The following is a 71618-nucleotide window of genomic DNA, read 5'->3' as shown; positions in this document are numbered from 1 at the left end:
GTATTCACTAATGAGAAAGAATCCACAGAACACTTTTTCCAATCCATTCTTCATCCTCTGTCAGGCTCACCCTCTGTCAGCTCACCACAACTACTGATCTAGCTGTTGAAGGAAAGTAACAGGTCGGGAGGACTGATAAGCCCCCAGGCCCTGCCTCATTTGGCACGACAAGCCAGCTCATCCTTAAGGATTCCATGACTGCACCAGCCATAGGAGTGGAACTGTTTTAAGAACTTTATAGGCCTGTGTCCCTAAGTCTTCATCCCACATCAAATCAAAAAGCTTTAATTTACTCACATCCCACGTTAAATATAATTTCTACGTGGCTATATAAGAGCTAGAAGCAGTTAACTAACTGATATAATGTTTAATAGACATTTAATTAAATGTTCATTAATTTTGATTTTTCCGTTTTCTTTTCATATTTCGAAATCAGTACATTTCTTTTTGGTTTCCAAACATTCCCACTGTTCCCTGTAAAGCTGGTACTCCTAAGGCACTGAACTTATAGTGCTTAATGGACACAACAGTTTTGCACACGGGAACGCGGGAATGGTGTCTCTGGGCCAAATCCTTGCGACATCCAGCTCAAGATGATTTTACATGTTTGAAAAGAGAAGAAACGCAGGGCCCTAATACCCACTGACAGTTGGTTTCATTTATATTATTCACTCAATCTTTACAACAGTCTTTTGAGGTTTTAATTATCATCCTCACATAACAGAGAGGAAAAATAGAGCACAAACCATCTTAGTGACTTGTTCAAGGTCCTACTGCTAGCAAGCGGGCTTTTGAACCCAGGTCTCAGGGTCCCAAAGTCCACAGTTTTCAGCTGAGTCATGACCCCTGCAGGTACTGTGCAAGGTGCTAGAAACACAATGGTGAACCCAATCAGACTTGATCCCTTCCCTTAATGATCTAGAGACCTTACTCATACAAATGGTCTTCAACTTAGCCAATTTGCCTTGGGAAATTTTCCTTCAGGGTTGTTTCATGCATATATCTTGTATAGACCCAGCTTGCAACCTAGATTTTTGAGTAAAGGCTTCTCTGTACTGTCTCACTCCCAAGCAAAATAGCACGTGGCATATAATAAGCATATGTCAAAATAATTCATGCCTCCACTCTTGGGCGTAAGGCAAAGAAACACAAGGGAAAAGTTCCCAAACTATGAAGGATCTGCAACGCAATGATCAATTAAAAAAATGTAAAATGCACGAGCATGCCTTGATACAGATCTGAGTTACAGATACAAAAGATTTAGTTCAAGACTCCTAGAGGAACCCAAGGTAAAGCAATATCCTTTGGAAATGCTGCCATTTGAAAAAATTGTGGTACTCTAAGCAACCAGAGGCTGCGACAGATGTGGGCTTCCAGTTTGAGTGGTGAGAGATGAAGTGTGTCTCGGATATTAATGAAAATCAGATGCCACCCTGTGGCAAGAAATAGAAATTCAGCAAAAAAAAAAAAAAAAGAATTTGATTGCTCTGAGAATCAAATACTACTATAGAATTGTGTCCATAAGTAACACAGTCCATCCAAGTGGAGACAGTGTATTCACACATTAATCCCCAAAACACTTTTTTTTCTCTAATCTATGACATCCTTGCAGACATAATTCTTAACACACACACACACACACACACACACACACACACACACACACAGGACATTTACAAGCCTCCTGAACGCCCTCCTCCTCCACTCTGATCTACAGGGCTGGTTGTCACCTCCCTAAATCCAGGGCTGATTAACCCCTAAGGCATTGCAAACTCAGTGGGACTCCAGAAGTTTGCTAAAAACAATTAACAGTGATTGTTGCTTGAGATGGGAATGCAAAAATAGTAGGAATGCAAAATGGGACGGCCACTTTGGAAAACAGTTTGGTGGTTTCTTACAAAACTAAAATAATCTTACCATATAATTCAGTAATCACTTTTCTTTCAACCCAAAGGAGTTGAAAACTATGTCTGCACAAAAACCTGCACATAGATGTTTATAACAGCTTTATTCATAATTGTCAAAACTTGGAAGCAACCAAGATGTCCTTCAGTAAGTGAATGGACCAAAACAAAACAAAACAAAACAAAACGAAAAAACTGTGGTACAACCCGGCAATGGAATATAATTCAGTGCTAAAAAGAAATGAGCGATTGGGGCTTCCCTGGTGGCGCAGTGGTTGAGAATCTGCCTGCCAATGCAGGGGACACGGGTTCGAGCCCTGGTCTGGGAAGATCCCACATGTCACAGAGCGACTGGGCCCGTGAGCCGCAACTACTGAGCCTACGCATCTGGAGCCTGTGCTCCGCAACAAGAGAGGCCGCGACAGTGAGAGGCCCGTGCACCGCGATGAAGAGTGGCCCCCCCTCGCCGCAACTAGAGAAAGCCCTCGCACAGAAACGAAGACCCAACACAACCAAAAATAAATAAATAAACTTAAAAAAAAAAAAAAGGAATGAGCCATCAAGCCACGAAAAGACATAGAGGAAACTTAAAATGCATATTACTATGTGAAAGCCACTCTGAAAAGATGAAATACTGTATGATTCCAAATATATGACATTCTGGAAAAGTCAGAACTATGGAGAGAGCAAATCGATCAATGGTTGCAGGGGTTAGGAGGAAGTAGGGATGAATAGCAGAGCACATAGGATTTTTAGAGCAGTGAAATGACCCCGCATGACACTATAATGGTGGACACATGTCATTGCACGTTTGTTCAAACCCATAAAATGTACAACACCAAGAGTGAACCCCAAGGTAAACTATGATCTTTGAGTGATTATGATGTGTCAATGTAGGTTTATCAATAGTAACAAATGTACCACCCTTGTCAGGGATGTTGATAATGGAGGGGGCTATGCATGTGTAGGGTCAGAAGGTATATGGGAACTCTCTGTACCTCAATTTTACTGTGAACCAAAAACTGTTCTAAAAATTGAAGTATGTATTTTTTAAAAGTTCAGACATACAGACCCTACAATTTTTTTAAATGCCACAGAAAAACCTCATTGTGTCTTCCTATAATTATGTACAATGTGAAAATGAGGGCCTTGCTGCTATCACGTTCCCCAGACTGCAGGCTCTCAATGTGACCTATTTTGTTTCAGGCACTGGACCTGGAGTTCAACACAGACAACAGTCGTCACTCAGAATTCAGAATGACATAGGCAAATTATTTAATTACCATTGCATAGAGATGCAGCAATTAAAAACATCGTAAAGACAAGGATGTGAAATACATTTACATGCATCATTTTCCTATACTGAGTTCCTGGATTTTTATATTTTATTTGTAGAGTAGTTTAGGAAGTGAGAAGTAAATATCAGTAAAGCAAAATGATAATGAATGATTCCTTCTGGCAGGTACGCTAAAAGGCCTGTGAAGAGTCTCCTTCTCATCTCATATAAAAGCATGTAACCATACTTTAATTACAGACTTGGAGACTGGATAGAGCCTGTATTAAACAAACATAGACTATTGCAGTTGGAGTAACTATTACAGGTCATCTGACCCAACCCTTTCATTTTCCAGACGAGGAAACTAGACCAGAGAGAGTAAATGATATGTCCAAGATCACTCAAGTTTACCCCACTAGTTAGTGACCACCAGGACTAGTGTCCAAGCCTTTGGACTGCACCCATCTGATATGGTTTAATGGTTAAAATTAACCAGAGCAAATAAATTACTTCATTATATCAACAATAAAAAAATTATTCTCATATTAGTATTCACTATAAGGTAATTATACACTTTTCAAATTTGGCTTTTAGAAACTTGCTGATCTTAGAAACAAAAGAATTATAGAGGCCAAGGTTGAAATACAAGATAGCATCAATAAACAAAGATTTTCGACCTAAGTCAAATCAGCAAAAATAATCTCTTCAGAATAGGAAGCGGGATCAAATGAAGCATGACAGTAGGAATCTAAGAACATTTGCAAATGAGTGCTCTTGGCAACCCTAGCTCACTGGAACACCAAGAGGCTTAGAACCCCATGTTCCATGCTGTGTGAAGGGAGTTTTTCTATGATGAATAACAGGATCAGGGTTTGGTCCAGTATTACCATCTAGAACATCCCAGCTGTTCTTCCCAGTACAGTTATCATCTCAGTGTCATTAATCATAATCTTCTTAATGTGTAATTTACCCAGATCTCATTCGTATCATGAGTTTGAGGGGAAACATGAGAGGGAGACATACAACAGGCCCTCAGCCCCGGGCCCCTGCCTAAAGACTGTGAACTGACCATAGAGGTTAATTATTATGGACATAAAGTAATCCATAGATAAGACCACTGGAAGTGCTAGAAAATAAGCAAGAACCAAAGGAAGCTGCTAGCACTTGGGTCTTATCAGCTTCCAGGCTGGTGAAGTTCTTTTAGTCCTGGGCCAAGGCAGTTGAAATTTGGACACTGCTTTGAGTCCCCAGATACTTCTGTTGTCAAGGACTTTCACTACTGAAAGTGGTTTCTACCAAAAGCAATCTACAGATTCAATGCAATCTCTATCAAATTACCAATGGCATTTCTCACAGAATTAGAACAAAAAATTTTACAATTTATATGGAAACACAAAAGACCCCAAACAGCCAAAGCAATCTTGAGAAAGAAACACGGAGCTGGAGGAATCAGGTTCCCTGACTTCAGACTATACTACAAAGCTACAGTAATGAAGACAGTATGGTACTGGCACAAAAACAGATATATAGATCAATGGAACAGGATAGAAAGCCCAGAGATAAACCCACACACCTATGTTCATGTAATACATGACAAAGGGGGCATGAATATACAATGGAGAAGAAACAGTCTCTTCAATAAGTGGTGCTGGGAAAACTGGACAGCTACATGTAAAAGAATGAAGTTAGAACACTACCTAACACCATACACAAAAATAAACTCAAAATGGATTAAAGACCTAAATGTAAGACCAGACACTATAAAACTCTTAGAGGAAAACATAGGCAGAACACTCTTTGACATAAACCGCAGCAAGATCTTTTTTGATCCACCTCCCAGAGTAATGAAAATAAAAACAAAAATAAACAAATGGGATCTAATTAAACTTAAAAGCTTTTGCACAGCAAAGGAAATCATAAACAAAACAAAAAGACAGCCCTCAGAATGGGAGAAAATATTAGCAAACAAAACAACTGACAAGAGCTTAATCTCCAAAATATACAAACAGCTCATGCATCTCAATATCAAAAAAACCAAATAACTCAATCAAAAAATGGGAGGAAGATCTAAATAGACATTTCTCCAAAGAAAACATACAGATAGCCAAGAGGAACATGAAAAGATGCTCAACATTGTTAATTATTAGAGAAATGCAAATCAAAACTACAATGAGGTTATCACCTCACACCAGTCAGAATAGCCATCACCAAAAATGTCTACAAATAATAAATGCTGGAGAGGGTGTGGAGAAAATGTAACCCTCCTACACTGTTGGTGGGAATGTAAACTGGTACAGCCACTATGGAGAACAATATGAAGGTCCCTTAAAAAACTAAAAATAGACCTACCATATGACCCAGCAATCCCACTCCTAGGCATATTTCCAGAGAAAACCATAATTCGAAAGGATGCATGCACCCTGGTGTTCACGCAGTGTTATTTACAATAACCAGGACATGGAAGCAACCTAAATGTCCATCAACAGAGGAATGGATAAAGAAGATGTGGTACATATATACAATGGAATATTACTCAACCATAACAATGAACAAAATAGTGTCATTTTCAGAGACGTGGGTGGACCTAGAGACTGTCATTCAGAGTGAAGTAAGTCAGAAATAGAAAAACAAATATCGTCTAGTATTGCTTATATGTGAAATCTAGAAAAATGGTACAGATGAACTTATTGGCAAAGCAGAAATAAAGTCATAGATGTAGAGAACAAACATATGGTTACCAAGGGGAGAAGGGGGGGTGGGACGAATTGGGAGATTGGGATTGACATATATACACTACTATATATAAAATAGATAACTAATGAGAACTTACTGTTTAGCACAGGGAACTCTACTCAATGATCTGTGGTGACCAAATGGGAAGGAAATCTAAAAAAGAGTGGATATATGTATACGTATAACTGATTCACTTTGCTGTGCAGCAGAAACTAACACATTGTAAAGCAACTATACTCCAATTTATAAAAGTGGTTTCTATAAAGCAACACCCGTTAAAACTTTGTGAAGCCCAGCATTACAGAAAAAAAATGGCATATGGGTGGTATCCATAATTATTTTCATTAAAATTTGTACATTATTTTATTCCAAACTTTACACAGATACAATCAGGCAAAGGGAGAAGATTTGCTGCAGTATTTCACTCACCTGATTGCATGAAGTTCAAAATATGAATGTTGAGATATGTTTGTCACCTGTCAACCCAACTAGAGGCATCCTCTAAAAGTATATTCTCACTACTCAGCAGAAGCCACAATCTATATCTACACACCCACAAACAATAGGAGCAAAGGCTCCCAAGACCACTCTTCATTTATTCTTGTTTTTGTTCCTTCGTTGACTATAGATTTATTGTTTTCCAAGTCCTGGCAAGTTAAATGTCTGAGTTTTAAAATTATGTATTTAAATTTTTATTTTGAACCAAAACAAAATTATGCAGAATAATGTAATAGACATCTATGTATTCACTGTCAAAACTGAACATATGTTAACAGTTTACCTTATTTGTTTCACACTTTTTAAAAAAGATGGAAAAAATCACAAATATTTGGAAAGACTTCCCTCATTCCTTCATTTCCATTTGCTTTTAAAAACTTAATTCTGTCTCTGAGATTATCCATGTTAATCTACATGGCTCAAATGCTTTCATTTAAACTGTTGTATAGTATCCCAGTGTATGAGTAAATCAGTTTATTATTTATTCTCCCAACAAGCTCAATTTTTTGTGTTATTATCGAGGCTGAAGTGAATATACTTGTATGTATCGCCTTATGCCCAAAGTGAGTTTCTTTAGTGTAGAATTCTAGGCGTGATATTGTTGGATTTCCAAGATGAAGATCTATACCTTTTCTGTTTGGTTTATTTCTAAATTTCATGTAGTCTTTGTTGCTAGTGAAAATATCTTTTAAAGACTGTATTTTTAGATTGGTAAAAAGGGAATAATAGGAATGTTGGAATAATAACTGATTTCTGTTTATTAATCTTGTATCTAACAACATTTCTCAACTCATTGTTATTATTTTTTTTGCGGTACGTGGGCCTTTCACTGTTGTGGCCTCTCCCGTTGCGGAGCACAGGCTCCGGACGCGTAGGCTCAACGGCCATGGCTCACAGACCCAGCCGCTCCACGGCATGCGGGATCTTCCCAGACCGGGGCACGAACCCACGTCCCCCGCATCGGCAGGCGGACTCTCAACCACTGCGCCACCAGGGAAGCCCTCAACTCATTATTTTAACAGTTTATCTAATAGTTCTGACTTTTCTATGTGATTTTCATCTGGAAATAATTTTTATTTCTTAGCTCTACGTATACTGTTTTCTTGTACTGGCTGGTGCAAGAAACTCTGGTACAGTGTCTAATCGGAACAGTAGTAGAAGCATTCTTGTTTTGTTCCTGACTTTATGAGAATGTTTCTTACACTTAACCATTTGGTAAGATGTTGGTTATCATTTCTTGGTATATTTCTTATATCGGGTTAAGACAGTCCTATTTTATTTTACCAAAACTTTGTATGATGAATGTTTGTTGAAACTTACCAAAAAGTTGGTAAGATTGGGGATTCTTTTGACCATATGTTACTTTTCTCCTTTAATTTAATGTGCAGGAGATAGTTAACATAGCAGACTTGAAGCTGCTATCTTTAGAAGAACCTGCTTGCAACGATGGGCTCCCGCTAAGGTGTGAGAACTTGACTGCTGAAACATTCTCTAACGGGTATAGATGTTTCACTGTGGCTAGGTTGTTTGTATATTGTGATTTATGGTGAGCACCTGATTTCTTTCTCGGAGGCTAGAATTTTGGTACTTGAGGGCAGAGAATGTCTGTGTGACCAGACCCCCAGTAAAAACCCTAATTTCTGAGTCTCAAATGGGCTTTTCCAAAAGGCTTCATTTTTCTTCCTGGAGAAAGAAGCACACTCAAGTGTGTCTCTTCCTGGGCTGGGAAGGGGAAGCACAGGAAGCCTGTGTATTGATTTCTCCAGACCTCACCTATATCTTTTTCCCTTACTGAACCATCTAGCTGTATATTCTTACTGTGTTGTTTATAATAAATCTTAGTTGTGATTACAACTGCCTCTGAGCCCTGTGATTGCATCATCTCATCTTGGGGGACCCCTGAAACACTCAATAATGCAGTGATAATGTACACTGATAGATATTCTGTGTTAAACTGTTCTTACATTCTTGGAATAAATCCTGTTTCGGCATGATGTATTTTTTTTATATCTATTTATTTATTTAAGTTTTGGCTGCATTGGGTCTTAGTTGCGTCATGCAGGATCTTTCGTTGGGGCACGCGGGCTCTTCATTGTGGTGCGCAGGCTTCTCTCTAGTTGCTGCGCCCGGGCTTAGTTGCCCCGCCGTAAGTGGGATCTTAGTTCCCCCACCAGCAATCAAACCTGCATCCCCTGCATTGAAAAGTGGATTCTTCCCTCCACCAGGGAAGTCCCTGGGCATGATGTATTTTTTAATTGCTTGATTCAGTTTGCTAATTTTCAGCTGAAATTTTGCATCTATATTTATAAGTGAGAACCGTCTGTAATATTCCTTTCTTTCACTTTCCTTCTCTGGTTTTTCTATCATGGTCACATTGATCTCAGCAGCTTTGTAAATTCGGCTTATAAAACCACTTGAGTTTGGACTTCCCTAGTTGCACAGTGGTTAAGAATCTACCTGGCAATGCAGGGGACACGGGTTCGAGCCCTGGTCCGGGAAGATCCCACATGCCGCAGAGCAACTAAGCCTGTGCACCACAACTACTGAGCCTGTGCCCTAGAGCCCGCAAGCCACAACTACTGAGCCTGCACGCCTAGAGCCTGTGCTCTGCAACAAGAGAAGCCACAGCAATGAGAAGCCCGCGCACCACAACCAAGAGTAGCCCCCACTCGCCGCAACTAGAGAAAGCCTGCGCGCAGCATCGAAAACCCAACACAGCCAAAAATAAATAAATAGATTTATTAAAAAAAAAAACAAACACTTGAGTTTGAAGAAAGGAGAAAAAAAGATGAAGAATTACTCTAACCAGTATTAAGTTTCATTATATAGCTATAGTAGTAAATAATCTTTTTCTTTTTTGTGTTTTATTCTTTGATTTGTTTTTATATTATTGTTTTATTTTTAAATAGTTTTTTTTAATTTTCAATATTCCGTTATCTGAATTTCTGGTGGATATATTCCAGTTGTTTGTCATGATTACTGACTTTAGCTTTCATTGGTTTGTAATTGTAGATTGCAAACTCATCTTTGGCAAGGCTTACCTTCCTAAATTGTTTTACCTATTTTACTGCTACTTCATACTTTTAGCTGTTTGCTGTGGGAGGATTTTCAGTTTATCTTAGTCTTCCACATTGCAGAAACCGGAAATCAAACCCAACATTATTTGCTTATCTGCTGTTGATGTTAGAGGTAACTTGGCAAGGCTGCTCACCTGATCTTCTGAGAGAGCACTGCTTGTTCTGCCAGCAGTTTTTGTGGATTCTGATCCATCTGCTTCCACGTTAGGCCAGACTTTCAAGTCATGCATCCCCTGGCAAAACATGCCATATTTTCCAAACCGTGAAACGGTTGGTCCTCCCACAGACACTGCCTTTCCTGGCCCAACACATCCCAAACAGTCAGGGCCACTTGGGCATTCCTGGGCCAGTCAGGGTATTTCACAGGCAGATTTAGCCATTCATTCCAGTTCCATCTCATACTAAATGCCTTGTAAGAGGGTCTCACTGGCAAGGCCAGAGGCTTCCCTTCTGCAAAAACTTGGCAAGTAACATAGAGGTCAGAACATGTTTTTTGGTACAGTCCTGAAAACTTCCACACTGGGTCTTCTAGAACAGCTTTATAACTCTTTTGTCCTCTCTTCCCTTCCAAACTTCCTGTGTTAAACTGCACACTGATGTCCAGGTCACAACGGTAGATGTAGTGAAACTTCCCCGCTTCCCCCATGCCCTGCTCCACCCACCCCGGGCAAGAGCAACACCTAAGGCTGAAAGCAGGATGCTGGGCAGACTCCAGGACTGAACTCCTTCATTTATTCTTTTTAAACCACCTGTTCTCTTAAAGGAAGCCACCAAAAGCCAGGGTGACAATGACAAAGAACCCAGGTGTCCACAATGCCTCTGTCGCTCTGGGTTTCATGTGGGTTCTGCTTTGTAGTAAGTGATTTCAGTAGTAAGTCCTTGATAACAGAAATTCACGAGAACTCTAAGGCAATGCCTGGACTTCAACTGCCTTGGGTCAGAGACCCAAACATCTCCAGTGTGATCTTGATTTTATAGTTTTTCTTTTCACATAGGACTTTCAGATGACAGCAGACACAGGCTGGGCTATCCTTCCTAAGGTGGCACTTGTGTCCTCTCAGCAGTGGTGCTGGTGGCTCTCCCCAGCTGTCCCACCTGCTATAGAAAGTGAAAGATCACGGCTGCCACGTGTAAATAAAAACAAGAGCAAAGGTTTTCTTAAAGAAGCCATGTCAACAGGAAACTAAAGTGGAATTCTAAACCGTGGATATGCCATCGCCTATCCACCCCTTCACAAAAGGGGACTTACGTGTTCCCCAAAGTAAGGTTACTTTTAGGAGGAAAGGCTAGAGAAATGAGTAAGCTTGGAAGTATTCTCGAATTTTATAAAGGTATCGGGGAGTCCACATTTTAAACAATGTATCTGACCCAGGACTCCTGATGAAACTTCCTTGGTTCCCACTAGAACACCAGGGTAGCTCGGATGCTCTATAAATCATTTAACTTCTTGATAGATATCCAGTTTGCTTCCAGATTTGACTTTTGTGACGGGCATTTCTGATTACTTGCCTGATTATTGTCTTAGGTGGCTATTGGAATATTCTGTCAGGTATATTAGGAACGGCGCTTGGAGGGCAAGCAGCTGAACCTGGGGGAGGTGGGGTTTAGCAAGGAATCAGAAGAGGCAAGAGTAAAGGGGAAGGGAGACAAACCAGGGACAAAGAGGGCAAGAGCAAGGAGAGACAATCTGGGAATTTGTAAATGGCTGTCACTGCTTTTACATCACACCTACCCAAGTCGAATGGATGACTCCTCCTCACCTCTTGGCTATCTTCATAGTTTTCTGACCACTCCAGTCTCTCCTGGTCCCCATTTCTCTCCTCACTATTAAATGTAAGCATTGCACATGGTTCTTGTCCTACCCTGTTCATGAGATCAAGACCTCAGGGTCTCATATGTCCATTAGCTGTTCTCTTTCTCTTTACTCCCTGAATCTGGCACTGCCATATGCAGGTTAGCCTATTCTTAAAGTCAATAAGCACTGGGGAGCCCTGGAAGGTTTTGAGCAAGTGAGTAACATGGTGAGTAGCATGGCAAGGGAGTAGCATGGTAAGGGAGTAGCAGGGTAAGGGAGTAGCATGGTGAGGGAGTAGCATGGTAAGGGAGTAGCACGGTAAGGGAGTAGCATGGTAAGGGAGTAGCATGGTAAGGGAGTAGCACGGTAAGGGAGTAGCATGGTAAGGGAGTAGCAGGGTAAGGGAGTAGCATGGTGAGGGAGTAGCAGGGTAAGGGAGTAGCATGGTAAGGGAGTAGCAGGGTAAGGGAGTAGCATGGTAAGGGAGTAGCAGGGTAAGGGAGTAGCATGGTGAGGGAGTAGCAGGGTAAGGGAGTAGCACGGTAAGGGAGTAGCATGGTAAGGAAGTAGCATGGTAAGGGAGTAGCACGGTAAGGGAGTAGCATGGTAAGGGAGTAGCAGGGTAAGGGAGTAGCATGGTGAGGGAGTAGCAGGGTAAGGGAGTAGCATGGTAAGGGAGTAGCACGGTAAGGGAGTAGCATGGTGAGGGAGTAGCAGGGTAAGGGAGTAGCACGGTAAGGGAGTAGCACGGTAAGGAAGTAGCATGGTAAGGGAGTAGCACGGTAAGGGAGTAGCATGGTAAGGGAGTAGCAGGGTAAGGGAGTAGCATGGTGAGGGAGTAGCAGGGTAAGGGAGTAGCATGGTAAGGGAGTAGCAGGGTAAGGGAGTAGCATGGTAAGGGAGTAGCAGGGTAAGGGAGTAGCATGGTGAGGGAGTAGCAGGGTAAGGGAGTAGCAGGGTAAGGGAGTAGCAGAGTAAGGGAGTAGCAGGGTAAGGGAGTAGCACAGTAAGGGAGTAATAACGTAAGGAACATGGTAAGCCTCCGGCAGGAGGGGCCAAAGTCTCTTGGGGTTAGGAGAACAGTAGCTGAGATCTGGGAGATCTCCAGCCAGCACCTGAACACCTAGATCTGGAGCTCCGGAGAGAGGTGGGAGCGCTATCTCCCACATCTGGGAATCATCTTTCCAGGGGGGCCAGGTGAAGCTGTGAGGGCAGATCAGCACCAAGAGGGGTGGAGAGCCAGGAGTTCCAAAGGCAAAACCTTCTCAAGCAGCCATCCTTAGGAGGCCCGGAAAGCAACAAAGAAGGTAGTCAGGGTGTGGCCCGAAGAAGGGCGAGGAACCAACACCAAGCGGGGGGGAGGTGGGAGGTGAAGAGGAAGCTCTGGCCAAGAGCTCAGCTCACGTCGAGCACGCCCAGCCGAGGGGAGCCCAACGGCTCTAGAGACGAGGCACTTCCTCCACCACCTGCTCCTCCTGCCAGCCAGGTTTTCCTGCCGACGCGGGCACTGCCCTCAGCCAGCCCATCCTCACCTTGCCCTGCAGCCGCGCCCCGCCCCAAGCTCCACTGTACACGCTCATCAGCCACGCTCACGCTGTTCCAGTGTCCCCTGCCTTCCCCTCAGTCACCTCTCTTCTGGGCAACTTCACTGTGACACAAATCGACCATCTCCCGGCCTCCTTGGTATCCCACCTCCACTCCATTCTGTTACATCTGCCAGATGACTCTTCCGAAAGCTGAGCTCCAGTCGTGGAGTCCTCCACTCAGAGACCCTTAATTACTCCCCATTACCCACCGATTCAAGGTCAGATGACGGTCAAAGCTCACCTTTGCAGCTCGGCACCGAGGTTTCTCCTACAAGGCCTTTATGGCTCAACCCAGCTGTTCTCCCGAACTCTTAGGCCATGCATGCATTCTGCCTTAGACCAGAGCCAAGCCTTCATTTCTCTGTAAGCAGTACTAGCCCCCCTCCACCCCTCCCAGGGGCCGTGTCTATCTCTTGGACAACCCTGGGCTTCTTAGATGCTTCTCGGAGGTGTCTGTTGCATTTAGGTCACTCGAGCGGGCAGAAGTGGAGTCTCTCCCCGAAGAGGTGAGAACTGGAACAGAATGGAGCGCTTGGCCCGGGAGGAAAGGGAAGCCCTTCCCTTCATGGATTTTCTGGGCTGGAATTTAAAGAGTGTGGATGGGCTGGAAAGGGCTCCTAAGTGATGAAGATGGTCTCTGTCGTAGGACGAACCAGGAGCTCCAGAACTAGAGGGGACCCCGGGTCGAAGACAAAAAGTGTGGCCAGCATCTCCTTCACTCAGTGAAACTTCAGCGAATATCACACACCAAGCCCCATGCTATGTGCCCATAGTAGTGGACAGGTAAGCTGGCTCTTCAAAAAGAAAGAGCCCGAATTTATAGCACTGGCCCATTTCTGTGGTGTAAACATCCCTACCATTGCTGATTTCAAGCTACCAGCGTGACATTACCGAATTCGAAGCTGGGGAAAAATGTGCCCAGTCAGCTCCGGGGAGCTGGTGCAGGACAAGACGGCACACCAACAGTGGGGACAGAGCTGGGGATTGGATGGACTAGCAAGTGTCTCATGGAGCCTGGTCTAAAGGTTATCAAGTTACTGTTTTACATCCACGGCAGCCTCCACTACCATCTTGGTGGGTCTTGATTTGATGTCTTCCCTTATATTCTTCTATTAGACTGTATGGCCTGAAAGGGTGGGAACACCACTGACACTTGGCTTGTGTCCCCAGGGCGCCAGGCACGGTGCTCTGCTCGCGGGAGGCGCTCTGGACTCGCTGGCAGGTGGACTCCGTGGGGCAGGGAGAGAAATCTGCTGAATGGGTACATACGCACTGGATGCCCTCCAGCCCGGAGTGGAGGCAATCAACAAGCCACAAGGCAGCTTTGAGAAGCACAGTGCTGGCCTTTGGTAAAAGTGCAAAGCAGGAAGTTTACCTAAAGCCTTCTCCACTCTCTGATCAGCACCGCTGCCCACCTCCTGGCACCGCTGCCCATGGCTGGTTCTCAAGCCTGACCTCAACCCTGACTCCCCACCCTCACTAAAGTCTTTGGTGGTTATGCTGAAAGCAGGCGCTCTGACCTCCCAGACTGTGATGAGTCAAGAGCTGTCCCTGGCTTTTCAAAGGGGTCCGAGACCCGCCAGCCCCATTCTCAACTCCAGAATAGGTCTAGTTCCTGGTTTAAGCTGTGCTCTTTAGGAAGTATGGGTGGATTCTGGTCCCCCTCGGGGTCTTCCGTGTAGAGGGACCCTGATTAAGCCTCCATAAAGGGATGAGAGAGGGAAAACAGGCATGAGCGTGCCAGGCACCAGGGCTGGGCATCCCAGGTGCTGGCAGCCTCTCACACTCATGATCCCACAAGGACGGAAGAGCTGCCACCCTCCCCAGCAGAGTGAGCAAAGCCATGGAGGCTCCCAGCCCTGCTCCATCATCTCTCGTGACCATCCCTGGCCACCTGCTTCCATTTTGATAAGAGGGCTGAGGGGCACTTCCCATCGAAGCCATAGATCCTGGTCCTTAATGCACCAGACTGCAGGAGGCACAAGCTCCATGAATTAGGTTCCTTTTCTCCATCCACTTCCCTCTTATTTCAACATCCCCACCAAAGAGCCCACAACACTTCAAAGATCAAGGCTTTATTTTCTGTAGCTCCAGTGTCACAACTGTAGCAGCATATCAGAAATATCCCCACACAGAAACACACATTTCTCCCCTTCTTCCAGGAACTGGTGACAATCAAGAGGCAGAAACCATGATATTTACGACAGGAATTTAAGAAAGGACACTGGCCCACCCTAGCAACATACATCGTGCGTCTCGCAGGTGGGAAGCAGCAGTACATTTGTATTGAACAGGCACAATCATCCTTAAATAAAGTTAAATAAAACCTTAATGGCATAACAACGTGTTGCCAGTGCAGCCTTGGGGGGGGGGGACTTTGGAGGACAGCTCTTGGAACAAGACATCAGCATTTAAAAAAAAAGAAAAGAAAAAGAAACCACACAAAAGGATGCAGGCCAGTATCTAGCGAGTTTCGATCCAAAGTTAAGAAAAAAAGTCATGGCTTGAAGATTTATCCCATTTGGAAAAAAATCAATTTTTTAATTCTAAAAAGTAAAACTCAGATGTATGAGGGGTTGGATCACAAATCATGGTCTGGACAGAAGTCACTGTTATTGAGTATTGTACTCAAGTGGCATTGCTGGGCGGCAGATGACGCCCCAATGACACCGAAGACACCAGTGACCAAGTTTGTGCCGTGACTGACTACGTTAGGTTGGTCATCGCCAGGGCTGGGGGATGGGGAGAACATGTTCCTATTTCGTTCTTGGCCAAGTCAAAGTCACAGTCAACTGGGCTGCAGTATGCATGGGGCAGCAAGACAAGCTTTGGAGCTCAGGGTGAGGCGGGGTGCGGTGGTTACCTCCCCCAGAATTCAAGACCACTTCTAGTTGTTTAGCGCTTCACAACTTCCAAAGCTTTTTCAGATACATCGCTCGTTCAGCCTCTGGAAGACCCAGTGGGGAAGGCAGGACAGGTGGCATCACCCCCATTTCCCAGCCGATCCCTACACACTGGGAAAGGAAAGCCAGGACCAGACCTTCCGACTCTGAAATCTGGACTCTATCTCTCCCGACCCAAAGGAGTTCTCCCTGAGAAGTGAGCCATTTCTTTCCTCAATACCATCGAAAAACAAAATCCCATAAGAAATAAGGAATATTTTGCAGCAGTGTGGTGTATCTGAAGTGGACAAAAAGGGGTGGTTGGATAATTATTTTAGAATTCGATCTAGATTTTCTTCCATCTGCAAAATGTAACACTGACGGGGTATATGTTTAGAGATGTCAACACTTCCCCCAGCAGTTTGGTCTCCGTGGGCTTCTGGCATCCCTGAGTGGGGATGCAACTGCAACGGAGCGGGGAAGCTCGCTGCAACTGATTTCCACCGGGGGATGGGGGTGGGCTAACTCCGAGGTGGGACAGGTCAGCAGGCAGGCCCCCCAGCCCCTGCTCATCGGGGCACGTGTGGGAGCTGCCTGACATGGGTTTCTGCTGTCCTGGACCTGCAAACTACTCCCAGAGGCACAGCACACGATGTTCTGAGATGCGAAAGTCCCAGCACCACCTGAGTTCATCCCAGGAGTCACGGCATCCGAAGGAGCCCGGGTCTGAGCCTCGGTGAGAATGCAAGACATGGACCGTGCCTAAGGCGAAGGGCGAAAGGCGAAGGGCAAAGGGTCAAGGTCAGGACCAGGCCGACCAGAAGGAAAACACACACATACTTCCTGCTCATTTTGAAAGACAGCTCTAAAGGAAACTGTGAAGCCACTGGGTCTTCCCTCGGAGGGAGGCCTGGGAAGGCTTGGCTGGAGGAAACAGGCTTGCGTTTGCTCTCGGGGATAATCTGGCTCAGATAGGCCATTTCAGGAAACAAGGCATCGTGTTCCCAGCTGGCGTGGATCAAGCAAGGCTATAAAGATGGTTCGAGAGGCGTCCTGACTGAGCACGAGGGCCCGGGTCCCTTGCGCAGCGGGGCTGGGGAGCCTGGCCTGTCCCTGCGCGGTGAGAGGCTCTTAAGGTGGAAATTTGTGATGGGCAGGTGTACAGACAAATGCCGTAGATATGCTTGCTGTGTTTTGTAAAACCCCTAAAACTGCACAGGGAAACACAGGAGATCAGGAGATTTAGTCAAACACACACACAGACAAGGATACCTGAAGTGCCTGGGTTAAAAGACTGTTGGAGAATTAAGTCCTAGGATCAAGGTAGGATTTATCACACATGCCCGCCCAACAAGTGGCCAAGCATTGGCATTTCAAGGGCTTTTAAGTGCTGGCCCCGCGAGGCATACATTCACGTCACCCACAAGGGAAGGAAATGGTTTCAGTAAGTGTAAGACCAGCCACCCTAATTCCACTGGGGCCACTGTGCTCCAGTGTGAGCCGTGCTGCCGCCCAGTACGTGTGCGTGAGGGCGAGCACACAGCAAGAGGAAAAGCCCCAGGGCCAGATCTTTGGTCCTGGAATTTCTAGGAAAAGACCAAGGGAAAAGGCACATGAAGGTGACTGATTGAGTAAGAAAGAAAAAAAAAAAAAAGTAGCTAAAAGTACTATATCATTATTTTGACTTGTTTTTCAACGTACCATTTTCCCCTATGAAAAGAAAATTCAAAATATAAACCTTATATTTATTATTTTACATTCAAGTGGAACTTCCATCTGGGGGGGGCTCAACACAATTTTAGGCCACGTGGAGCAACGTATTACTTTGGTGCCTTTTGACTTAACCCGATGGAAGAATTCAGCTATTTTTTTTAAACAGCTTTATATTCCCAGCTGTAACACTTGCTTGTACACACACACAGGCACACACGCAAATCCCAAAACTTCTACATAGAAAAATAAAGGATAAACATTATCCATCTATGTGCTACTGTGTACTGGAACTTCTATATACATAATTTCTTTTTCCTCTTTAATGTTTTCAGTCACTCCACATTTTCTTCCCTCCTGGGTGATCTACATACGATTCTAGGGGAGGAGATGCTATACTGAAGCAGAAAGGCTACATCGCTCTCGGGGGCGGGGGGCGGGGGGGGGAGGAAGAGAAAAAGCACTTTCTCGCTCCCCTGTCAGTCTTTCGACACGTTCTACCACCTGGGATGTCCCTGCGGACGGACGGCCGTCGTGTAAGCGGCTGTCCCGTCCTCTCCTCTCTCTAAGGCGTCAAAGAGCAGATCCTGCCAACACCCTGCCCCAGGAATCTTGGTGTGAGGGCAGGGGAAGGGCAGCAGTCAGGGAAAGTCTTTGCACCATCGAAGATTCTGGCATCACTTCCCACAGCCCGTTCCTTTAGTACGGAGTTCGATTCTCTAGCTTGTGCTTGGTGAGGAAGTACTTGAAGAACTCGTAGACGGACCAGGAGATGGCAGTGGACGGCATCTGGTAGATGACGCGGGCCTGCACGCCCTTGAAGTAGCCCGGCAGGCCGTTGAGCTGGTACACCGTCCGGAAGGCGTTGGCCATGCCCGACAGCCGGCCGCTGACGTTGGCCAGGTTGAGGGCCATGTTCTCCTGAGTGTTGAGGAGGGTTTTACAAACGTCCAGAGGGGTGGTAGCGGCTGCAGCCAGGGCCCCGGCCAGCCCGCCTGAGATGATGTGGGACTGCGGGTTGTAGCCCCGGTACGGGTTGATCTGCTCCTGCAGGAACTCATAGGTGATGAAGTGGATGGACTGGAAGGGAACGTTCATGGTCAGCTGCGTGGTGTAACTCCGGTAGAAGGCCCCCAAGCCCTCCGTCCCCCACACGGTCCGGATGCAGCTGAGGGCCGACCGGTGCGGCGAGTCGTACATCTGCAAGCGCTGCTTCACAACTGTGGGCGGGTCCCGGGTGGTTGGGTTTAGCCCCACCCCAGGTCGGAGTGAGATGGGAAGCCAAGCCATAAAGAGAAACAAGCAAGTTTAGACACATGGGTAACAGGGCACAGAGAGCTAGCACACACCCAGCCCCAGCCCGAGAAACCACCGAGGGCCAGCTCCAGGGCATCCCGTTTAAACACTTGCCTCCGGGATCCAGGGCCAGGAGGTGGCTGTCTCCTGACGTTTCTCCTGCCTGACTCCTGGTTGACGTGGCCCCCAAACCAGGCAGCCACTTCAGACGAGACTCCCCGAGCTGAGCCCCCAGGCCCTAGCTGCCTCGGGCTTCACACACGCTGAGAAATCTAAACCCTGCTCCTGGCTCCTCGGCCCTCTTCCGTCCCAGTACGTCTATTGGACACGTGTCCCGTCTTTTATTCTCAGTGGTCTGTACCTCTGACAGTGTTTTTAGCTTCTGGGTCTCAGTGCTCTTGGAAGAGACACTAGAATGATATCAGCCCAAGCTCAATGGCAAACTCCAGTGAGGACCCTGGCTTTATTAATACAAAAGTAACTGGTGGCTCAAAGGACATGGGCCAAATACTTAGAATTTTAATTGTCCCTACGCTTTGCAAGATAAACACGTACAGTGTGCTTTACTTTTAAAGAAATAAAGTCCTTAAAACGATATAATGTCAAGGAGAGGAGGGTGGAGTTGAACCTCATTTTTCTCTCCTTCAAAAAAAGTAGAAATAAAATTCTTGCCTGGTTGACATGGACTAACTTACTGCTCATTGATATAAATTGCCTTAAACACACAGAAAAAGCAGCCCACCTCCCAATCTGACCCATACATCCCTGAAAGTCAGAACAAGTTTCCTATCTGCTAAGGCATGGGAGGCAGCTGACAGCAAATAAATTGTAACCTTAAACCAGACAAACTTATAATGCAAGATTTAAAATGCTGCACTTTTTAACCTCTGATTCTCCCTTCTAGCAAGGGACCATTTTCAGATAGAGGAGGAAAAGGGAGAGAGTCCTACATCTCACACAGAGAATAACCCAGCTGAAGGTATGCCCAGCACTGGGTCCAAAACCTCCTCACCATTCAGACCCAAGTTGGCTGAGGACGCGAGGATACTGAAAAAGCTGACAGAACTCGTCTGAACAGCTAAGAATTGCTTTATAATGCTCCCAAAATTCCAAAGGAAAAAAAAAAAGAAGGTAACGTGGGAGAAGACAGCTACAACAAAATGGCCAAATATTAATTTATGAAGTAGAGCGATACACACATGGGGGTTCACCATACTCTTCTCCCTACATTCGCCTGTTTGGAATTTTCCATAATAATTTCAAATTTCTTTTAAAAAAGCAAATTGAACATAAGTCCATAAGCCCTAATGAATGGCCTCTGACAGGTTCCTTCTAAATTCGTCTATGGTTGATAATGGTTAACGAGGGCCCAGTGGGGTGTGTGTGTGTGCACATGTGTACGCATGTGAGCACACACAGGTTTCAGAGTAGTGCAAACGCACACAAAAGAATTGGCAGGAGAGCCTGTTAAGCAGATATCCTGTCTCTACCCCCAAAGATTCTGGTTTAGTAGGTCTGGGGTGGAACCTGAGAATCACCATGTTTAACATGCTCCCAGGAGACACTGATGCTACTGGTCTGTGTAGCTCTGTTTAAGCGAACAGGAATCCCAGAGCTCAAATGCTCACGTGCCGTCTCGAAGCCTTTGAGAACATGGTACGAATTCTCCTGCTTATTCCGACTGGGGACCAGGAGTTCCCTTGCCCGACCTTCTGTCCCCACCCCCCAACTTTGCTCCGGCCCCTCTGCGCATCCCCTACTGCCACTCCCTGGGACCATGAAACATTACCTTCTGCTGGATTCATTACCGCATCGTGGAGCAGGGTGGCCATACTCCCAGCTATCCCTGCAAAACAAACTCCAGAAAATTACCCTCTGGGACCAGGGGTTCTGAGGAAGTTCCTGGAACTCTGGACCTTGCTTTCTAAGAAGCAAAACTCACTACCAACTCCACCCAGGTGAGCACTGACTCTTAAAACCCTAAAGTGATCATGGAAAATACTGGATAAAAATGAGGAAGGTAACACAGGCACCGTTACTCACATTTCAATACTGCAGAACCTCATTTTCCCTAGGAAAAGGCTAGACCTGCCAACACTGGATGCTACCAGAAAACACACTTAGTGGCTTTTTCCACCACAGAGATTTTAATTCTCTCGCATCTCTGGCCTTTGTCTACAGATTAACCCACTCTGCCCTTACGCTGGGGGCAATGGAAGGGGATGATATCATGTATACAGCAGAGACAGGGGTGGGGGCGGGGAGAGAGAAATCTTTAAGAAAATTCCTTAATAAAATCCAGGCATTTTTTAAAGCAAATGGCCAAGGGCAAAGGGCGTCAGGGAGATCTGCATATGGCAGATTTCCAGGGTGAGTCTGCAAAGTGATGACGTGTCTCAGAAATGGCCGAGCCCATCTGAGGGTCTCCTCTGGCCTGGCTTCAAGAACCAGGAACTTCGAAAGCCAGATTCCAGCCTGGAATTTTGCATTTGGCTCTGGGTTTCCTCCCTCTGTGGGTGACACTGCCCAGTAATTAAGATAACTGCTAAAAGGTGGGAAGAATGAGGGACACAGGCTAAGGCTTCACAAATGCATATCTATCCCCCTCCCTCCCTCCCTCCCACACGCTTAGGATCATCCCCAGAAAGGTCAAAACGCGACCAAAGCACACACCACAGTGAAGCAATAACAGTGCTGGGTAGAACTTGACATAAACTGGGCTCCGTTCAAAACCGCCTTCAAGGGGCTCAGAGACCAAGGAGCTAAAAAGGCAGTTTCAGCAAAAGGAGGGCCCTGAGGCCACGAACTTGAGGACAGCATCAAGAGTGCAGATCTTGGTGACAGTCCGGACAAATGCAACTAGGGGCCGATTTTGAAAAAGCAAAACCAATGTCTGCAAACCAGCCAGGTTGGAGTCATTATTACCAGGGTTTGCTGATGGGAGGGATGCTTTCTGGTTCTGAGTAGCACAAAAAAGAGAAGGGGTAGAAAGTTGTTGCCAGTCACATCTACCTCTCTGTTGCTGAAAAATAAATTTGTTAAAGTAAGTTCTCCTTATGCCACTAGCCAGAGTCTCGCTCCAAACCCAAACAGAAACCAACAAAAGCCAAACCCACAGGAGGCGAAAATAACCACTTGGCAGGACCCAGTAAGACAAGCCTATAAAACAGTTGCCTGCGGCCAGCTCAGGCCACCCCCCACCCTCCTGGTTCCCTCAAAACAACAAAAGAAAACGATTTCAGCCCTTGCTTGCAGAGAGATGCAACAGACGGAAGAGAACGGGGGCGAAATTCCCCAATCCCCAGAAGCTTAGGTGGGAAAGGTCCTCTGCGCAGGAGCAAATCCTTTGTCAGCCATAAAACTTCTTGACCTTTTAAAGCTTAGTTAGATCTTGACGTTGTAGAGACCTGTTGGGCCAGTTTTTAAATAGTCTCAAAGAAGCTGTCCAGATAACCTTTTTTTTTTTTTTTTTTTTTTTGGAATCCAGCATTCAAAAGTTTTGTTTCTATTCAGGGTTGTTTGTTTTTTTGTTTCTTTTTTTCTCCCCTAGATCTGATCATTAATGGCTTTTGAATTTTTTTTTTTTTTTTAAAAAAAAGCAAAAAGGCAAAACCCACTCAACAATGAAACACCTCTGTCACTGATTCTCCCTGGGCTTCAGAGAGCGAAGGAGGGGAATGAAAAAAAGTGCGTGCGCGTGTGTGTGTGCGTGTGTTTGGGTGTGTGTGCACACACATATCTAGAGTCCTCGATTCATGAGCAAGCGCGGCGGAGATGAGGCATCAGGCTGCTGGGTCACAGGGAGGAGAACCCTGGGGAAGGGTCTGTTGAAGGAGAGACCTTTCTAACTCCAGACAAATGCTTGCAAATACCGTTGGCTAGGTGGCTGTTCCCTTGGTGGTGGAAAACGGCATTTAAAGTCCTTTTCATGTTTTCGTAGCAGGCAAAATACAGGGCGTGGGCCGGCCCCGCGCCCATCATCATCACGTTGAGGCCTCGCAAGGGCCTCCAGAAGCCTTCAGTCCGTATGATTTTCTTGAGGGCTCCGTAGACACTTGTGTAATGGGCCTTGGGATCTGGATTCAAACTCTGCATTCGTGTCTGGGGGAGGGCGAGAGAAGAAAAGAGTGGGGTTAATGAGGCTGGTCAGGAGCGAGAGGAAGACCCAGGGAGAGAGTGAGAAAATAACAGGCCATTTTTATAGATTCACAGGATTTCTGGGTGAAGAAAACTTTATTCTTCTCCTTTCTGGAGTAATCCCCCACCCCCACCCCCACCCCCCCCACCCCACCCCCACACACACACACGTTCACATGGATTTCACTATGCCCAGCAAAGGCGGTAAAAATGAGGGGCAGGATTTGGAGTAGGAACACCTGCCCGGCCACTGGGAAGCTGTGTGACTTCTGATGAATCCCTTAACTTCTCTGGGCCTCGGGATTTGGCACCAGAGACCAGCTTCCACGGATCGGGGTGGGGGGGATGGTTTCAGGATGATTCAAGCGCATTACATTTCTTGTGCACTTTATTTCTATTATTATTACATTGTAATATATAATGAAATAATTCTACAACTCACCGTAATGCAGAACCAGTGGGAGCCCTGAGCTTGTTTTCCTGTAACTAGACGGTCCCATCTGGGGGTGATGAGACCGCCTCAGCCCCACCTCAGATCATCAGGCATTAGATTCTCATAAGAAGCGCGCAACCTAGGTCCCTCGCATGTGCAGTTCACACATAGGGGTCGTGCTCCTATGAGAATCTAATGCCGCTGCTTATCTGACAGGAGGCGGAGCTCAGGCAGTGACGCAAGTGATGGGAAGTGGCTGTAAATACAGATGGAGCTTCACTCACTCACCTGCTGCTCACCTCCTGCTGTGTGGCCCAGGGGGTGGGGACCCCTGAAATAGAAGTATCATTATTATCCAGGGGTTCCCACTCCGGTTCTAAAGTCTTCTGTGCCCTCACTTATCTGAGACCTCTGTGTTGTGGAAGCTCCATTCAGCCCCAACCATAAATCTCCCTGGAATCCTCCATCACCCACCCCCTCATCTCCTCTAAATGCATTTTACGTTTCGTCTATACAAGTTAGCACTGAACTAGATGGTCTTGTTCTTAACTTCTTCCTATGTATAGTCTTGCCCCCTGGAGGCAAAGACCAACTTTCCCCATCTCTGTCATCCCCATCACATTCCCCAGGCACTTGAGTAGGTGTGATGGTGAATCTTATATGCCAACAACCCGGCGAGGCCACGGTACCCATGCTGGCTCCAATTATGGCCAAACACTAGTCTACATGTTGCTGTGAATGCATTTTATAGTTGAGATTACCATTTAAAGTCAGTAGACTGTGAGTAAAGCAGATTACCCTCCGTTGTGTGGGTGTACCTCGTCTAATCAGGTGAAGGCCTGAAGAGAAAAGAAACTAATGTCCCCCAAAGAAGAAAGACTTCTGCCTCCAGTCTTTGGTTGTAACATCAACTCTTCCCTGGGTCTCCAGCTGGCCTGGCCTGAAGATTTTGGACTTGCCAGTCTCCACAATCATGTGAACCAATTTCTCTCTCTCTCTCTCTCTCTCACACACACACACTCACACACACACACATATACACATTATTGGCTCTGTTTCTCTGAAGAGCCCTGACCAGTACAGTAGATAAGAAATATTTGTGGGTAACTGTACCACACTGGCTCAGTCCTGCAAAAGCAGCATTCCCTCCTCCACTCCCCTCCACCCAACACACAGAGTCTAGAGCAGAGGGTCTCCAAACTTTTGTAGGAATACCCTTTTACCTCTAAACAAAATCATAAAGAAACTAATATATAAAATAAAAGAGCTTCTCTGACTGGAAATGGGACAAAAAGTTCTGTCCCCTCCTCTCACTCCTCAAGGCAGAAATCCCCCCGACCAGGAACCCCAGGGCTCAGAGGAACAGCATGAAAACCAAATTAGTGGTGGTTTTATTTTTTGGCCCTGCGGCGCGGCACACGGAATCTTAGTTCCTTGACCAGGGATCGAACCCATGCCTCCTGAACTGGAAACGTGGAGCCTTAACCACTGGACCACCAGGGAAGTCCCAGGACACCTTTAATGCTTTAAAAAAAAAAAAAAGTAAAGACTACTTCTGACTACAAAATTGGTCTTTAAGTTCAATTTAGCTTTATTAAATACTACTTTCCCCTCTTTTCTTCTACCACAGACTGGTGAAAATGCCCCCTGACTCAGCCAGAGGAAGCCGCCAGACACCTGGGTCCCACATTCCCAGGGGGGGAATGGACAGGGTCAGTGTCCCTGTACCTTTTTGTTTAAGTGTTTTCTATTCTAACCCGTTTCAAAAGGATTTTAGGCACCTTGATAATAGAGGACACATTATAAGCAAACAAGACCAAAGGAAGAAGTGGGTGAGTGTGCCAACCAGAAGGGTCGCTGACTCATGGCTACAAAACCTGTGCTTTGTTCCTAAGGGCACTGCTGGCCAGAGAAAATAAAGTACACGAAACGCAAAGTGCTCCCTTTGGAAGAGACAAAACTGGTGCTTCAGGGACGGCAGAGGTTCTCTAGCACTACATTCTAATAGATATTTGAAACTGCGCAAGCTTTAGAGCAAATGAAATTTGCTTCCTATTTCGCCTGGCTTTCTCTTGTCACTGCCCCCGATAAAAATCAGGAGCCTGATGCAGGAGATGGTACAACCAGGTGGCCGGGAAGGCAAGTTCTGCTCTCAGACAGAACTGATTCCATCACTTACGGTGTGACCCTGGACAAGGCAGGGGTCCTAAGTTTCAGCTTCCTCTTTTGAGAGAAGGAGTGAGAAAATTAAATGTCTGTTACTATCCTTACGGTTAATAACAATAAAGGATTCGTCAAGAGGCTAAGTAATATGGTTCTAGTACCTGGCCTTCCAGACCGTTCTAAGCTCCGTGGAGCAGGGGTTGTGTCTGTCTGAGTCACAGCACATCTCCAATGCCTATTACAGTGTCTAACTCACAGTGGGGGACCAATAAATGTTTGCTGAATGAACGGATACGCAAACACACACACATGCAACTTAGGATACCCACAAGGGTGAAGCCGTACTATGTCCCTTATTCACCTCCCCTAAATATAAGCATGCTTTCCCGTAATGACCTGTCCCTCCCATCACCCTTTATATCTAGAGCTCTCCTTACTGATGAAAAGTTCACATCTGGCTGCATTTCTCAAGCCCAGAGTGTGAGCCTCTGAGCCACAAGAGGACCAGAGGCAGCCTGTCCCTGGGGGCCTAGCTGGGGCCTGTCACTAAGAAGTGGCTCCTGCCAGGCCCATTCCCAGAGGACAGACCCGCCTCGGGGAAGGTCTGCAGCAGCTGCCTGTGCCACCTCCTCCTGGTTTCTGGCCTGGGGTGGCAAGACCAGCCTACGGAGGACAGCCTTCCTCGGTCCCAGCAGCCCCTCGCAAGCAGGGGTGTGGCAGTGCGAGAGAACACACAGGACTGGAGTGAGACCCTGGTTCCTGGCCCTCACTGGCTCTGACAGGGTCAAGTGGCCTTGGTTGTGGCATCTCACCTCTCTGGTCCCCAGTGCCCTCAACCGTAAAGCAAAGGGGAGGATCCAAACAGCGGCTAATTATCAGTCACTTGGGAAATGTCTAAAAATACCTGTCTGGGCACCACCCCAACACATATTGATTTAAAACTTTTTTTAAATTGAAGTATAGCTGATTTACAATGTCATGTTAGTTTCAGGTGTACAGCAAGGTGATTCAGTTCTCTCTCTCTCTCTCTCTATATATATATATATACACACACACATATATGTATATACGTGTATATATATATATTATTTTTCAGATTCTTTTCCCTTACAGGGAAAAGAATTTTATTTTCCCTATTACAAAATATTGGGTATAGTTCCCTGTGTTTTACAGGAGGTCCCTGTTGGTGATCTATTTTATACATGGTAATGTGCACATGTTACTCCCAAATTCCTAATTTACCCCACCTTTCCCCTTTGGTAACCATAACTTTGCTATGTCTGTGGGTCAATTACTGTCTTGTAAATAAGTTCACTGGTATCTTTTGTTAAAAATTTTTAGATTTCACATATAAGTGATATCATATGATTACTCGTCTTCCTCTGTCTGGCTTAGTTTTTTTTTTAATTCCCCAGATGACCCTGATCCTCACTCACACTTTCGGAGAACTGCTAAATAAAGGCCCCTTCTAGGGCTTCCCTAGTGGCGCCGTGGTCGAGAGTCCGCCTGCCAATGCAGGGGACACGGGTTCGTGCCTGGGTCCGGGAAGATCCCACATGCGCGGAGGGGCTGGGCCCGTGAGCCATGGCCACTGAGCCTGCGCGTCCGGAGCCTGTGCTCCGCAACGGGAGAGGCCACAACAGTGAGAGGCCCGAGTACCGCAAAAAAAAAAAAAAAAATTAAAAAGGCCCCTTCTAGGCCCCAACGCTTTCTAATGACGTTCTTCGCCCGGCCCCGGCAGTAATCAACACAGCTTTGGTCGCTTGAGGAGCGGTGAGAGCTGTGTGGGAGGGCGGTGTATGTGGAGAGGCGAAGGTAGGGAGTAGTGGGCGCACGGTGGCAGGGCTTTAGAGCCGGCCGAGCCGGCCAAGCCGACATCGCTGGTCTGCACCATCCCCGCTCTGGGACCTCAAGCAGGTTCCTTAATCTTGGGGTATGGAAAAATCCCCCAGAGAGCTGTTGGCAGACTGTGAGGTAACCTCAGGAAACGCCTGGCTTGGAGTGCAGTCAACGATCATTGTCCCCGCTCCTACCTGCCCCCTATATATGGGAAGGCACGGCGGGCAGGGGGCGGAGGGCACGGGTGGTCTCTGCCTTACACAGCTGCTCATGTCAGCCGGCTCACGGAGACTTACAAGGGAAATTTGGGGTTGAGTTCTCACCTCCCCCCTCTTTATAGGAGGGGTGAGGCAGTTGGAATAAATAAATTTTGAACCAAAACATATCATCCTATGGAAAAGGACAGCTGGACTTCAGTGGACTTCTCTGTTCTCGGGGAGGTGGGCTACCCAGGTGGGCAGGCCATATTCAATGACCCCCGCCCGGAACAGAAGCAAGTGGCCCATGAGCGCTGAGGACCCAGGAAGCCCCCTCTCAGCCCACGTCAACCACCATGGCCAGGCTTGGGGCCAGCGCCTCCTTGGTCCTGCAGCACCTTCATTTCTCCAATCTGCCTGCAGGGGGCACCCACTCGGGGTCGGGAGCCAGGAGACAAGAGGAAATAAACAAGGAAAGTGTGAAGTAAGAGGAGAATGATACGGACTGTCAGAAAGAGCTCAGAAAAGGGGGCAGGACTGACCCATCTGTACCGTTACGTAAGGTCATGAAAGCATCCTCAGAAGGGAGCCTGAGAGAAGCTGAAGGTGGGCAGGTGAGAGCGAGGCTGCAGGGACCAGGGCTGGAGAGGAGATAATCAATAGAGTCTCTTTTTTTTCTTTTTCTGTGACACTGCCCATAAACTGTACAGCTGAGGGCTGGGCATTTTCTATCTACCTGTGGACTAGAGAAGAAGAAAAAGTTAGGGGTGAGTGGGAACCACCCAAGTGTCCATCGATAGATGAATGGACAAGCAGAATGTGGTCCACCCGCACAGTGGAATATTATTCACCTTAAAAGTGAAGGAAATTCTGACTTGTGCTATGACATGGGTGAACCCTGAGGACATGATGCTAAGTGAAATAAGGCAATCACAGAAAGACACATAGTGTATGATTCCACTTATAAGAGGTCCTAGAGACCTCTAATTCATAGAGACAGAAAGCAGAATGATGGTTGCCAGGAGTTGGGGGGGAGCGGATACGGGGAGTTATTGTTTAAAGGGTAGGATTTGGAGTTTGTAAGATGTAGAGTTCTGGGACTTCCCTGGCGGTCCAGTGGTTAAGACTCTGTGCTTCCATTGCAGGGGGCACAATCCCTGGGCCTCGTCAGGGAACTAAAATCCTGCAAGCCACGCGGCCACAAAAAATTTTTTTAATTAAAAAAAAAAAAAGATGTAGAGTTTTGTGGATGGATGGTGGTGACGGTAGCACAACAGTATGAACATACTTAACGCCACTTAACAGGACATTTAAAAATGGTTAAGATGGTACCTTTGATGTTACGTGTATTTTACCACAATTAAAAAAAAAAGGTGTGAGGGTGGAGAGAAGGAAAAAGAAAATGAATGAAGATGCACAGAGAAAAAGCATAAATTAAAATCAAATAAAATAAAAAAACAAGAAAATGGAGACAGAATTTCACCAACTGCCATTCATATCCTGAGTTTCGGTTCCTACCTAGCTGTCCAGCTCTCCTGTTTATAGTAAATTCCCATTCTTTGCACTTTAATTCTCCCCTCTTGGAAATTCATAATGTACATTAATTAGCACAATAAACTCTGGGAAGTCCTTCAGGAAAGCAGACTGTTGAGCTCTGTTTCAAGGCACTTTTTCAAGGTTTGTCTTTGGCAATTGGAAGCCTCGTCTCACTGAATAATCAGTCACACCTTGCAGAACTCACTTGAGAAGACACAGCGGCAGCCAGTGGCACGGACCCTGGAAGCAGGAAGTGCAGAGATCAGCTCTAGGAGTCAGAGGGACCCCCGGAGCAGCCCCTGCAGAGCATGGGCTGCAGGGAACAGCCTGGAAGACTAGGCCTGGTGGGGGGCCGTGCGAGGGACAAATGAGCGGGACAAGCCCCGTGTGGCACGTGACGGAGCCTTTTACTCCACATCAACTCGCATAACTGCCGTTGCTCTCAAAGGGACGGGATGGAGGATAGTGCGTGGGCCCCAAGAGCAGGAGACCTGGGTCTCTGGCCTGGTTCTGCCACTCACTGCCTCACCTAAGCAATACCCCCCTACCCCCCCCACCCCCCTCCCCCAGCTTAGAACAGTAATTCTACAGGAGGGATCCAAATTTTAAACCAACTCCATCAAGACCGGAATGGAGGGGTCAAGCCCCTTCCTCAAATTCTCCCCTAAGAAGACAAAACAGGACAAGCCTACCTTGTAGGTCTGTACTCTCTCTTTCTTTTTTTTCTTTTTCTTTTTTTTTTTAACCGCGCCTGCAGTGGAAGCACAGAGTCTCAGCCACTAGACCACCAGGGAAGTCCTGGCCTGTTCTCGCACTGAGAGGGCGGGGAGGGAGTGGAAAATGTGTGTTCCGCCCCAGGTAAGCTCGAAGGATCGTATAACAGGAGCTGCAAGGGCTGGGCAGAGAGCACATCTAGCTTATTAGCACCTGCCTTTTCTGCTGGGAAACTGGAGCCCAGAATGGAAAAGGGACTTGCCCAAGGGCACATGGATAAGCAGTCACGGATCTGGGCCCACCAGAAAGAAGAGGGCAAGCTGAGTCTGGCAGGGAGTCCTCGGACCTCCCCAGGGATCCTGCAGAGGCCAAGCCAGCCTGGCCCCAGCCGCTGTGGCGTCACTTGGCCACTGTCCTCCCACCTGACCTGGACACGGCTGGGGATTCCCAATCTTTCTTTCCGAATTTCTCAAAAATAAAAACCAAGCAATAAGATAAAAAAAAAAACTTCCCATGACAAGTGGCACTTTCAAGACCAGAAAAAGATAGTGTGAAATCTATTCATCCATCCATTCAAATGCATTTGCCACGATCCTCCCCTGAGGCAGGTGTGATGGGGAGGGAGACGGGGAGGGGCGTGCATGGGGCTCCCAGTTCAGGGTATGAATGAACAAACATCACATGGGCAGCCACAGCTCCCACAGAGGGAACAAGGCTGCGCTTCAGAAGGTCGCCCAGGAATCTCGGCTCCAGACTTCCTCCCAGAGAAAGGAAATAAGGTTCAAGCACCGAGAAAGCGCTAGGAAAATGCCAAACAATGTGAGCATCTGCCGCCAGGGGCTGCTTCAGAATTAGAAGTCAGGTTGGCGAGTTGAATTCCCTCCCATCTGCCAACTGCTTCCAAGTAGCACTGACATCACTAAGTCGAACCACAGTAAAACGCCTACGCTGGACGGCAGGGCCTGCCCCCAGCCCCCTCCCTATTTTCCAAGCCCCACAGCCACGCACCCATGGGTGCAAGGCCTCCCTGGCAGCGCGTTTCCACCCGCAGCCCAGCCCTGACACTGTGTGCAGCTGCACTGGGGTCTGTCTGCTGCTCACGCTACAGCTCCCGTGCACAGCCGCCCAGAGGAGAGACGGCCGCCCAAGAACCGGTTCACACGCGGTCCAGGAGGGAGAGGCTTTTTCTGGCACAGTGCTTTGTGGGGAAAGGACTGCCTTCCGGAGCAAAGCCACAGACCTCATCGAGGGCTTGGAAAGCCCTCATCGCACCTTCCAGAAGCCTCAGGAGGGACATACAACAGACGAAGAAACCCGAACCACATCAAGGGAGCCAACGCACAGTAAAACTTTCAGCGCTCCGAGTTCAAAATGGCCAGCATCTTGACTCAGACAGGACTCACGAACTCATGGTGCTCACGACAGGGGATGGACTCCTGGTGGTGCTTCCAACGATCACGCCCTGGCCCTTTGAAAGCACGCGCGGAAATCATAAAAAATGAGGCATGAGGACAGCATCTAGCATCACCCCCGCACCACATTAACCAGGAATGGAGCAATGCAGAAAATCCTCTAGGGGAACCATGCCGTTCGCGGCACTCTGAGGCACATCAAAGTGTATTCCCAGGTTCAAAATTCCAAATCGTGTCTTTTTACATCTCCCAAGTTGGCAAAAGTATATCCATAAGGAGAATATACTGTGTCTCTGATTTTTAATCAGAAGGAAAATTTAGGAGCCAGCAAGAGAAAATGAGTCCTCAAAAGCAGTCCTTGCCTCTCCCCATCCGCAAAAAAGGGGGGTCTGTTGGGAGAATGGCTGTACATTGGAGCAGGAAGACGGGTGGTGCACGGGAGGACCAGGCCTTTGCATTCTGAAAGCCCCTGTTGAGAACCCCTATATGAAAGCAGCCAAAGGGCCAGCTCTTGGAGAACCAGGCAGAAAAGGTGAACAGAAAAGAGATGAGAGGGGGGCTTCCCTGGTGGCACAGCGGTTGAGAGTCCGCCTGCCGATGCAGGGGACACGGATTCGTGCCCCGGTCCGGGAAGATCCCACATGCCGCAGAGCGGCTGGGACCGTGAGCCATGGCCGCTGAGCCTGCGCGTCCGGGGCCTGTGCTCCGCAATGGGAGAGGCCACAACAGTGAGAGGCCCGCGTATGGCAAAAAAAAAAAAGAGAGAAAAGAGAAAGAGATGAGAGGGGTGAGACCACACCTCCAGCTAAATCAGGCCTGTGTCAATGTCCCTGCCTCGCCTACAGAAAGCCCCAGACCTCCCAGGGTTTTCAGGTGGCCCCGATGTTGGGGGAGGGTGGGAGGAAGTGGGTTCACACATGGGAGAGCAAACCTTCAAGCCCGCTCTGCCTTTTCACTTATTTCCCACGGGGTCCAATGTTCACAAAAGTCACATTTGCTCTTCTCATCAGACCAGCCACCGTCAGACGTTCCTGATTACCTGCTGCCTCGGTGGTGCTGGGCCTGGACTGCAAAGGATCCCAGCCATCTGTCATTCATGCTCTCCGGATGCAACCCTGAAACCTTCAGGCCCATTAAGGGTGTGCTTAGGGGGCATTGCTATTTCTAGGGACAAAAGGACTAAGTGATGACATCACTTATATGTGGAATCTAAGAAATAGTACAAGTGAATTTATTTGCAAAACAGAAACTGACTCACAGACACAGAAAACAAACTTATGGTTACCAAAGGGGAAAGGGGAAAAGAGGGATAAATAGCAGTATGGGATTAACAGATACACACTACTATATATCAAATAGATAAACAACAAGGACCCACTGTATAGCACAGGGAACTATATTCAATATCTTGTAATAACCTATATAATGGAAAAGAATCTGAAAAAATATATATATATTGCTGTACACCTGAAACTAACACAATATTGTAAATCAACTATACTTCAATTTTTTTTTTTTTTTTTTTAAAAAGGACTAAGTGAAGAGCTTCCACGATGCAGTCAGTAGAAAACACATATTCCACCAAGACAACCCAAACCAAGTTCCTCAGCCTCCCAGGGAAAAAGCCACAGCACCAAACACCGCTTCTCCTGGGAACAGGCCACAGACCCCAGAGCATATCCAACCCAGAAAGGGTGGCAGAAAAGGGCCATTTGAGCTGCACCTGGAAAGGGGGATGGTATTTCAACTGGCAAGAAATGGAGCTGTCATTACAGTCCCTTCCACACTATTTGCCTTTTTGACTAGGTGCACGTGTGACTCTGACTGAAAAAAAAAGCAAACAGAGCATCGAAAGGAAGAGAACATTCGGGCTGAGGGGGATGTGAATGTGCTGGTGGGTCTGGGAAACGGAGGAGGTTCTGGCTGGAGGGCGTATGTGCAGGGGATGCAGCAGTAAGGTGTGCATGGAGAGGGAGGGCGGCTGAACTCCAGAAGGCTCTGTCTGAATAGGTTGCTAAGGTGTTTGGAATTTACTTTACAGTCAAGTGTTCTCTATGGTTACGCCCCGCACTTGACAAAGCAGCTACAAAGAGCAGCACGGTAAGCAAGAAGGCTGGGATCTCCTGCATCTGGGAGGAGGGACCAGGCCTGTGCAACAGAAGCCCTCCCCATGGGGTCCCATTACGGGCCAGCAGCTGGCTCCCAAGCTGCAAGGTCACTGTAACAGCACAACCACGGAGTCTGCCTTCCCACCCACAGGCAGCAGCTCACAGCCTCCTCGCCTGTGGCTCCAAGGATGCCATTCCCACATTGCTTCATCATAGGAGCCAAACCTGCTCACTCCTCCCCTTCTCTAGAAAATTCTATAGCAGGAGGGAGGGATGAAAGAATCCACCTGGCTCAGGCCCCAGGTACCTAGGACACACTCAGAGTACCTAGTTGGTGGCCCGCCCAAAGGATTAAATGATCTCTGCTCTACAGGTGGGCAAATTCCCAAGATTCCAGGTAACAGGGTTGGAGTTTCATGGGTGGGATTGGAGACCTCACTGGGAGACAGAGAGGGCGGGAGAGCACTGGGTGGAGGGGAAGCCTGGACCACTGGTCACTCTGACCCACCTTGCTTGGCTCCAGTAAGACGAGCCAGGGCTGGACTCCTATGCTCAAGTCCCACATCTAGCATGAAGGACTATGTGGCCTTAGGCAAACTGCCTTACTTCTCTGAGCCCCAATGCCAATACCCACAAAATAAATATAATAAATAAATAGGGCTTCCCTGGTGGTGCAGTGGTTGAGAGTCCGCCTGCCGATGCAGGGGACAAGGGTTCGTGCCCCGGTCCGGGAAGATCCCACATGCCGCGGAGCGGCTGGGCCCGTGAGCCATGGCCGCTGAGCCTGCGCGTCCGGAGCCTGTGCTCCGCAACGGGAGAGGCCACAACAGGGAGAGGCCCGCGTACCGCAAAATAATAATAATAATAAATATAAATATAATAAAATATTTATAATAATAATGTATTATATATAATATAATAAATAAAATAATTATAGTAAAGTTAGATATCAGCTAACTATCCCCGTTTTACAAACAAGGAAACTGAGGCACAGGGGGATAAGCGACTTGCCCCAAGGTCACAGAGTACAGATAGGACCGGAAGCCACACGGTCTGGCTCCAGGACTGCACATTAGCCTGCACCAGGCTACAGGACCTCTCATGGAAAGGTAGACTGGAAGGGTCACCTATGACTTCCAGCTTCTCCCTGGTCTCTGATGTGCCCTGCTTCTATGACTGTGCTAAGTCACGCGTACACCACCTCACGTGCCGGACCTTTTAAAGAGGGAGTAGCCCTGATGCGTCAAAGTCACCTAAATCCTTGCTGCTTAAGTCCATGCAGGTCCTGGGGAGGGGGGCGGGGGTGTCTATGTTCAGGTGGTACTTAGAGTCAGTCATGGAGACCCGTCCCCTGGAGGTCACACAGCATCACTGTTTCCCAACTCTGGCTGTCAGCCTGGACACTGGGCTCAAACAGAGCTGGGTAATAGAACCCGGTTCAATACCAACCCACCTCCGTCCTGGAAAGGAGCTCGCCCACCCAGGTGGGCAGGAAGGGCATCCTGACCCACGAACACCCCCGGCACTCTATCAGTATGCAAAAGCTGAGACTGAATACGCCCATGGTCAGGCTGCTTTCAATGAAGAATTTCACTCACCTGGCCTCCCCGGGGCCTCCCCTGACTCAGCAGCTTTGTCTATGTCACTGGCTTAAAAACACCCCACCTACAAGTAAGGAAAAGGCGTCAGAGGCAGCACTGGAGAAACACCTCACTCTCCAAAGTGTTCTGTTTTCCTGGCATCTGGGGAAACTCGCTGAAGCATTACAGAACCGCACTGAAGAGCAGGCTTAATACGAGGGTCCACGTGGAAGCGCCCAGGGAACACACGAGGTCCCCCACCCCGGAGCACCAGCGCATCTCCTGCATGCAGGAGAAGCAGAGTCCGGACAGCCCTGCTACCTACTTCAGCCCCCCCAAGCTCCAGCAACATCTGTTTTGTTTTGCATGGGGTGGAGGGGCTCCTCCCTCTGGGCTTCTGTTTGATGTCAGAGTTTTCCCACCCATCCAGCCCTCCCCCAATTCTGCTTGGCTGACGAGGAAACGGTTGGATGACTTGCCCAAGCTCCCAGAGTTAAGTCGCCACTGCACTAAGACTGGACAGCACTCCGACTCCCGGACCCCGCCCACTTGACCATCCTTCAACAGTACTTTGCTAAAAATCCCAATCATGGAATCTCAAAGAAACCTCGTTCGATCACCCACCCACCCAATGCTCAGACCGTTCCTGGGGTTTGAAGTTCATCCATTCACTCCACCATCACATACTGAGCTCCTACAACATGCCAGACGCCATTATTAGGACCTGGGGACACAGAGATGGCCCCGTCCTCAACCACGTCACTATTTTTGAGCTGTACACATTAAGTTACTAAAATTCTCTGCCCTTCAGTTCCCTCATCAGTGAAAACCCCTACCTCACGTGCTTCCTGCGATGAATAACTGAGAAAACACGAGCACATCGACCACCTAGCACCGTAGAGGAGGTAGTAAATGTTAGCATCACTGCAACTTTTTGTAGAAGGGCTCCAGCGAGTATGATCCCTAAACTACCACCTGTGTTAATACAAATGGCTTTGAAATATCATTAAGAACTACCACCAAAACTAGCTTAATCTTGCCTAGAAGGTGAGGGTATTTTTCCCTGCTTGCTCATAAATGGCTGTTTGGCACAAAGGATCTCATTACAGGTTTGAACGGAATCATTAGACTACAGAATAGGATAGGCCATAAACCACACAACAGAGCTCAGGGTCCTGGAAGGAAGCCACCAGCCACAGGGCACTGGGGACTCCAGGCCACAATTCCTACAATCTCATAATAAAGGGACAGGAATGGAAGCCCTACTCCAATCCCCTCTGACCAGAAAGAGGCTGGACAAACCTGGAGCAGCCCTCCAGTTTCCAGTGGAGTCCAGACCCACGACAGTCAGCTGAACAGGCTCTGGGGCCTCACGTGACGTAAATCCCAGCTCTGCTGCTTCCTCTCTTGCACCTTTGCTCCTTTGCACCTTCCGCGAATTACTGAATCTCTCCCAGATGCTTCCCTACCAGAAGCGTCCAGCTGCTGGTGCTTCTATTAATCCTTTTTATGGGGGTGAGGGGGAGATAAACAGCAAATTCCTAGGAAGATGTCATGTCACTTTTATTCTAATTCCTTCATAAGATGCTCATTTCCTTGGGGAGGATGCCCCCGGGATCCACCCTGGTTGGAAGCAAGGCCCCCGCAATCACTGCATATTTGGACTAGACGACCTGACTGATTGTCAGGACTGCCCAGCAGCCCTTTAGTTCGCTGACCCTCCGAACAGAAGAGAAACTGAGGCCCAGGGAGGTGAGGGATCTGCACAAAACAGCCCCTAAGGGTCTCCATCCCTCCCACCCACCCCGCTTGCACAGTCACCTTTCTCTGCTCCCCATTTCTAAATGAATGGAACCGGCTGCTCACATGATTCCTGATTATGTAACAATCAGGGGAGCTAGAGGTGGGGGAAAATCTAGTGTCAATTTACACTGGTGCAAAGGGTCCAGAGGAAAGCGCTGCAGGAAGTTCACTAAGGGCTCAGGGCAGTTCTGGAGACCTTTACCTGGTGCTTAAGTCCAGGGCTAGGGCCAGGCAGAGCCCTTAAGTGCCAAGGTTCCCTGAAACGGCTGATTGGAACCCACTCCCGTGCAGTCACCACAGTGGTAGTGAAGGCCCTCCCCAGCTCTCAGGGACCCACCACCCTCGGAACTGCAGGGAGGCAGCCAGCTGGGGCCAAACTGAGCTACAGGCCCAGGCACAGGGCGCCCTGCTTGGGGTCTGCTCCCTCTGCCGCGTTCCACCTGTGGGTGTGGGCCGGCTCTCAGGTCCCTCGGATTCTGGGGATAAATCCAAGTGTGTCTCACTTTCCCGAACGGGGGATCTGGGGGATCCCCCCCAAGACGTGCAACTAAACGTGAGCATGACAGAACAGAGAGAGCCCTGTTCCAAGCGTCACAAGACCTCAACTCCCATCCAGCCTGGCTACCAAATCCCTGAGGAACTCCTAGCAATCGGTTCGCCTAGCTGGGCATCAACATGAATTTCCACCAGCGGGTAAACCGAGAGGTGGAAGATTTCCTGCGTTTTGTTCACCCATCTATTACAATTGCAAATATTTGTCCAATGGATAAATGGAGTTAATAGATTATCTCTAAGGAGGTCCTTTTTGGCCTCTAACATTCTAAATCTATAAAGCCAATAAAGAGTCTTTTAAAAAACAAAACGTGTGGGAGGGGAGTGTTTTATGGGGGGGGGGAGGTAAATCTACATTACTAAACCTTAGGACTACCCGCAGCTTAAAAACACCTGTATTAAAAAAAAAAAAAAGGATTCCAGCAGAGGTTAGAACCCTTGTGTGTAGCTGGTGTGCGTGTAAAATGGTGCAGCCCCTACGGAAAACAGTATGGAAGTTCCAAAAAAAATTTTAAATAGAATCATTACACGATCCAGCAATCCCACTGCTGGGTATACATCCAAAAGAATTGAAAGCAGAGTCCCAAAGAGATATCTGTACATCCACGTTCACAGCAGCATTCGTCACAATAGCCAAGGGGTGGAAGCAACCCAAGTGTCCATCCACAGATGAATGAATAAACAAAAGGTGCCATTATCCATGCAATGGAATATTATTCAGCCTCAACAAGGACGGAAATTCTGACACATGCCACAACACGGACGAACCTTGAAGACATCAAGCTAAGTGAAATAAGCCGATCACAAAAAGACAAATACTGGGGGCTTCCCTGGTGGCTCAGTGGTTGAGAGTCCGCCTGCCGATGCAGGGGACGCGGGTTCGTGCCCCGGTCCGGGAAGATCCCACATGCCGCGGAGCGGCTGGGCCCGTGCGCCATGGCCGCTGAGCCTGCGCGTCCGGAGCCTGTGCTCCGCAACGGGAGAGGCCACAACGGTGAGAGGCCCGCGTACCGCAAAAAAAAAAAAAAAAAAAAAGACAAATACTGTATGATTCCATTTACATGAGGTAACTGAAATAGTCAAATGCAAAGTGACAGAAAGTAGAATGGTGGTTGCTAGGGGACTGGGGACAATGGGGAGATGCTGTTTAATGGGGACAGAGTTTCAGTTTGCAAAGATGAGAAAAGTTCTGGAGATGGATGGTGGTGACGGTTGTATTATACAATAAATGTCGATATACCACACTACTGAACTGTACTCTGAAAAAAGGGTAAGATGGCGAGTTTTATGTTATGTGTATTTTAACCACAATTCTTAAACAATCCTCAATCTAATCGACAGCTCACTCCGTATGCATTTCTGAAATCACAGTCTGAAATCCTGTCACAATCCAATGGTTCCCTGAGGTTTCTTTGCACAGCTGGGAGAGCAATTTTTGTTTTTCTTGTCTGTTTTTGGCGAAGGCGACCAGAGGCTCAAATGCAGAGCATAATCGCCTGGACACAGCAACATCCCTGGCTCCAAGGCCTGCCTTGGAAGGAAGTACCTGGAAGTTCAGCCCAGGGGCTCTTGGACGGAAGGCAAAGCTTTGACGTAAGGCAGAAAGGCTTAAGATGCAGAGCTGGGATGCTCGCCCTTTTCCACATGCTGGCCCCCGGCCCCAGTGATGCAGTGTGTCCCTGTCTAATACACCCTTGGCCTGTGTCAGCCCAAAAGATATCATGCCAGGAAGATATCATACCCCACCTGCTCAGGCATGGAGGTAGCTGTCAAAAACCAGCCAAACGTTTGTATGTGAGAGACTGGGTGATGATGCCGGTGTTTCCAAGGCCCTACCTTGCCATCAGAGCCAGGGAGCTGTGGGTGACAGCCCTCCTGGATCCACCCTGGACAGGCTCAGGGAGCCAGGCACCTCGCGAGTCCCGTGCACGGTTCCCAAGCCAAGTGCGGTCCTGCCAGCTTCTGCAAGACTGGCTTCCACGCCCGCCAGAGAAGCCATACCTTCTAAAGCAAGCCCCACTATGAGCCTGTTATCCACAGGAAAAAAAGCCTTTTCAAAGCTGCCCTGTCACCAGCCTTCTCTTGCTCATTCCTCTACTTATATCAGGTGATGCGTCTGCATGCCTGTCTCCCATTAAAGTCTGACAGAAACACGAAGGAAGGGGCAGCCTCATCTGTTGTGATCTCAGCACCCCAGCACTGTGCTTTGACACTCCATAACGATAGTCAAGGACTCAGAGGTACGCTGCATTTCATCCACAGACGTACACAAAGCAGGCACGTTAAGCCCCAGATATACTCTCCTCCCCAAACAGCTATCTATCTGCTTACTGAGGATCTATGTCCCACAGCGTGACGCATCTCACATTTGCTGGGATCTAACACACAGGATAAGAGCCCAGGATATAAGCCCTAGGAGAGCCAGGCTCCAGAGTTCAGGGAACACTAGAGGGCTAAGCATGGGCCCTGGGTAAATGTCCCAGATGTTCCCGAAGCCAGATTTCCCACAAATGCTGCTGTCAGATCATCTCCAAAATGCTGGGTGATTTACGTGTAGGCGGGGCCAGGCCACAGCTGGAGGGGATGTTCTTCTGCTCCCTTCATATACCAGACAATAACAGAGAAAGATGACAAAACACCAGAAACACCAGGCTCGATGTTCTAAGGGTCTCAGGGGAAAGACACCAAAGGTAGCATCCTGAAGACTCGCCTCTCAGCCTCCAAAATCCACTTGCACGTGTAATACGACTTTTTGCACGTATAAATTATTTCCTAAGTTTTGGGGGAGCTATTTGTAAGTTTCCCTGGATGCCTAAGAGAATGGCAGAAACCTTCAATCCTGGGTGAGATTTCATGCCGTTGAAAACCCTCATCCTGGAAACAGAGCTCCAGTGTATGATTTAAACCAAAGTCAACTGATGAGAAGGGTTTCCAGGGGGAGAGAAGCAGATGGGTGCCGGGGATGAGAGTGAGGGGCCAGACCGCAGGAGTCTCACATTGGTAAAACTGGGTCATTCGACCAACAAATTCTCCCTACGACATAAACAGGGCGCTGCTAGGGGGTGCTGGGGATGATGGGGCAGGCAGCAAGTCCTTGCCTTCAAGGAGGTTAGAGTCTAGTAGGCGAGGGGAAGAGCAAACCAAAACTCATACAAATAGGGACTTCCCTGGTGGTCCAGCGGTGAAAATTCCGCGCTTCCAACGCAGGGGGCCCGGGTTCGATCCCTGATCAGGGAACTAGATCCTGCATGCTGCAACTAAGAGCCCACATGTCGCAACTAAAGATCCTGCATGTTGCAACTAAAAAACAAAAAAAAGCTCCCGCACGCCTCAATGAAGATCCCACGAAGATCCCACGTGTTGCAACTAAAGACCCGGTGCAGCCAAATAAATAAATATATAAGTTTTTTTTTTTAAGTCATACAAATAAAAACTTTCAAACTCTAAATGTCCTGAAGCAAGGGAGAAGGTGAAGGTGCTGAGACAGTAAAGGCAGGGATCCTAGTTTAGATTTGGGGCGGGGTTCTGGAAGTGACTTCGAAGCAGGGACCGGAAGCCTGGGGGGAGCCATGCAGGTGAAGCATGGGAGAAGGGGACCACCTGGGGGCACGGGTAGTGGCAGGTGGGATGTGAACAGAGGCCCCAAGAAAGGTGTTGTCATTGCAGCCAGCTGGGTACCAGGAGCACAGCACAGAGCCCAAGTGGAGCCCTGAAAAGAGGACAGTCCTTTGACCCTCCATGGGATGTTTCAGTCTCTTTGGTCCCGACCTCACAAGCCGTGAGGAGTGATGGGGTTCCCATCACCGTGCGGGGAATGGCTGCGGCAAGCCTCTCAATGTGGCAATGCTGGGTGACCGTGGCCATGCCGGCTGACCCCTCGATGACTCAGCTTCCTGGTAGTGAGCTCATGAAAGGTCCTCGGCAGGAAGGACTCAGAGAGCTATAAACAGAGCCTTCCAGAAGCATCTGCTACAAGGCTCTCCTTGCTTCTAGGGTGGGGCTGTGGCCATTCAGCATTTCTGGAATAGTGTGAATGAATCGTTTGCAGTCTTTCAGTGCTGCAGTTGGAGGTTTCAAGTAATTTAAATAAATGATCATTTCTCGGCAGGTACTCTGGGAAACAGGGGCCCCAAATGGTAGCTGGGCATCTAGCTCTTTTCCTCCTTGGGCATTCTAGCCCTGGGAGAATTCCAGAGCTGGGGGCCGTGGGCAGGGGTGGTCTTCCTAGCTTCCTCCTTCAAGCAGAAGTGCTTGCAAGTCTATATGTTACATTCCAAGTCAAAAGACAGTGCCCAGAGTTATACAGCCCGTGCAAATAAGGAGTGGAAATTTTAGAACGGGAAGCTTCCTAAGAAACCATATAGTTTTAGTTCCATCTTGCCATTCCACAGATGAAGAAACTGAGACTCAGATTAAGTGACGTGTTTTCCCAGGGTCACTCAGTTGGTGGGCTTTTGGTCATCAGGAGCTAATTGTAACTCACCCTAAAATGGAAATTAAACGTTCTGTGTGTGTATCCAGAGAAAGAATCCGTTTCGCCTTGATTCTCCTCATATCATCCCCCTGCCCTCCACGTTCAAGTTCTGGGCTGACAAAGCTTCTTCCTGTCCCTTAAACTCAGAGAGGATCAGAAATCTGTTTCCAACTTAAAAGCAACTTCTAGTAAAAGCCCAGCTTTGTAGTTAACTTTCATTTTTTAGGGTCTGAAAGAGAATTTCAGAAACTTTCTTGTGATTAGATTATCAGAAAATTCAAAAGAACCTTGGAAGAGACATTCACGGGAAGGTTAAAATGAGAATTCTTACCCCAGGTCAGGGGAAGCACCACTGTCCGGCCCAATCTCAGGAGCCTGTGGAGGGAACAGTGCTAATTCCAAGGATAAACAGAAACACCTAAAACTGTACCCACACAGACCCCATTGTGACAAACTGCAGTGTTAACTCCTTCTCTACCTCCTTCTGAAACTTGAAAGACTTTTTTGGAGGCAAAGAAGGAACTAGGAGTCACTCTAACTTGTCCATGTATTCCTCATTGTTATTCTATTGTTTTTACAATGAAAAGTCATTTCTAAAGCTGATTTAAATCATCTTGCTTTATGTATTTTTTTTTTTTTTTTTTGCTGTACGCGGGCCTCTCACTCTTGTGGCCTCTCCCGTTGCGGAGCACAGGCTCCGGACACGCAGGCTCAGCGGCCATGGCTCACGGTCCCAGCCGCTCCGCGGCACGTGGGATCTTCCCGGACCGGGGCACGAACCCGTGTCCCTTGCATCGGCAGGCGGACTCAACCACTGCGCCACCAGGGAAGCCCTTGCTTTATGTATTTAAAAAAATTGAACTATAGTTGATTTACAACTTTGTGTTAGTTTCAGGTGTACAGCAAAGTGATTCAGATAGATACACCCCCCCACACACACACACCCCCACACACAATTCTTTTTCAGATTCTTTTCCATTATAGGTTATTACAAGATATTGAATATAGTTCCCTGTGCTATACAGTAGGTCCTTGTTGTTTATCTGTTTTATATACAGCAGTGTGCAGCTGTTAATCCCAAACTCCTAATTTATCCCTCCCCCACCCCCTTTCCCCTTTGGTAACTGTAAATCTGCTTTCTACGTCTATGAGTCTGTTTCTGTTTTGTAAATAAGTTCATTTGTGTTATTTTTTTAGATTCCACATGTAAGTGACATCATATGATATATGTCTTTCTCTGTCTGAGTTAATGATGGGGATATTCTCAGTACTCTAAGGACTAACTATAAATCTTTAGTCATTTTTGAAATAAATTTAACGCTTCACGCTTCCTGGCATAAATACACGTTCATTAATTCAATGATTGCCTGAGAAGCCAAGATTTAAGGAAAAACAATTTTTAGTGTAAAAAGAGAACTCTCTAGTCTCTCTTTCATATTTTAGATTTTTAACCCTTTCACTGACAACTCCTATCCCAACGGGGCATTTTCTGTGGCGTAACGTCCACCAGATCAATCCTTTGCTTCTATCCCGACTGTTTCTCCTGGAGAACAGCTCAGCATTGTCTATCGACACTGAAAAAGGCCCACACACGTCCTCCTTCAAAACACCCAGAAGATTTAGTAACAAAGACCTCCTGTGCCACGGGAATCCGCAGACACAGAAAGGGAGGGCTGGCCTTGGGGTCGGCTGGCTCTTGCCCATGTCACTGGACCAGTGTTTTGGAGAAGCAGGACTCAGATTTTAGAAGCTGTGAGATCCAGGAGCTTCTGTCTAAACCTGGACTAGTACAGGCACCAGGAGGAAAAGCCTCAAGAGTCCAGCTTCCAGCCTTTATCAGAATCACTGGAGGTTGATGGATAAGCCCCAGGAACTGAACCCTCTGCATTTATAGGAGGACCCACCGGAGAGAGAAGGGCTCAAAGGAAAGAGAGGGCAGGAGATAAATGTCCAGCTATTCAGCTGCCTTTAAATTAAGAGTGACAAGGAGGGCTTCCCTGGTGGCGCAGTGGTTGAGAGTCCGCCTGTCAATGCAGGTCGTGCCCCGGTCCGGGAAGATGCCGCAGAGCGTCTAGGCCCGTGAGCCATGGCCGCTGAGCCTGCGCGTCTGGAGCCTGTGCTCCGCAACGGGAGAGGTCACAACAGTGAGAGGCCCGCGTACCGCAAAAAAAAAAAAAAAAAAAAAAAGTGACAAGGAATGAGATAGGAATCTGAGTGTCAAGAACAGGGCCCTGTATGGGGCTCCAGGTCAACCTCTGTCCTTCAGAAAGCAAAGTGGTCACCGACACTGTGTGTCATGTCTCTCAGGTCACCCTACAAACAGTGACCTGGGCCGAAAAGGTTACTCAGGCAAACCCTAAACCTCGACAAGTCACGTGACTATTTAATTTTTAGCCACTTGTCCGGCTGCTGCTCCAGCTGGCGTTTGCCAGTCATGTCACCCATCAATTACGAACCAATTATGAGCAGAAATGCCTTTGACATGACAGCTTTCCTCCCTTCTTCTGGGTTTTCACCCTCCTCTGGTCCTCAGCTCTGCAGTGAAAGTTCTCATCCAGGGACGAGGCTGGGCCTCCTGGATGCCACCGGGCAGTCACTCGGAGGCGAAACAGTGAACTAAAATTTCAGAACAGGGTGGGGAGAGAAGAAGAATTTCAGAATGCGGGGCAGGTCCCACGTGGAGGCCCCAGTGTGACCCCAAACCACAAAAACTTTCTCAGCTGATTCTGTGATCAGACAGACGGCTCAGAGCAGAAGCCCAAAATCAGAGTGTCAGGGGAGGGGTACCTTGGGGACAGGCCATGACATTCTAGGGGACAGGGAATCGTACAGCCCTGTTCTAACATCTCCTTCTCCTTCAGTCTAGATACAGATATGTTGAGACATTATTTCTTCGAGGGGCCCTTTCCTGACTGCTCCTGAGGTTCGGTTTCCATGAGAAGAGGCTCATCGCCCCCTCCGGAAATGATTCATTGATAGCTCTGTCCTCCTGGCGGACGGGGGACTGCTGTGGGGTGACCTCGGAGGTGTCGAGCCCCCCAGCTCCCAGTGCCCAGCACATGTGGTCCCACCCACATGCTCCCACGCCTGAATTAATTTGGTTATTCAATGAAGTCCAGGGGATGAAGCTGCACTTTTACAAATGCCTTTTAACTCTTTCTCGGTAGAGATGTTTCTATGAATCATGCTAATGCAAGCCAACATTTAGCAAACGAGCCGTGGAAAGAGTGACTAAGGAAGGAGACTTGGTTCTATAGTCAATGACACACCCCAGGTTCGTCCTTCCACCCTCACACTCAAGTACACACACACCAGCATCCTCTTTCCTTTAGAAAGGCTTCCCGGGACTTCCCCAGCAGCCCAGTGGGTAAGACTCTGCACTCCCAGTGCAGGAGGCCTGGGTTCGATCCCTGGTCGGGGAACTAGATCCTGCATGAATGTCACAACTAAGAGTCCGCATGCTGCAACTAAAAGATCCCGCATGCCGCAAGGAAGATCCTGTGTGCCGCAAGGAAGAGCCGGTGCAGCATGAATGAATGAATGAATAAATAAATAAATAAATAAATACTTTAAAAAAAGAAAGTCTTCCCCCCGTTTCTCCCCTCTGACTTCTTAGATTTGATCATCTGCCAACCACCCACTCCTTTAATCCAGGCTGGAGACAGCCCCAGGACACCCATGGGACCACCTCTATTCCAGGGGAGCAGAGTACCCCACTGCAAGCCAGAGGCAGGGCCCTGCATGTTCCCATCCCCAGCAAGCCAGCCAGCAAGCTTCCTGCGGGCTGCCAGTGCCCACTCTCCACCTCCACCCTCCACACTGGCTGTCAGGCCCAGGGCAAAGCAATGAGCAAGCAAAACCCTCCGTGTCGGCAGTGCGAGGAAAGGAGGACCAGGGACCCCGAGACAAAGGCATCTGTGTCCTACCTCCTTCCTCTCTTACTTTTCACGGTCAGTGGCCATGAACAACCAAGGCAAACAGAGATGGGAGGGACCAAGGTAGGTAAGAGCATCAACAGACACACAGAGACACACTTCAGGGTGATCAGCCACCTTCCCTGGTCCCCAGCCTCACACGCCTGCCACTCAAAGAGGCAGACTCACCTGAAAAGTGAAATGGAGCCTCTAAGGCGATAACCCCACGGAGATGAACGGGGCCCTCACTCCCTGAAGTCGGCCTTAATCACTGGCCTTAATCACCGTAGCCAGCCGTATGCGGCCCCGCTCGTCACTGGTCCTACATCATCAATTTTAAATGTATTTCTGAGCACGCCCCAGAGTATAATTGGCTCTTCGTCATTACCCAGCTAAAGAGGTGGCAGCAGCCGGCCACCCTGGTCTTTATTCAACAGATGGGAGACACTGTGTGTAAGGAGAGAGGTTAAGTGCCCAAGGCCATGCAGCTGTAGCAAATCCTGCAGTGGCTGGAACCAGAGCCTGTATTTTCCATTCCAACGAGCTAACCCTACCCCTTTAACAGGATCCCAGTTTGATAATAAATACCACAACCTGGCACCTGCAGAGAGCTTTATACTTTTTAAATGGTATAAAGGTTTGTTCACTGCAAACCGGGCTGTATTTTCTTACTAGATGTATTAAGTAGACCTGAAACGGAGGCACGACAGGCATTGTTACTCTGCCCTATTTAAGATGAGGACACTGCAGCCCTAGCAGACCGATGAACTATGAGGTAATGCTCTTCCCAACAGGTCATTTTCCGGCTGTGTTCTGGAAAGGAATCCTCAGGCCAGTCCAAATTCAAATTACTATATTGAGTCCAACATTGACACACTGCTGAAATGAGAGCTGCAACTTGCTCGAGAGAGAGAAGCCAGACAGAGCCAAAAATATCCTATGGCAATAACCATTTGTCATCATCCGCTTGCCCTGCATACTAGAGTACTTGACCCAGGAACTCCTACCTATACATTAGAGCCCCGTGTTCCATGCCACACTTTGATTTCCTGCTGGTGTTCCCTCAACTCCAATTCCTCCCTCCCAAGAATGCAGCTGAGGCCCCATCACCTCCTCTCAGAACCCAGCTCAAGGGCTCTGCCATCATTAACATCTGAGTCTGCACCCCAGCACCTCACTTGCTTGCTCCTACCTGATTCCTTTCCTCAACTCTGGTACAGCAGAAAGAGGCCCAAGTTTCAGGGCATGTTATTGTTCTGAAGCTCAGTTTTCTCATCTATGAAATGAGAAACTGCACATGCCTTTTCCTATCTTCAAAGGAGAGCTAAGGGCTTCCCTGGTGGTGCAGCGGTTGAGAGTCCGCCTGCCGATGCAGGGGACACGGGTTCGTGCCCCGGTCCGGGAAGATCCCACGTGCCGCGGAGCGGCTGGCCCGTGAGCCATGGCCGCTGAGCCTGCGCGTCCGGAGCCTGTGCTCCGCAACGGGAGAGGTCACAACAGTGAGAGGCCCGCGTACCGCAAAAAAAAAAAAAAAAAAAAAAAAAAAAAGGAGATCTAGGAGGATCAAGGGACAGAATATAGGTTGAAATGATACAAAAATACTGTAATATACAATTACAATAGCAACATACAAGCATAACCAGGCATTCAAGAAATAACCCTTTCAGAAATGATATTACGAGCTAATATTAAAGGAGTGCTTTCCACGTCCCTGACGCTCTTCTTAACACTCTAGGTGTATCATAATTCTCACAGCAACACGCTGAGGTGAGTACTATTTTATCCCCATTTCACAGATGAGAAAAATAAGGCACAGAGAGTTTTCAGTAACTTGTCCAGGCACCAGCCTAGGGAGTCTAGCCCCAGAGCCCGCGCTGTTAACTTGAAGGGCTCTTAATCATTAAGCATATTGCCTCTGATATGATCTGTCATTAGCTGGGCCTGTCAAGGTTTACAAAAGCCGCCCGCAAACATGATCCCACCTGAGCTTCTCAACAGTCCTGTCAAGTAGGTAAACAGACGATGTTAGTCTAGGTGACTAATAGCAGTCCATGAGACAAGGAGACACTGGCCCAGAGAAATGACTCGTCCAGGTTTCAAAGCTGGCGCATGGCAGGACTGGGACTTAAATTCACGGGGCCAGCCCCAACCCCTCCTAGTTCAGTGCCCTTTCTAGGGGCTTCAACACCAGCACCAGTCTGACAGACACGCCCCCCTTCCCAGCCCCTGCCCACGGCAGCATCTCCAGGGAACAAAGGCTGTCGCTACAATGAGAGATCCATCAGGGGCTTTTGCCACCGGACCTCATGGTACCGTGGCTTTCTGAGTCTCTCGCAGGATGTGTGTGATGAATCCGGAGGCCGCTGGCCTCAGAGGACGTCCTCTCCATGACACGAAGCGGCAGTCCCTTCACCTGATCCACGGTGGCCAGACATTTCTTAAACCTGTTATGCAACTCTTGCTTCAACCACGCTGCTGCTGGGATTTCTCTCTATTTCAACATGTTTTGTTTTCTCTTCAGAGAGAAAGCACGAATGTGAAACCAAAACACCTCTTAGTGACCAGACAACGGCCCTTCCCGGCAGTCTGGGATTACTGGGAGGGTACGGTGAGGGGATTCTCAAAGGTACCTTCTGGGAACCAATTTCAGCTTCCAGAATGACTAACAACCGCAGAGGTGAGGAAGAAGATGGGGGTGGGGGGGCACGGAGGAACAGTACAACTGAGGGCCAGTGTCTCCCACGGGGACAGGAGCCGATGCAAGAATGCCAGGCAAAGACATCCCAGTGACACTCCCAATCTGACTCCAGACCTTCAAGATGGCAGCCTGGGCCCTCCAGACTCCACACCCTAGCCCTCATGCCCATCTGAAAGCAGATATCAAGTTGGGCCATTCATCTCCTCAAAGGGAGCCAGCCGGTCCCATCACCTAAGCTCAGGGTCTAACTATAGGGAGCGGCCTCTGGAAATAGGGGCCAGGACTTATTTTTGTTGCCCGGGGTAGGAGGGGCCTCAGTTAAGTGTGGAATGAATGAAGTGGCTGGCCAGATGAATTCCTAGCCTCATCAGGGTTTCACTGAGGCTTATGGGTTCTACCACAAGAAAGGGACAGGCAAAAGGGCTGAGAAAGTCTCTTTGTGACCAAGATACAGCAGAGATTCCAAACGCTCAGCAAAACAAAAACTAGCATTTGTTTCATAGCAGGTTTTAAAGCGCTTTTTCCCCCACATCTTTTTTAAAACAACTGATTCATTCAACCAAGAGTCACAGAAAACCTTTACGTATCCCCGGTGGCTAAGTCAGAGGGGGAGAAGGTCTAGGTCTTTGCATGCCATGCGAGGTAGTCCAGGTTTTATTCTGAAGGCAACGGGGACAGCTAGGGGAGTGTCAGGTTGGGGGGAGACACCAGTGGATGTGAACTGAGACAATGGGCTGCCCCTCTACCCCCTCAGGCCCCTTGCAGGCTCTGCAGCACCGTGGAGAACAGGCTGGACTTTCCATTCCAATCGGCTAAACTTACCCCTTTAACACGATCCTGGTTTGATAATAAATACCACGGCCTGGCACCTGCAGAGAGCTTTATGCTTTTTCAACTGTGTTCACTGCAAACCTGGCTGCACTTTCTTCCAAGATCCAGTAAGTAGATCTGAAAGGTGGGCAGGATGGGTATTGCTACTCTTCCCTATTTAAGGAGAGAAAACTGGGAGTGTGCAGGACTAGCTAGGAAGGATTTGTGGGAATTCATTCAACAAATATCAATACTTAACTGAGCACCTACTGTGTGCCGGGTACTGCTTCTGGCAATAGGAACACACCAGAGAACGAAGGAGTAAAACATTCTTGCCCACTGGGAGCTGACATTCCAATGGAGGGAGACCATAAACAATGTAAATAACATTACAAATATGAAGAAAATAGTAAACAGTATAAATAATAAATATGAGGGAATTCCTTGGCAGTCCAGTGGTTAAGACTCTGCACTTCCATTGCAGGGGGCACAGGTTCGATCCCTGGTCAGGGAACTAAGATTCCACAGGCTGGGTGGCACGGCCAGGAAAATAAATAAATAAATAAGTATGAATTAACAGTATTGTGTGTTATAAGGTAACACATGCTGTGGAGAAAAAGCAGGGCCGGGCAATAGGGAAGTGTGGGTGCGTGGAGGGGAGGGTTTGTTCAACTGTGACTCCGTGATCAGGGAAGTCTGCCGTGTAAAGGCGACAGCTGCTGAGTCCCCTGAACCAAGGTAGAAGCAGTAGGAGGGAGAAGAAAACAAACTAAGAGGTATTACAGATGCAGGAGGGGACAGGTCTTGGAAGCATACGGGGAGAAGGGGAAAGGGGGCAGAGGTGGGGGAAAAGCTGAAGACCATCCCCAATTTTCTGAGGGAGGGGGCCCAGGCCAAAGGGCAGGCCAGAGGGGAGGGCAGGACATTCCATGATGGACACCAAGACAGCCAAATGGACATGTCTTCAAGGCAACTGTTTATCTAGCTCCTAGAGAGTCCGGACCAGAGACACAGAGATGCCACCTGCGAGTTACCAGGACCCAAGCAGAAATGGAGACGTGTCCCGAGGAAAGAAAAGAAGGTAGAGGGCAGAATTCTGAGGAAGACCAGCAGGCTGCCTGTCGTCGGAGGGGCCAGGAAAACGATGGCTGCATTTATTAGGCCAGGCAATCACTGGCACCCTAGTGCCAGCAGAGCGACGGGCACAAAAACCCAGAGAGGCCTGGGGGGTGACAAGGGGAGGAGGGAGAGACTGAATGTCAACCATCCTTCTCTAACATTTGTTATTTTAAGGGCACGTGGGCTCAAGGTGAGCTGCCTGGGGTTGGTTCGTTATTGAAGATGGGAGAAGTACGGACTGGACGTAGAAATACTTCTAAGAAGGAACCCATGGTGGGGTGGGGCTGGGTGGGGGTGTGCTAAGGATACTGGAACCGGGTTACTCATGAGACAGCTGACCAAAATAACTACCCCCATGACCTTTATTGAGAACTTCAATAAGCAAGAGCTTCACGTATGTCACCCCACTTAATTCTTTCAACAACCCTGTAAGGTAGGTCTTGGGATTCACATCCACACTCTGCAGACAAGGAAACTGAGCTTAGAGAGGCCAAGTAAGGTGGCCCAGGTGGAGAGCCAGGATTCAAATCCAGGTGTATGGGGTGGTCCCTACCTATCACCCTTCCCCCGCTGATTCCCCTTAGAGGAAGGAAGGACCCTCTTACCTTAAGATAGGAGGAGGGAGGGGCGGGAGACGGCAGGCTAGTTGGAAGGACTGTCACAGGAGAGCCTGACTGGGGGCCTGGTTCCTCTATAAACAGGGAGCGAGATGCCACACTGAGGCTGAGAGAAGTGGAGGGGTGGGGGTCCGAGAAGCAAGATGCTCTGAAGCAGCTGCTGAGGAGGACAAAAGCAGACTGACCAGAACACGGGAAAGGACAGTAGACGCCATTCTGCTTCGAAAGGGCGTGAAATCCCAAATTGCTCTCGTTCTTGCAACAAAATTATAGTGATCTTTCCTGTCTCCTAGAGATCCCGCCCCTCCCTTCTTTTCCGTCCTCCTTCAGCGGGAGGCGCTTTTCTAAAAGGTGGATTTCGGAGTGGCATGGAGTCCAGCGAGGAGTCCTCTTGAACTTCTGTCTGGTTGTCTGTGTCATGAACACCCAGGCCGCGTGCTGATGCCCAGGGCTGGGGTCTGCTGGAGGAGTGGGGTCTGCTGGGGGCCGCAGAGGCCTGGCACACGGGGCAGCAGTGTGGGTTTCTCCCGAAGGGCTCGGCTGCCCAGCGGGTGGTGGGTTGTTAGGGATTAGGTGTGGGCAGGCCAGCGTTGGAAGGACCAAAGGCAGAGAAACTGCGGGCCCGGGAGTGGCTGCAGGGATGGGCTGAGGAAGCCAGGGATGCGCTCAGAGGAGAGAGAGAAGAGACAGGAGCCCTAGCACAGTGTGACCATGAGAAAGCTGTGGCCAGGCTATGAGACGTCTGAACGCACGATTTCAGAGGCGGAAAGGTTCTGGGTCAGGACAAGGCCCCGTGGAGGTAATAGCCCTCGATCTGAGCAACATAAAGAATGGAGAGATTTGGGTGTTCGTTGGGTGGTGGCCAAGAGGGGACAGTCTCAGGATGATGATGGGATTCAGGGTAGAGGAGCGGTCTATGAGCCAGACGCCAACATTCAGAGAACGAGGGAAAGCGACTGGATCACGTCATTGATGATGACCATGATGAACCTGAGAGCTCCCACCTAGGGGACACTTATACACGGCAGGTTCTGATAAGCGCAGTAAGGACTCAACGCTCACAGCCACCTGGGACATCAGTACCATCTTGTCCTTTTTTTTACAGGTGGGGAAACTGGGCACAGAGGTGGATGAAGAAACTTGCCCCAGGTCACACCCAAGTGGGAAGCAGGACCTAGGCCATGCAGTCAGGCTCAGGGGCCCCCGCCCCTACCCATCCTGCCATCCCAGTAGAGCAGGAGGTGAGTGGGGACAGAGAGAGAAGAGGGATGGACACTGGTGGAAGTGGATGGCGGGAGCCTCAAAGGGGAAGGAGCAGTTGATAAGGGGGGTGATGAACAGCCAGAGGGCAGCAGCCCCAAGGCATGTGGTTTGAGGCGATGGGAACCATCTTTTCTTGAGAGGCTTCAGGGAAGTGGGGGTCTCAGGAGAAGAGCACCGGCAGGAGGAAGGAAAACTCAGTGAAGATGTAAGGGAGACTGTTACACGGAACTTCCATGGGTTCCGACGGGAAAACAAGGGAAGAAGGAAGCAATGGAAAGTTGGTTCAGGTGAGAAAAAGCAGGAAGAAAATTTGTGTCTGCATTTCACAGATAAGAGAACTAGACCTCAGAAAAGCTAAGTGTCCTGCCCAACCGGTTAAGTCCAAGACTGGGACCTGAATTGCCCCAAGATAGTTCTCTGAGGGTGAGAAACTGTGGCTCAGAAGGAGCTTGAGGGCAGGTTTGCAGTTAAAGAGACAGTGATCGGATGCAAGCCTCCTATGAAAAAGGACGGCAGCAAACATTCCAGGTGGAGGCTGGGAGGGGAGGGCAGACTGTCGGAGAAGCAGAACTTAATGAAGATTAAAAACAAAAAGAAAACTCTCTGAGAAGGAAAGTACCCCTTGGGTACCAGGGGAGATATGAAAAGAGCCAGTTCTGGGGTTCAAGAGGGACTACCAAAGGCTTCCTTGAACACAAGCAAGCCAGTTCATCCAGTGGGTCAGGGAAAGTCAGAAGGGGTCCAGAACCCAAGCCTGTAAAAGAAGAAAAGTGGGACTCAAGTCTGGAGATTGGTCACCGCCCCCAAGAGCGGTGGGACAAAAGTCCTCTTCAATGAAAGGGCCACAGATGGCTAAAAGGTGCCCAACGGAAACCAGGAAACTATGGAAGGCCTACTCCACAGAGCCACGCCCTCCCTTCCACATGACACGCCCCCCCACTTCATGTGCACACCCCTGTATGGCTTAAACAATGTAATTGAATCCCCCCAATTAGCCCCAAGTGCCTCCCGCTGTTAAAAAGCTGAGGCCGCCTTGACTGCCAACTGCCCCTATAATCCTAGGGGCTCCCCTCCAAGCCCTTTGCTCTAGCCTCCCTCTCCCCCACTTCTGGGCAGAGGGGGCCCGCAGCCGGCCGGAAAGTGGCCACATGGGGACCAAGTGCTGATCTGGGACCGCCTGAGATCCCTTTCCCACTCCTCCAGCAGACCCCAGCCCTGGGCATCAGCACGCGGCCTGGGTGTTCATGACACAGACAACCAGACAGAAGTTCAAGAGGACTCCTCGCTGGACTCCACGCCACTCCGAAATCCACCTTTTAGAAAAGCGCCTCCCGCTGAAGGAGGACGGAAAAGAAGGGAGGGGCGGGATCTCTAGGAGACAGGAAAGATCACTATAATTTTGTTGCAAGAACGAGAGCAATTTGGGATTTCACGCCCTTTCGAAGCAGAATGGCATCTACTGGACGGTACTTGGTTTCGAAAGCACTGGAGTGGGTGGGAGGGACACTGGCAGCTGCCTTCGCCCCCTGCCCCCCACCTCCCCAGAGGACCCTAGCAGTCAGCTTGCACTGCTGGGACCAGGAAGGATGAGCAAAGTCAGAAGTGGAGGAATGCAGAGCCTCCTGGCACCTGCCTGGCTCGCTGCTGCTGCTCGGAGCTCAGCAGGGCCGGCGACAGAAACCCCCAAGGCCAAGCGAGGTTTCTAACTGGCCTGGCAGCCACCAGCTCCTAGAGAGAAGGCTGAGCCTTAACCCACTCGGCCGGCAGTCAGTGCCCTGCCATCGGGCTGCACCCTGGCGGGGAAGGAGGGCTTCCCCCAGCAGAGCTTGAGGACTGAGTTTCCCTGACGAGCAAAACAAGAGAAGGGCTGTGAAAGGGTCAGCGGAAGTTCCCTCGCTTCAAATCTTTCCTGTTTCCTTCTGCCCCGGCTTTCGCCACCGCAGGACTCAGCATGGTCTGCGAGCGTGTGCCTAATCTGGTTGGAATTTCCTCCTCCACCCACCTGGCATTCTCCCCACAGCCCTGAGCGCTCCCGATCAGGGGTTCTCACATCCACCCCAAGTGCTGGTCTAGGCGACCACGCCACTGGCCCCTCTGGAGCACCAGGGAGAGGCTCACGGTAGAGGGGCTGCAAAGCCCCAGTTGGAAAGGAGCAAGTCGTGGCTACCCTTTGGCGAGAGCCCTACGGAGGCCCCTCGCTCGCTCCCCTGGGACCAGTACGGGGTCCCAGCAGCCTGGCCCTTTATGGATGAGTGAGTACTCATATGCCACCAGCGCGGGGACAAGTGACAGAGGAAGACACAGGAAAGAGGAGAAAAGTTGCCCAAAGTCTTCCAAACACCCACTTAATAATCACAGGCTGTTGACTGCTGGAGCTCAAGAGGCACTAGTGATTATGAGGTTCAGTGTTTTTCAGACGTTTTTGTCCATAATCCCCAGCCAGAAGTGCACTTTACACAGCCACTCAGGGAACACACACACACACACACCCAAGCAGAATTTCATGGAGCGACACTGCTCCTTACCGCATGCCACACGTGCCCGTGTTTTGTACTCGCACCAATCTGGCTTTTTAAAAATGTTGCTCCCGGGACTTCCCCGGTGGCGCAGTGGTTAAGAATCCGCCTGCCAATGCACGGGACACCGGTTGGAGCCCTGGTCCGCGAAGATCCCACATGCCTCAGAGCAACTAAGCCCATGCGCCACAACTACTGAGCCTGCGCTCTAGAGCCCGCGAGCCACAACTACTGAAGCCCATGTGCCGCAACGACTGAAGCCCGCACGCCTAGAGCCCATGCTGCGCAACAAGAGAAGCCACCGCAACGAGAAGCCTGTGTACCGCAACGAAGAGTAGCCCCCGCTCACAGCAACTAGAGAAAGCCCACACGCAGCAACGAAGGCCCAATACAGCCCAAAATTAATTAATTAAAAAAAAAATGTTGCTCCCACTGATGGGTCACCACCCAGTTTGAAAAATGCAGATCATTAAGGTGACATGGTGGGGGGGATGGGACTTCATGGGAAAATGTATGTAATGTTACAGTGGGAAGCATTAGCAAGGCTGACCTATTTGCACTTAATGACCCAACCTAACAGCTCGCTGGGCTCAGAAATGAAAGTGACCACCCCTGAGCACCATGGTTCACACTATCTAGGAGAGAAAAACTGGAAAAAGCAGGCCCATCCAACACTCTCACTGAACTTTACAAGAACAGGTTAAAACTGTGTGCCTTATAAAATCAAAGAAAACTTTTTTTTTCCCTTTCAAGATACAACTTACATTGATTTGGCTTCAGGTGTAATAACTTTTTGAAATTTCAAGAACGTAAAGAGGACGAGTGGGGGCTTCGCTGGTGGCGCAGTGGTTGAGAGTCCGCCTGCCGATGCAGGGGACACGGGTTCGTGCCCCGGTCCGGGAAGATCCCACATACCGCGGAGCGGCTGGGCCCGTGAGCCATGGCCGCTGAGCCTGCGCGTCCGGAGCCCGTGCTCCGCAACGGGAGAGGCCACAACCATGAGAGGCCCGTGTACCACAAAAAAAAAAAAAAAAAAAAAGAGGACGAGTGTTCTGTGTTCATAGAAAGGGGGACAGGTTAAAAATGGGAAATGCTGAACTGGTCCACAGCCTCCGTTTTACTAGTGACAAAACTAAGACACAGAACAGTGCCTAAGGCATGAAACAAGTTAGGGGCCGGGCTTGAACCCCAGCCCAGGGCTCCTGATTCAATTACTCACAGTCTTCATCTTCCCAAATATTTAAGAAGAACACAGTGAAGGTCTCCCCAAGTAGAGCATTCCCGTGACTGAAGCATATCTCATGTTGGACACATGACAACCATGCTGGTCTTGGCACACGTTGGCACTCTGCCACAGCCTCACTGGGGTCACACAGCGGGGCTCATACCACTTAACTCTGTGCCTTTCATCCCTGCTGCAAAGTGAAAAGAGTAATCCAAGAAAGTTGTAGCCAAAAAACAAGAGGGGCTTTAAAGCCAAACCTGCATGCTCAAAACCAGAAGAACCCCTAAGGGTCATTATTCAGAGCTAGGATTATAATCGCAGAACCAAGAAAACCTTCCTGGTTAGTTAACCCAAGCCTTCATTTTACAGTCAAGCCCCACAGAATGACTTGCCTAGGACAGTAAGACCAGCTCCTTCGATCATACACACCACGTTAACCTGGTCACAGGTGAAAACCAACCGCTACGGAAAGTAATACTAAGTACACAGTGACAAATGGATCAAAACAGACCAGCGTCCATGGGGCAGAAGGAGGGGCAGGGAGGAAACTAAACACAGATCACAACATTTAAACACGTGAGATTAATGCCTCTTCAGAGTGTCACAGGGAGCTCAAAAGGCACGACTGACTATTCCTAATCCTAAAGATAAGCTAAAATGATGCCCTGAACCAAACTCACAGCAGAGGCCAAGGGCCTCAGAAGTGGTACAGGTCCTTGGAACATTCATCTCCACGACCCAGTGGGTCTGGTGCCTGCTCAAATAACATCTCCCTGCTCCTAACTTTCCCACACTCTGTCCAAGGCCCCTGAGACAACAACTTCAAACATGGGGAATGTTATTACATGTGAGGGATTCTTTCCTACACAAATGCCACCTGGTATCTGTCCAGGGTCTTTCCTGGAGCAGCTTCGGAAACCTAAAAGACAAGATCTCCCTGTGGCCTCTGTAACCGTGGCAGGCAAGGACCATTCCCTTAATTCCCCACTGGGATGTCGGAGGGAGAGAAGGGGTGATGGCTCAGTCCCAGCAGCACAATATAAGACTTGGGCTCACCTTACTGCCAATGCCCATGGTCTTCTCTCTGGACCCGTGTCTGTCCAGCCCCTGACTGCCAGCTCTGAGAGCTGCCCAGGGCAGGGAAAACCCTCTGCATTAGACATTCTGGCCTTCACGCCACTCACATGGGGCCAGCATCAGCAACAAGATACAGATGCTAACTGGGGAACTCTGCAGGGCCTGCCTTCCAAGATAACTGCCACCCGGAGAGGTCCCCAAATCTCCCAAAACACACTGAGGCTGGAGTCGGAGGATACAGTGGCTCATGAGCCCGGGCAGCCTAATCTGTTCACCTCTCTGTGCCACGGTTCCTTCATCTGTTAATCCCCAGGGTTGCTGTGTGTTTTAGATGAGTTCTGCCCACAAAAGTGCGATGTGTCAGTACTAGTATTATTCCCCCTCAGCACTCTATCCCCTAGCCATTCGGTATCCTGAACAGGCTGACTGAGGTCAACTCAGGCAAAATCCGCCTGGCTAAAACTGCCTCCTTACAGAAATGCATTTAAAACTACCCGGGAAGTACCGGGCCAACTGACCCTCTATTACACAAACCGTAAGAAAGGCTGTATAGCACACGCTCTCCCTGCCTGCCCGCCTCCCTGCAACAAAATGAGAAGGCAAATGTCACTGCAAGTCTTACTGCCTCTCAGCGGCTCGACAGCCGGAGGGCGGGTGGCCGGGCCGGCCGGCCGGACCGGGGACACGTTCCTCGGCGCGAGCGTGGTTAGCGCTCCCGGCGGCGGGTCCCTCCGGGACAGCGCACGTGTGGGCAGCCTCGGCCACCCGGCACCGGCCGGCGGACGCCGCTCGCCACGGCTTGGACACCGGGAGCGCCAGCTGGAGCCGCAACGACCCGGGACCGCAAACTCTCCGATCGCGTGGCCAGACAGTGGTAAGACTGTGCAAAGCTGCACTGGCCGCCTCCCTCGGGAACCCCGCCGCCACCACCGAGGCCAGCGGCGCTCGCCACTCCTCCTCGCCGGCCGCAGCGCCGCCAGCAGCCCGGGCCGGGAACTCGGCGGGAGCGGCGGAGCGGGGCGCCGGCTGGGGCACCCTCGTGGGCGCGGGGGGTGCCCCCAGGGCCCAGGCGCACAGCGGAAGGAGCTGCGCAGCGCGCTCCTCGGCGCCCCGGCTACGCGCGCCAACTCCCGGTGAGACCCAGGAGACCCGGGGCGCCGCGGCCCCGAGGAGAGCGCGGTTTCGGAGAGCTGCATCCAGGCTGCTCCTGCGCGGGATGCAAACGCACGCGCGCGCGCTCTCCTCTCCGCTCGCTCCGTCCCTAAAGTCCCCTCGCGCCTCACCTTCACTGAGTCTACCGGGTACATGACCGAGTGCTCCAGGATCCCGGCCATCGCTCCGGCTGTCATGTGGATGGATAAGGAGACGCTGGTCGGCAGGTTCTCATAGTCCTCCGACCCGGCGTCCTTGCAGCCGCCGCCGCCGCCGCCATCTCGGCTGTCCCCATCCATCCTGCGCCCTCCAGCCTGGCTCCCTACGCCGCCGCAGCGTAGCTCCATCCGCCGGCTCCGCTGGGCGCGGGAGGCTGCAGGAGGCGGGCGGGGAGGGGGAGGGGGCGAAAAACTTCACTTCTTTAAAGTGGGAACCACCTCCCGGGTGCTGCGGCGCCTGACGCCATGGCGGGCTGGGGTGGAGCAGAGGGGCACCAATCACTGGGAAAGTAGAGGCCGGCCGCGGCCGCACCATTGGTGTGCGGGACAGTGGGGACCCGCCTCCCAGTGTGACGTCACTGCCCAGTGCAAATTTCCAAGCTACCGGATGGGGGCGAAAGGAGACGTTGGGGTGTCCCGGGAAGTTGTCTTACCTCCTGTTGGGGTGGTGCTGCCTGGTTTGGGGCAGTCGCTGGGGAGGGTCAGCCGGACCGTAGGGATTGGGCAATGCTTGAGGCTGGAGGGAGATTCGGAGCAGCGGAAAATCTGCCCCCAGAGCCGGGGATTTTGCAAACAGTATTGCTCAGCAAGCTTTGGCATTCCTCAGGCCTGGAGGGGGGAAGTTGCTGCGAATGTCATTTATGGAGCAGTTATGGTGGCTGGAGGAGGGGAGGGGTGGAGGCACACGTGGAGGTGGAGTGGAATTCTAGAATTGAGGACCCACTGCGCGATATGAGGGGTGCACCTCCTTTTGTGCAGCTCGAGAGCATGTCCCGTGGAGGGAACAAAGTGAAAACTCAAGATGCTGTGCCAGGCTGCTTCGTTGAGGAGAACGGCCACTTACTCGAATTTTTCTGTCTCACTGAAAACACATAATACATAGAGCAAAACTTGTGCCTCCTTATTCTCACCAAGAGGCTAAATCCACCCTGCCCTGGACCGGGCAATAAGTAGTCACCAGGATGGAGCCCTTCTGAGTAGGCGCCTTCAGCACGTTTTCCTGGGGCTGGAGGGACTTTAGAAGCCTGGTCTCACAGTAGGGTGCAAAGTGGCCAAGAGAGTGAAATCGTGCAGGATTGCATCTGCCTATCTTTAAAGACTCTGGTCTTCTCGATCTTAAACTCATCCCAAGCTATCTTCTTAAATAAAGTGTAACCCAGACTGTTTTATTTTAACCTAAATAATATTGTCTTTCTCCATCTGGGGGAAGGGGGAGTAATCAAAAAGTAGGGGAGTAACCTGCCTGTTTATCTAAGGCTCCCTGAAAGCATGGCATCTGCACATCTAAATGTGCATGTTCTGGGCTTAAGATTTGGCTGGAGCTGATCAACTTTTACTGCACCTTATCCAAAGAAGGCTTCTCTGGTCAGAAAAGCTGTGCCTTGAGATATGAAAAGGTGCAGGAGACCCTGAAGATGCTGCACACCCTCTTTGGCCTCACCCTGGTCCCAAGATTTGGGTCATAACAACCCAGGCAGCTCTCTGGGATTTGAGATTCAGTGATGTCAATAGAGTCTTCATAGCCAAGGGCACCATTTCCCCAATTTTGGTAGCTGCCAAAAGTTGCTCCCAAGACCGGTGCTAAGGATGGGCTAGGTAGAAACACGCTCTGTATTTAGTAATTGCTGGAGAACAATTTAGTAATTGCTTTTGCCAGAGGTGATTTTGAAGAAACGTTGGTCAAAACCTGTTGATACTCGTGTAAAAATGGATACCCTTTAACCAGTACATATTAACTCATCGTCCCACTTCAGGGAATGTGACACAACTGTCTGAATATGCATGACGCTCTTCAAAGCATTATTCATAGTAATAAATAATTGGAAACAACCAAAATGTTCAACTAGAGAACATTGGCTGAGCAAATTATGATACCTGTATTCATGAAATATTATGGGGCCATTAAAATTGTGGCTACGCAACGACATGGGAAATAATTATGATGCAATGTTATGTGAAAAAACAAAACAAAATTCTATGAACATTACATTCACAAAGATGTAAATATGCAGAGGAAAAGAGTGAAGTGGTTATTGTGATAGTGACATAGGATTAGAGGTATTTTTACTATATTTTTCAGACAAACAATGCTTGTATTGTTTCTATAATTGAAAAAAATGGAAAGAATGAAAATGGATCATTCTTTTTCGGATCTAATCTCCCAACGGATGAGAAACCCCCTGAACTCTGCAATGGTGATAGTGGTGGAGAAAAGTAAGCTTGTGGATGGTTAAGAGGACTCTTGGCACTTGTGAACATGCCCATAATCTTCAGGTACCTAAGACTTTTTTTAAATTTCATTAAACAAACGTTAAGCCAGAAGCATTTAGAAAATCTTTGGAATATTTATTTTGAATATTCAATATTTTTTCTCACCAATATATATGGTGGTTTGGCCCTCAGCGTCCACCTTAAACTTCTCCTTGTACTGTAGTGACCAGAAAATTTGAAACCACATTTCTCAGACTCCTTTGCAACTAGGAGTCTAGATATAATTTATATTCTGCCAGTTAGGTGAACTAGGGAGGTCTGGGAAGTGGAAAGCAGATAGAGACCACCTTCCTGCTGCTTTGAAGTTATACGCTGCCTAGTGAAATCATAGGGTTAGGAGCAGTTGGGGTGGGCAGTGGCTTGCCTGTTACAATAGCATTGCAGGGTCTGGACACCAAGTTCATGAATGTTGAGAGGCAATTGTGGCAGTGGGAGTGGCAGCAGGGATGGTGGCAGCACCATAGCTTCCACAGGTGGCCTTCACCTTTGAGGATGTGGTGGAGGTTCCCTTGGGAAGCCAATTTGGAGGTGTGGGTCTGAGAATCATCTCTGGAGTCCCCGCCTAGGTTTCAGCTCTTCCTTCCCATCCAACAATATTCTGTATAGTAGCAAATGGGCATCATAATGAAGGAGGCTTCCCTAGATGTCAGAATGCAGCAGCCAGACGTGGTCTTAGATCTCTGAGGAAGGCCTGCTTGCAAGGAGGGGTGAGACCCCAGACACCATAACCCAGTGCTTTGACCACACTGCCAACAAGGAGGCAGCACTGGAAGGACCCAGGAGCAGAACGGAGATCCTGCCCTGTGGGGTAAACCAGGAGACTCAGAATGACTTGCTGGTTCCAGCCGAGTCTTACATAAAGTTCCCGAATGTTGAAGTTCTGAAGACATCATCATGCTGCTTTAGCCCAGCTGGGAGTCAAGCTCCGCCTAGAAACGGGAAGTTACAGAGGGTGTAGGGGGAAGAGCACTTGAGTTGGAGTCATGGACCTGTTCAAGCCCAGATTGCACCATTTAGCAGCTATGTGGCTCTGGCCCTTTTGGTTGGCATGCTTCCTCACCTGCTTACCATGGGCACTGCCACTTAACACATGGTGAATGAAATACAGAAAAAAATAGAATAGAAGCTCGTGGTGAAGTATATATAATTTGGGGGTGTTGGGAGGAAAGAGGACAGAAAGGAGTTAAGAGTATAGAGTTAAGAGGTCCAGGCTTCCTCCAAAATCCTACCTTTTTCACAATAATTACTTAAACCCTGGCATCCACCTGCCCACCCATGCAACACACAGATATATTAACACCCTACCCAGAATTTAGCCAATGCTGTGTCTCCCCCTGGAGCCCCAGAATTCCTCTAACAGAAGGGAGGCCCGGACCATGGAGGGACTGCAGCTGGTGTGATGTCTCCTAGATCATCGTGTGCTGGGTACCAGGTGGGGTGTGCATTTTGCCTTTGTTTTTCACAATGTGAACTCCTCCACATCTGCGTTATCTTTAAGTCAAGTGTATACGTTGGAAGGGCTGCGCGGGCCTCTAGACATACAGGGTGTCTCCCTCATTTACACATCTGACCCTATAATCCCAGAACCTCTTGCTTTCCTAAAGACAGCACTGTGTTCCCTAAAGGCTCTATCTGTGATTCATCCTTAGGGATGAGTCCCTCCTTTAGACAGAAGAAATGGAGGCCAAAAGCTAGCCTCCCTCCAGAGACCCCCATCAAATAAGGAAGGGATGGGGGGGTGGGCCACCAGGCACAGAGAAGGCAGAGCTGCCTCAGTTTACGGGGCTTCCTTTTATGAAAGGTGGTGACAAGAGAGGGTCCGAGCTGGTAGTTTAATCAGCGGGTTGAGAGAGGAGTGTTGCCCAGCTCTGCCTCCCAGAAGCCTGCCGGGCTCGCACTGCTGCAGACTCTGCTGCTGAGTCCCTTGTGATAGGGCTGGGCCCCCCTGCTGTGCGACAGCCACCCCCCACCCTGACTCCTGTCCTGTGGATGCGTGTGCTATCCTCCATGGCAGCTGCCCCCTGCACTTTCACAGATGAGACCCAACGATGCCAGCCATACCCTCCTCACATCAGGGTCTCTGCACTGTGGTCATTCCCACTCTCACTCAAGAACCCATCACCTAGCAGATGTCTCAAGGCCCCAGAGGTGGACGGAATGGGTAGCAGAGGAGCCCTGAGGCCCCAGTGGAGGCCAAGCAGTGGCTGAATTGTGGGTAGGGTGTGCCACATCTGTGTGTTTGCATGGGTGACCTTGGGCCATCCGTAGCCACCCACCAAAAGAGCTTGCATCTGTCATCTTTCCCTTTCCTCACCTTTTTCCACAAATATACTCAATCCTCCATAGCCTAATAAAATCCCTCTTCCCTGTTCCCCGCCTTAAGCTATTGCCCTATTTCTCTCCTCCATTCTGAAGCCCCAGAAAGAATGATCGCCCCTGGCCATCCCTCCTTACAAGGCATTCACTCCTGAAGCCTTCCCGGTTTCTAACTCCTGCACTTTTTTTTAAATAACATCTTTATTGGAGTATAATTGCTTTACAATGGTGTGTTAGTTTCTGCTTTATAACAAAGTGACTCAGCTATACATATACAAGTACCCCCATATCTCTTCCCTCTTGCGTCTCCCTCCCTCCCACCCTCCCTATCCCAGCCCTCTATGTGGTCACAAAACACCGAGCTGATCTCCCTGTGCTATGCGGCTGCTTCCCACCAGCTATTTATTTTACGTTTGGTAGTGTGTATATGTCCATGCCGCTCTCTCGCTTTGTCCCAGCTTACCCTTCCCCCTCCCCATGTCCTCAAGTCCATTCTCTAGTAGGTCTGTGTCTTTATTCCCGTCTTACCCCTAAGTTCTTCACTCCTGCACTTTTTGAAAGGAGCTCTTGAAAAGGTCACCAATGATCTCACTGCCGGATCAGCCCGCCTCTCCTGGCAGGAACCTCTGAAGCCCGCCTCCTCAGGAATTCCTCCCTCACTTCCGCTCTCTTCCTGCCCTTCAGGCAGCACCCTGTGCCTCCTCGGCCTCTCCTTCCTCCTGACAGTCTGTCCTCAGAGCTCCTTTCTTCTCTTCCCTTTGGTCCTCGCTTCCATTCCCACGTTCCCGTTCCCAGCCCAGGCTCTGTTTTCAATCCTGACCACTCCTCTGCACTCCAGCCCCATATGTTCTCATACCTCTCAGCTCCATGTGAAGCTCAGATGGTAGATCAGTGTCCCAGGGCTGCTGTCACAAAACACCACAAACGGGCAGCTTGAAACGACAGCAGTATATTCTCTCACGGCTCTGGAGGCTAGAAGTTCAAGATCAAGGTGTTGGCAGGGCCATGCCCCCTCCAAAGGCTCTAAGGGAGGATCCTTCCTTGCCCCTTCCTAGCTTCTGGCGGCTCCCCTGCAATCCTCGACGTTCCTTGGCACCTGTCATTGGATTACGCCAGGATGACTTCATCTTAGCTTGCTTATATTTGCAAAGATATTTCTAAATAAGGGCACAGGTTCCGAGCAGACATGAATATTGGAGGGAAACTGTTGAGCTCAAGACGGGGGTGGGTGGTGGTGGTGAGAGGCTAGAGCTGCAGGCTGTCGCGGGAAAAGCCCAGGTTCCAGTCCTGACTCATATCCTTTGCCTGCGTCCCTTTATCTTCAAAAGGAAGAGTTGGACCCAGTGTTGTGCCTTCCAGCTCTATCTGTCCAATCTAAAACTGAATTCATAATCTTTCCTCCTAGTTGACAACTCCTTCTCAGGCTACTTTTTCCTGTATCTTACCTCTGTTTTACCAGGCAACCGACTGGCAAGTTTACAGTCATTCCTGGCTTCTCTCTTCTTCTCTCAGATCCTGTCAGCCATGGGGAGATTCAGGCCTCTGAGAGAGTGTCACTTATAGCTACGGCGACTGTGTAATTTATCTTCCAAACTGGGATGCTTTTTGAGAGTGACAAGGGACACTGGTGAGAATTACACCAGGACAGAGGTAGAAACTGAGACCGTCCTGGGGAAACTAGGATATGGTCGTCCTACTTATAGCCTACCCTTGCCGTCCATGCCCCACCTGTCACAGGTACTCATTTCTCAGCTCAGATGGTTCCCCTTCCAGGAAGTCTTCTCTGACCCTCAGGAAGTGAGCTGAACCCTGTCACTCTTTCACGCCTCCTTCCTGGCTCTCCCAACCTTCTATTTATTATTATAGTTATGTTGCCTCAAGTTCTTTGAGGATGTAAATTGAGTAAATGATCAATATTTATTACAGTAGTAAGAGTTTCCTTCAAAGGAGCTCCATATTCCTATATAATAACATTAAAATGCTACAGACATTCATGAGTTCCAGGAAATTAAACCATGTTGCACCATAGCTCCTGAGGCTCTGAGCACAGACGGTGGAGAAGAGAGATAAAAGGGACATTTTCTTTTCTTCCAAAGTATTGATACATGTCACAAACACTAAAACAGGGTGCTACTTTTCTTGGGAGCATGGAGTTGCAAAGCCTGAGAAGTGGAAGAGACCTAGAACATGATATAGTCTATAATCCCATCTCACAGGTGACCAAAGAGGTCCAAGAGGTAAAGTGACTTGTCCACAGACACAGAAGTGGATAGTGGAAGAACTGGGATAAAAACCCAGGTGTTCCATTCAGTACTTTTTCAATTCACCCACCTCTGAAATAACCCTAGAGACTGATAAGACTCCTTTATTGCGGTCATTAGTCTTATCTCAGATGCCTTCTCTGTAAAAACCAATAGTCATCGATGCTCGCTCTGGCCGGGTTCCCCTGACATAGCACATTAGCACACGCCCGCATTTGCCAGATTCCGCAGGTGAGTTTCACCCTGAGCCTTACCATCATTGAGAACGGGTTGATCACAATCCTCTAGGCAGCATAGCTGCCATATTTCCAACCATTCAATAGATTGCTGAGCATAGAAGATGCGCTCTTTAGGAGAATGGAGATGATATTCCCCCTGCCTGGAATGTCCAGTGCCCGCTCTTCCCATGGACAGATTCTTTTTTTTATTTTTAACATCTTTATTGGAGTATAATTGCTTTACAGTGGTGTGTTAGTTTCTGCTGTATAACAAAGTGAGTCAGCTATGCATATACATACATCCCCATGTCTCCTCCCTCTTGCATCTCCCTCCCACCCTCCCTATCCCACCCCTCTAGGTGGTCACACAGCACCGAGCTGATCTCCCTGTGCTATGCAGCTGCTTCCCACTAGCTATCGGATTTACATTTGGTAGTATATGTAAGTCCATGGATAGATTCTTGTCTTTCAAGTACCAGCTTTAATGTCACTTTCTCAGAGAGAACAAATTAAACCAGTACCACAATCACTTTTTAAAAAAATGTATAGCACCCATTACTTTCTTAATTTATCTTTGTTTGTTTTTTTGTTTGTTTGTTCTTCCTCTTGCACTCTCTCTCTCTCTCTCTCTCTCTCTCTCTCTCTCTCTCTGTGTGTGTGTTTCTATCACACAGAGTAAGTTTCAAGGAAACAGACATTGGGTGTCACATCTTCACAGCTCTGTCCCTGTGCCTAGAACCGTGCTGGCACAGAGTAGGCTACGAATGAATAAATGCAAATGAATAAATAAAATGTGCCCTCCTCCAGGAAGCCTTCCCTGACCCAGGCAGCCCACACACATCTTTCTCCACTGAACTTCTCTAGGATGTGTGTACTACCTCACCCACATGACATTTACCATTTACTTCCTTGTACTGTAGTTTGTTTCAGAACATACCTTCGTCCCCCATCTAGACCCTAAGCCCTGGAGAGCCGAATCTCTGGTTTATGCTCCTTTGTAGGCCCAGAACCTAGCACAGATTCCTGCACATAACAGGAGAGCAACAGGTATGTGTTTAATCGATTGAGGAGGAAGCAGAGCATAGCAGAAAAGATGAACTTTGAACTCAGACGTCCTGACTTACCACTCACTATCTAGCTGTGTGTCCTTTGAAAAATTACTTAGCATCTCTGAGTCTAGTTTCTCAATTATAAAACGGGCACATTAATTCCTACATTACAGGATTAAAAAAGAAAATATATATAGCACTCTATATATGTATATGTATTTATGTCTTCAGAAATGTCATTTCCCCGTTAGTGTTTGACAAATGTTTTTAGCTCTTACAGTAGCCATGGACATTTTTCATAGCACGCTGATGTTCACCAAAGATTTTCTGTCTCTTAATCAGCAGTTGATTCTGCTTTTTAAGTGTTCTTTTTATTTTTCAAAAATGCAAGTCTGTAACATTTTTATCAAAATGTTTTGATAAATGCAAGTATATAAAATCAGGACATGAACACTACTTGCTACAGTTAACAGATTTCCTTTCCATATTATCATAAAAAGGACCAATTCACATTCTCACCATTTGCTTCACATTCACAAAAGTCACTTCAAGAGCTATAGCCATCTCTCAAAACTGATCAGTTTGGTGCAAGTAAAGCATGTTTCTTTTAAAAGGCTATGCACTTGCCCAGGTGTGAGGTTATTACAATGTAGCACATTTATACAGGTGGAAATACAGAGAGGCTGCTCTGTCCTTTAATCACCTGTCCTATGACAGCAGAGTCCTAACTTAATCTCCATGTCTCTTCATTCCCAGAAGTTTGGTGGCCAAGTCATACTAAATAGTGGCAACTTGTAGACCTCTGGAAAGTTTTCGAGCACTTTCTCATATCTTATCTCATTTGATTCTTAGGGCTGTTACTACAGAGTTAGATGGAGAAATGCAGGCCATGTTATATAATTTTATGGTTGGATTGATTTGTAAGCTGTACTACCCAAGGAGGTTGATTAATGGGGCCAATACCAGCAAGGGAGGTGTCACACAGTACCCTGTCCTCGACCAAGTTCAATTCAACTATTTTTTTTAATCAACTACTGGAAAAAGTCATGGAATGCAAACTTATCAACCTCTTGGAAGATGCAATACTAGGAGTAGCTTTACAGAAGGCTAAAAGTCAAGGTTGTTTTTTTAAATCTCTAAAAACATATTGATAAAATTGTGCCCTTAAATCCTGAACCTTACGGACAAGCAAGGCAGGACAGGCCCTCTTGAACTGATAAGACTTCGCATGATGCTGTAGTTGCCCATCAGCTTGGGACAAGCTCCAGCTCCCAGGACGTTTTTCCTGGCTCTCTTCACTTGGACGGCCACTGTTTGTCCTTCCAGTCCCCAGTTAGATGCCACTTCCTCTGGGAAGCATCCTGACTTCACGGGTTTGCTTCTAGTTGTTCAAGTCAAAAGCCCTGGATTCATCCCAAAATGCTAATTGTCGCTCACATAGAACATATGATCTATCAAGAATCATGCCAGGGGCTTCCCTGGTGGCGCAGTGGTCGAGAGTCCGCCTGCCAATGCAGGGGACATGGGTTCGTGCCCCGGTCCGGGAAGATCCCACATGCCGCGGAGCGGCTGGGCCCGTGAGCCACGGCCGCTGAGTCTGCGCATCCGGAGCCTGTGCTCCGCAACGGGAAAGGCCACAACAGTGAGAGGCCCGCGTACCGCAAAAAAAAAAAAAAAAAAAAAAAAAGAATCATGCCAGCTCTGCCTCTAATAGACAGTAGAGTTGTAGTTATTAATGTACAATCTAATTTTTATTATTTATTTGTATTTATTATGTTTTTGTCCATCTCCCACCAGTAGAATGTAAGCTCCCCAGGAGAGAGATCTTTGTCTTGTTCACAGCTACTTCCCAGAATCAACAATAGTACCTAACACTGGTAGGAACCCAGTAAGTATTTATTTTTGTTTTTTAAAAACAATTTTTGTTTATTTATTTTTTGCGGTACGCGGGCCTCTCACTGTTGTGGCCTCTCCCGTTGCGGGCCTCTCACAGGCTCCGGACGCGCAGGCTCAGCGGCCATGGCTCACGGGCCCAGCCGCTCCACGACATGTGGGATCTTTCCGGACCGGGGCACGAACCCGTGTCCCCTGCATCCGCAGGCGGACTCTCAACCACTGCACCACCAGGGAAGCCCATCAATTTATTTTATTGATGTATAGTTGATTTACAATGCTGTAAATCAACAATGCTGTGTTAGTTCCTGGTGTACAGCAAAGTGATTGTCATACATATATATAATAGTTTGCGTCTGCTAATCCCAAACTCCCAATCCATCCTTCCCCCATGGCCCCTTGGCAACCACCAGTCTGTTCTCTATGTCTGTGAGTCTGTTTCTGTTTCGTAAATAAGTTCATTTGTGTCATGTTTTAGATTCCACATATAAGTGATATCATACCGTATTTGTCTTTCTCTTTCTGACTTACCTCACTTAGTATGATAATCTCTAGGTGTATCCATGCTGCTGCAAATGGCGTTATCTCATTCTTTTTCTATGGCTGAGTAGTATTCCGTTGTACATATGTACTACGTCTTCTTTATCCATTCCTCTGTCAATGGACATTTAGGTTGCTTCCATGTCTGGGCTATTGTAAATAGTGCTGCTATGAACAGAGGGGTGCACGTATCTTTCCAAATTATAGTTTTATCCAGATAAATGCCCAGGAATGGGATTGCTGGATCATATGGAAACTCTATTTTTAGTTTTTTGAGGAAGCTCCATACTGTTCTCCATAGTGGCTGCACCAATACGAATTTATTTTTAATGAATGACTGAGTGAATAAGTGAGGGTAAGTTAGGTGTCTCCCTGCTGTGCCCCCATCTCACTCTGCAATCCTCTCCTCATAAGACTTTATACACTGTAGTGTAATTGGGGTTTCTTTCTACTTAAAAACATATCTTTTAATTACATGTTTGCCCATGAATAAATTCTGGTTGTCATGTAATGGTTTGCTTGTCCAACCATTTCGCTAGACTGGGAACCACAAAGAGCCCATAGCTGGTCTTCCTGGCTGCCTGCCTGCCCCCAGCACCTGGCACAGTGCCCTGCGCAGAGAAATAGCGCATTTGTTGATTGCCATGCCTTCTTCTCATGTTTGACGGGCACTAATTCATGTAACCTCCACAGCCATCCAATGAGGCAGGTTCTACCATTATTATTATTTTATAGATAAGGAAACAAGGCCCTGAGAAGTTGAGGCCCAATGGTACACAGTAAGGGATGGATCTCAGATTCTGACCTAGGAGGTCTGGCCCCCGAGCTCAAGCCCTAAACTGCTAACTGAATTGCCTCACCTTACGAGGCACCCAATAAAACGTGTTCAATAGAGGCATCAGTGAAATATGGCTGCCCCCCAGAAAAGGCAATGCATTCTTAGGCTGTGTGAGTAGGGTCAAGGTAAGGGAGGTTAGTTCCAGGGCCCAGTACAAATCAGCTCAGTTTAGGATGATTCCTTGTGAACAGGAGATCAGCAAGTTGAAGTGGGTCTAAAGATTTAAACCACGATGGCAAAGGGTCTGGAAATTATGAAATACTGCTTAGCCTTTGAGGAGTTGCTGGTTCACATCCAGGGATTCTTGTGGGAAGGAGGCCAGTCTGATGCTCTGGCCCAAGGGCAGAGCTGGGCAGATGGGTTTAAGTCACAGGAAGGCACAATTCAGCTCACTTGGTGGAGGAACTGATGGTTGGAGACATTCAAAACCATCCATCAGCGGATAAATGGATAAACAAAAGGTTGTGTGCATGTACAATAGAATATTATACAGCCTTTAAAAGGAAAGAAGCTCTGACACATGCTACCACGTGGATGACTCCTGAAGACATCATGCTAAATGAAATAAACCAGACACAAAAGGACAAATCCTGTAGGATTCCACTTACTTGAGATACCTAGAGTAGTCTAGTTCATAGAGACAGAAAGAACAGTGGTTACCAGGGTCTGGGGAGACAGGGAAATGGGGGGTTATTGTTTAATAGGTACAGTTTTTGTTTGGGATAATGAAAAAGTTCTGGAACTGGGAAGTTTATACAACAACAAGCGAATGTACTTAATGCCACAGAACTGTACACTTAAAAATGGTTAAAATGGTAACATTTATGCTATGTATATTTTATCACAATAAAATAAAATTTAAAAACAAACAAGCAAGTTCTGCCCTGTGAGACAGTGAGGTTCCCTCCATTGGCAGTGAACAAGGGGAGGCCAGATATCAGGGGAAATATAAGGGCATCCTGGAGTTTGGGTGGGAGTTGAACTGGGTGACCTTTAAGATCCCTTTCAGTTTTTAAGCTTTTATTTGTTCTTAACGTTTATTGGGCATCCACTAGGCATGGATTATCTCGTTGACTCTCCATCACTCTGTAAGACAGCACTGTCCTAGTCTCCATCTTACAAACAGTAAATGGAGGCTTAAAGATCTCCAGTCATTTCCTCAAGGCCTCCCCAGTTCTACGTGTAAAACAGAAAGATAGGAACTCCAGAGAAAGCACTATGCTACAGCACAAAGATTGCACCAAGGAGGAAACCTAGAGTGTTGGTGACTTCTATGAGGTCATGCTGAGCTAGCATCTGGGCCCAGGTCTTCCACTAACTCCATGCTGACTCCGCACTCTTCCTTCTCCACCGTGGGGCATCAAATGCCCCCCATGGGCATTCCTGTTAGGTCCCAGAAGGTGCTAAGCTGTCCTCAGGAAGGCACATCCTCAAACAGCTTCTGAGGATGTTAAGAAGGCCAGGATGTCCTATGAGAGGCATAAAGCCTGAACCAACATTAGCTGTATCATTCCTATCCTTTCAGGGTCAAGTTCCCTGATTAACAAGTGGGTCACCACGTTAATTCCATCATGATTTCCCATGTCACACACAACCTCTGCGTTTCCTCACTTAAAAGGTTATTGAAAATGATGGTTTGAGAACACAACCTCTTCCATAGACTCAACACCCGTTTTAATTTTATGAACATTGCACTTTGTGTTCAAGATGGTCTTTAAATGCTTTGAAGCAGAGTCTAGACCAGCACTGCCCAATAGAAATACAACGCATGCCACAAATGTAATTTTAAATTTTCTGGTTGCCACATTAATAATGTTGAAAAAAAATGTTGAAAGAAACGGGGAAAATTAATGTTAATAATATATTTTGTTTATTCCAACTTATTCAAAATAATTATGATGAGATATTTTACATTCTT

At 48.4% G+C, this 71618-nt stretch overlaps 1 protein-coding gene across 4 annotated transcripts; it reads right to left on the bottom strand.

Annotated features, from left to right (window-relative positions):
• Positions 1-14944: 14944 nt before the first annotated feature.
• On the bottom strand, positions 14945-58552 carry SLC25A37 (solute carrier family 25 member 37). Of its 4 annotated transcripts, XM_082657128.1 has the most exons (4): positions 58228-58552; positions 22630-22858; positions 20547-20603; positions 14945-18681 (listed from the first exon to the last, which is right to left on the bottom strand). In XM_082657128.1, the coding sequence occupies exons 1-4, from the start codon at positions 58441-58443 to the stop codon at positions 18161-18163; spliced, it is 1023 nt and encodes a 340-aa protein (XP_082513254.1). In that variant the 5' UTR covers positions 58444-58552; the 3' UTR covers positions 14945-18160. The 4 variants fall into 4 exon arrangements, with proteins under 4 accessions (XP_082513254.1, XP_082513257.1, XP_082513255.1 ...); XM_082657131.1 differs by lacking the exon at positions 58228-58552 and having other exon boundaries at positions 22598-22692; XM_082657129.1 differs by lacking the exons at positions 22630-22858; positions 58228-58552 and adding an exon at positions 21683-22545.
• Positions 58553-71618: the final 13066 nt, after the last annotated feature.

This window comes from Grampus griseus, assembly GCF_964374135.1.
Source record: "Grampus griseus genome assembly, chromosome: 6".
Taxonomy (NCBI): domain Eukaryota; kingdom Metazoa; phylum Chordata; class Mammalia; order Artiodactyla; family Delphinidae; genus Grampus; species Grampus griseus.
This window is presented reverse-complemented; position numbering and strand designations above follow the sequence as displayed.

Coding starts and splice junctions, on each gene's coding strand:
- SLC25A37 (XM_082657128.1), bottom strand. CDS start 58,443: ATGGAGCTACGCTGCGGCGGCGTAGGGAGCCAGGCTGGAGGGCGCAGG. Junction 20,604..22,629: donor GAACAGCCACCTAGCCAACG/GTATTTGCAAGC, acceptor TTTGTTTTGCAG/GGATAGCTGGGAGTATGGCC. Junction 18,682..20,546: donor GGTAATGAATCCAGCAGAAG/GTAATGTTTCAT, acceptor ACCCGCCCACAG/TTGTGAAGCAGCGCTTGCAG.